Source organism: Mytilus edulis, chromosome 13 (genome assembly GCF_963676685.1).
Source record: "Mytilus edulis chromosome 13, xbMytEdul2.2, whole genome shotgun sequence".
Classification (NCBI taxonomy): Eukaryota; Metazoa; Mollusca; class Bivalvia; order Mytilida; family Mytilidae; genus Mytilus; species Mytilus edulis.
This window is the reverse complement of record NC_092356.1, coordinates 70,831,523-70,903,611: the sequence shown is the minus strand read 5'-3', so window position 1 is coordinate 70,903,611 and position 72,089 is coordinate 70,831,523. Positions and strand designations below refer to the sequence as shown.

Sequence of the window (72,089 nt, the reverse complement as noted above, 5' to 3'; positions counted from 1 at the left end):
TCTATAGCTTGAACAATAACATTAATCATGTAAAACTATGCATATACATGATTGAGTTTTGTGGGACAGGAAAATGATAAAAAATGTACATTTTTTATAGAAAATTATATACTTCTTAATCCTTTTACAACTATATATATGGAACGAATGATTAAACCTCTGAAATATATCATTTCGTATTTTATGATTTTGCACGAAGTAATGAATTCAAACAATGCATCAAAAATGTCCAAATGTGTTAAGAACATAGAAATATGTCAATTGGGTTATAAATGTGTCACCGTGAAACAATAAATACAATATTAACCCTCGTTATATATTATGATGTAATGACAGTGATGTTAAAACAGTAGACTAGTGGTAATAGAGAATACCTATGCTACAATTAACAAAGTCATGTGCGGTCAATGCACATTATATGTCAGTATGGTAAATAAGTACAGATAGAACTTAGAAATGCATCAACAAATGTCTAGTCATTAAACTGTTATTGGACGAATCTTTATTCTTCTTTAATATTTGACGAAGCTTTAATTTTAAGGGACATTTGGTTTTTTAACGAATACAAAATTTAAATAAGATTTGGATATGAACCGTCTGTTTGTATTCCTTTCTTTTGTTTCATAGTTAATGTTTTATTTTTATGAAAGTTGTGTAGCGGGTACTAAAAATTGCATTTAAAAAAAAAATCATATTTTTTATTATCATTATTATTATTATAATCATTATTATTATTATCATTATTATTATTATAATTGTTATTGTCATCACCATTATATCATTATTATTATCATTATTATCATCATTATTATTATAATCATTATTATTATCATTATCATTATCATTATTATCATCATTATTATTATCATTATTATCATCATCATTATTATTATCATTATTATTATCATTATTATCATTATTATAATTATCATTTGTATTATCATTATTATAATTATCATTTGTATTATCATCATTATTATTATCATTATTATTATCATTATTATCATCATTATTATTATCATTATTATCATCATCATCATCTCGCCAAATTTTGTTCTTTTTTTTTGTTTTGCAACAGGTCGCTTAATTATTCGATATATGTTATCTTACAGGGATTATACGCTTTAATGTTTACCCTGCTAAACCCAACTTATTACTTTATAGGAGTTATATAACCATCTTGTATGCATCTTCTTCGCAACCGTAAAAGAAATCGACAAATTTAATTTTCAAATGGCTGGTTTTAAAAATCCTCAGGATGCTTTGGTCAGTTTTAACTGAAGGGATATAGAATCTCAATATGAGAGTGTTCTCCCCTTTTTTATTTGAAATAAGTTATATATGAGTGTAACTCATGAGCCATAAGCGCCACTGAAGAGTCTTGGCGTACCAAATCATTACCATGGTATATTCGTTATGTTTATAGCCTAACGATTTGTAGGAAATAGTTGAATGAACAATTCTGTTTTTGACAAATATCTGAGACACACAGTCTTCTGTGCATTGTCTATTGTGTCATAGAATAGTGACAATATATACTTCGTATCTTATTTTTTTTTTTAATATAAATAACAATTAGTATACAAACGGGGTATACAGTATAGCCGTAACTATATTAGTCAATATGACATTTGAAGCAATTTGTAAAGCCATTCCGAAATGTCTTAGCATACCAACTTTTCACTTTAGCTATACTAGTTCTACAATCATCCTGTGTTTAGGCTTATCGGTGAAAAAAATATACAAATATATATCCCATATCATAAATTAGCTACAGTCTATACAGTGATGGTTAAAATGGTGGCTGGGCGGGATGCGGTACCCAATGTTTCAGAAGAGAGTGTCAAATAAATCATATTTTGATTTCATTTTAAAGGATAAAAGACCATACTAATTATATATATATATATTTGTAGGACTCTGAACCGCGATGGTACTCCGAACCGCGATGGTACTCCGAACCGCGATGGTTACGCTGAGGTGCGATGGTTTGACGCTGACGTACGTTTTTGATTACGCTGAAGTGCGATGGTGGCATGTGACGATATCTTGTTGAAAGCTACACCGAAGTGTGATGGTGACAAAGCTGGAGTACGATGGTCTACACAAACTACATTTTCAAAGCTTTTCATGTCGATGTATATGTCAATTTGTATGTTCAAGTTAGAAGCAGTTTTCCGTTTTTTTTTAGTTTACTAGGGGCTTGTAAATTTTAAAGACTATATACGAGAAACTGCGAAGATTGAAAAATAGGGGAAAGTTAGTTTTATGTACTATGAGGCGTGACATTCCCTATAATACTACCAATAGGTTCGCCAACAAAGACTCTTTATAATGATATTACAGTAATCCAGGAGTTAACTCATGATCGGAACCAAGTAAAGATCAAATGCTAATGCAGAATTATTTTGACATGCAGAAAGTTGAAGAGGACGTTCTCTCATTTAATAGAATGCAACGGTTATTTGGGACAGTCATAGAAAAATGATTGTAAATGCATATACATGTACTAGCTATTAAAAACATAAACATGTACTTCTCTTAACAATTGCACATCTGTAGATTTTAAATAAGACATCATGCATCAAAAGACCATCGCACATCAGCGAACGGACCATCGCACTTCGGCGTAGGCCATCGCGCTTCAGCTTCCCAATCGCACCTCCGACGCCTACATATATATAACCACAAACACAAGCCTACTTTTGAAAAAAAACACCGACTAACAACATCAAACAAAAAACAAAGTGGTGGAGTAAGCGAAGTAATATATGTGATCAACAATCACGCATTGCAAATTCTATGCAGGATTGGCTGATAATAACCTACAGACATAGACCAGTAACAGTCTAAATGACCATGAAAATGAGCTAGAAAATAGAGAACTTGTAAAATCACGATCTTAATGTGCTCGCTATTAGAAAAAGCTACAAATTTACACCGAGTATTCATAATTGTTGACAGAATATTTACACGCAAGAACGGTATGCTGTATATCCATTAAAGTAATGATAAAAGAGGCACGAAAGATACCAGAGGGACAGTCAAAATCATAAATCGAAAATAATCTGACAACGCCATGACTAAAAATGAAAAGGACAAACAGACAAACAATAGAACACTTAACACAACATAGATAACTAAAGAATAAACTACACGAACCCCACCAAACACTGGTGGTGATCTCAGGTGCTCCGGAAGGGTAAGCAGATCCTGCTCAACATGTGGCACCCGTCGTGTTGCTTATGAGATCACAAATCCGGTAAAATGTCTAATTCGGTAGGTCACATTTATGAAAGAGAAAGGAATTGTAGTTACGACGTACGGAACTTATCCGATATCATTTGTGAAACGGTTATTCCATAACGGTCAACCAACTCGTAATGGCGTCCGTAAAATTTACCAAGAGATGATTTCAACTTCACCATTTGAAAATCTTGATTTAATAGTTTCCTTGTGATAAACAACTCTCTATCAAGAAAATCATGATAGGAAATGCAAGCACGGGAATGTCGTATTATTTGGGAGATATATACACCGTATGTAGGTGCTGCTGTAATGATACGATATTCCCGGGCTTGTGTTTTCTATCATGATTTCCTTGATAGAGGATTGCTGCTCACAGGGTGGCTATTAAACCAAGAGTTCCAAATGGCGTAAATTTTACGGACGCCTTCACGATATGATTGACTGTTTTACCGTTTCACAGATGTTATCGGATGTGTTCCTTGTGTCTTAACTACAATACCCTTTCCTTTTCCCGAATATGACCTATCGAATTAGACTATTTACCGGATTTGTAATAACATAAGCAAAACGACGGATGCCACAGGAAGAGCAGGATCTGCTTCCTTCCACAGCATCTGAGATCACCCCCAGTTTTTGGTGGGATTCGTGTTGCTTAGTTTTTAGTTTTCGATGTTGTGTTTTCTGTACTATTATTTGTCTGTTTGTCTTTTTATATTTAGCCATGGCGTTATTAGTCTATTTTCTATCTATGAAATTGACTTTCCCTCTTGTATCTTTCGTCCCTCTTTTAATGAGACAAGATGGTTAAAAGAACAAATAATATACTTTATTTTATCGTAGTTGAAATGAATTTAAAAACATTGAACAAAATACGTTCGCTATCATCTTTTCTTTAGTCAGTTATGGTTGTTAGCTCATAGGCAATCAAATCAAATCTCCTTACTTTTTATTATTGGAATAACGACGTTATAAATGAAACAACACAATTTGTACTTTCATAAGATTTTGTTCTGGTCCTGAATGAGATGTTAGCCTATCATTTTCGAAATATGTTGAATAAAACACATTTTGAAAATTTCCATATTATTCTAAATAAGATAACTGTTTTCGTTTTTCGCAATAGGGTAAATTTTGACATTGGAGGAAGTATATTGCCCTATATAACTACTGTGGGAAATCCCTCAAACAAAACTTTCACAATTGAAGGGGACTTAGACCACTTAGAAAGAGCGCATTGTATTGAAACTCTGGCAGGACAAATGACCTGTTTGACAAAACTTCATTCATCCACTGACTATTTATAGATCTGAGGTATCTTACTATCTTTTTACATCTAGATAGTATAAGGTTAGAGACTGCCTATTTGTAGATACAGAAATATTTTACTATATGTTTATGTCTAGATATGGTGTATTCGTCAGCATTATATTATAGAGTTAAACACTGACTATGTGTAGATATTGTAGTATCTTACTATCTTCTTATATCTAAATTTTGTAGATTAACGAGCCCCAAAGGATTAACATTGATTTGTTGATATGTATCAGTATGGTACCTATACATATCTTCGTTCGGCTGTAATGGCACGTTTACCTTTCATTTACCTTTTTTTCATATATACGATATTTAATAATAAAATAAAAGAGATGGAAAAAAAGGAAAACGATAATTCATAAGTTGAATATGAACTGACAACGCTTCTGTCAAATACGAAAGACAAACAACTGACTACCAACATAAGATGAAAGATAAAAAAATACTCATTCCCCACAAAACCAACAGGAGATGAAAGACCATAGGTGCTTCCAAATGATAAGCAGATTCTGCTGCAAATTTGGAAGACATCGTGTTGCCAATGCATAACAAAAATTTTAATGTCATATTCGAGGACAAGAGAATAGGATTTCGGTTACTATAAATACATTTCTTTACGTCCCTATGTTTCATAACGGTATTTTTATATTTAAATGATATGGGGTACATTTAGATGTAATACCTATTGAATTCCTTTCTGCACGATTTTGGCAGTCAGTATATAAGGACGATTTGAGGTGTGTTTGACCAATGTGACGCGTGTTACAAGATAGTAAAGACTCTCCCACACGTTACCCTTTTTATATGTAGCCTTATCGGTTCTTTTCGACTTGTGTATGGTAAAAAATGATTCATTTATTTATGGCTATTGTATTTATTTATGTTGAACATGTTGAATTAAAGGCGAGCTTGTAGCAAATGCATAGCCCTATACTGTGTTTGTTTTTTCTACGATATCTATTTAAGACAAATTTTATTTTCGGAGGAGTGAAACGAGGGAGTAAATAATTAGAAAATATCTATCATCATCTGTGAAACGTATTTTACACTTAACCAACTCGAGATGGCGCCTGTAAAAATTTTAAATGCATGACTTCAACTTTTCAACGTTTAAATGGGTTTACACTAGTAATTTGGGGCCCTTTATAGCTTGTTGTTAGGTGTGAGCCAAGGCGCCGTGTTGAAGTCCGTACATTGACCAATTATGGTTTACTTTTATAAATTGTTAATTGGATGGAGAGTTGTCTTATTGGCACTCATACCACATCTTCCTATATCTATTTACCACTTTGAACCTTTTTGTTTTGGTAATAAAGAAGTCCTCAATCTATAATTGTTTCGGAAGCAAATCTTTATTAATGATCTTTATAATTCTGTACAAGTGGTACAGTCCTCGATAGATGTAACTTATATCAAGGAGGACTGTTGTATGAAATTTAAATTGCTATGAATTCATCATCTTCGGGTATCTTGTGTATAATCACTTCACCTGCAAATACAAAACATAAAATATATAAATACGACATGTCTTTCAATTAAAAAAACTAAACTTTCTCACAGTAAAATCCTACCATTATTTATAATTTTTTCCTTGATATTCTTTTACATTTATATAGACCGGTCAGTTCCAAAGCTTGGTTTGATTTACTAATTCTGCAGCGACTTCTTAGTTTCAAATGGACGACTTTTACATTGTTAAAATACCTTTATAGTAATAGCTTGGGTTAAACCTTTCATATTTTTTATCATCGAGACTAGTTCAGATATATCTCACATCATATTATTCATCATTGAAACAATATCCAGTACGGAACAGATTTTGTTATTTTTTTTCTTCATACGGATACATACCTAGTATTTTGATCCTTTTCCGTAACCATAACCGCCTCCAATTCCGCCACCTCCTAGAAGGACAGCTGAACCAAGTCCGGATCCATACCCAGAGCCATATCCAGAGCCGTATCCACCACTGACAACAACTGGTGCTGGTCCGTATCCGCCTTTTCCTACTGGTCCATATCCAGCACCGGAAACACCTCCGAGAACAGCTACAGATCCGACACCGGATCCGAGTCCATAACCACCATATCCACTACCACCACCTCCTAGAAGGACTGCAGATCCAACTCCGGATCCATATACAGAGCCATATCCAGAGCCGTATCCACCACTGACAACAACTGGTGCTGGTCCGTATCCGCCTTTTCCTACTGGTCCATATCCGGCACCGGATACACCTCCTAGAACAGCCAAAGATCCAACACCGGATCCGAGTCCATAACCACCATATCCACTACCGCCACCTCCTAGAAGGACTGCAGATCCAACTCCGGATCCATATCCAGAGCCATATCCAGAGCCGTATCCACCACTTACAACAACTGGTGCTGGTCCATATCCGCCTTTACCTACTGGTCCGTATCCAGCACCGGATACACCTCCTAGAACAGCCAAAGATCCAACACCGGAGCCGAGTCCATATCCGCCATATCCACCTCCAACAGCTCCTAGAAGTAATCCAGATCCAACTCCGGATCCATATCCAGAGCCGTATCCACTTCCATATCCATATGAGTCTTTGCCAGAGCTGTAGGCAGAACTGAAGACAGTCAGCAAAACGACAACGAAAGTGAAATACATTTTGGTTGATTTGTTCTGTAAATAAAACAGAAGAAGACATCATTTATAGTTGTGGCAAAAAAATTTCACAACACAGTGGATGACAATTAAGTGAACACATACTTCAGCATGAGAATACAGGTATACTCAGTTACTCAAAAGTCAATAACTTAGATTTGAATTAGATTTCAAGAACTGTAAGTACCCCTTTATTGGTGCTATGAGTCAATTGTGTTTATGTTTAGTGTTTGTTTTTGTATGTTTTATGTTAATCTGATGTTAAGTATCTGTCGTTTGTTGATGTGGTTCATAAGTGTTTCTCGTTTTTTATATAGAATAGCCCGTTGGTTTTCCCATTTGAATGATTTTACACAAGTCCTTTTCGGGCCTTTTATAGCTTGCTGTTCTGTGCAAGCCAATGCTCCGTGTTGTAGACAGTGCATTTCATTTATCATTGTTTACTTTTACAAATTGCGAACTGGATGGAGAGTTGTCTAATTGGCACGCATACCACAAGTTCTTACATCTAATATATTGAAATATTCATTAAGTAATGTCCAACTGAGTTTTACTGTTTGCTTTTACTATGTACACTATCACCACTGTTCCAACATAAGAGCTGGGAATGGGGATTGAGGGCCCAGAACCTGTTTAACTAGCCACATTCTATATAAGCTCGTATAAAGTCAGCCGCCTGATTTGTAAGTGTTTGTTGTTGTCCATGTCTTTCATATTTGCGTTTTTGTAAACTGGTTTGTTACAAATGTGGCCTTTTTTCTTCTTTGGATCGTTAACATTTCTCAAGTCGGGACTTTTTACAGCTGAGTTACGTTTATGGTTTTTGTTATCGCTGAAGACCGTACAGTAACCTACTATTGATGATATGTACGTTATTGGAACTCTTGTGGCTAGATGTCTCGTTAACAGTTATACCATACTTTTTATATATAATTTATATCGGTACAGAAATATTTTATGCAATAGTTATGCTCAAATCGACCTTGCTCGTTTTAGAATGAATTTAGAATAAGATAAAATATTCATTAATGCATGCTGTATGTTTGAAACCTAACGAACTATAACATGTGAAGTTAAATAAAATAGAAAATTCCCTATTCGCCCATTATTGGCCGGCCCTTTTTAAAAATAAATCTCTATTATGTTTTTAAATGTCCGGGTAATCCTGCTGATTATATAAAACAAAGCACCCAAAACCATGTGAAAGATGTAAAATTAATAAAAAATATTATAAAAAAATATTTTTTCTATATATGCAACAACTAATAGTTGCACGGCACACGAGCTTTTATGGAAAATATAGGCGATTGACTAGCATACCAATTTTTCATTAGCTTTAAAAGAAAAGTACATTGTTCCTCTAATAAAAGTGTTTGATAGATTATCGATTAACCGTAGATTGAAATGATACTTATCAACACAAAAGACACAAAGACACAAAGTCAAGCAGATATTACATAATATTTCAAATAAACAGGAGATTTTTTTTGTTAGACATCAGAAAACTTACCTTAAGATAGGAGCTGGATATAACCTATGCTGTCTCTGTAAACTGTTCCTACTTTTATACTGAAAAAAGACTGATAACATACCACATAGGTCGATCCATTTATAATCATGCATCATAATTACATCACCTTTGACTTTTGTTGTCATTCAGATGATCAATTCTCTACACTTTAATAATTTCATAAAATAATTCGAAAGAAACCATAATGTAAAAATAAATTTGTCTGTTGCATCATTCATATTTGTATGAAATTCTAATTTTTATGACTTTTAGAAAAACATCGAACATATAATTAAGGTCTTCTTCGAAGTACAAAAGTTCACAATTTCGCTATAGGAACCGACATAATTCTACCATGCCATGGTCTATGTTGCTTCTAAAATTGGTAGTCATTATGTTTATCAGCATTTTACACATTGTTAACGCTCGTAATAGGGAAAACGGTACTATTACATTTTTCCAGCATTAGGTTGGCCTTTTGTGTACCCAAGACAGGTGAAGGAAGTCAACTTAGGAGGGCTGTGATTGGATGTAAGGGTACAATATTTTTTTTAATTTATCTATGAATAACTGCAGTGTGTAAATTTCCAAATTAAAATATATAAAAAGATATAAATTTTAAAACCTATTGAAATATTTTCTAGAGAATTAATCGAAAAGGCTTCCAAAATTTCATCAATTTGGTGCAAAATGACGGTGGGCATGGATAACATAAACAAGCTCTGTTGGAAATTGGTCATGATACTATTTGGCTCAAATTTTTAAAATAGATTAATAAAGTACTAACATCACACATAACTGTTTTATCCAGGTTTTTATTTTAAAAACTGGTAAATTTAGAAAATGTTAGTATTGTCGCCTGTGGCAGAATAAATAGTACCGTTTTCCCTATAAAGATATTAGCAATTATATTACATAACTATGTTTAAATGAGAATAAAACACGGTATGAAGATCTCAAGAATCCGGTTACAGTCGGCAGCAAATATACACGCTTATAATCTACGTCAAGGAACTTGTCATTTCTTCTCGTATCTTAATGGTTTTTTTATGAGAATGGCAAATCATTGATATCTCCTGTGTGTATATGTTCCGGACCATATGAGTATTTGGACCATACGCGTATGGTCATGACCATATGGGTATATACTCATATGGTCCGACCGTACGCGTATGGTCGGGGTAATTAACATTCTGTTACAGTTTACTTTAATACTTCTAAACTGTTCATATGGTATGGCCGTTCATTAAAAAGACACTATCATATACTGGGTAATTTTATTATTATTTTATAATAAAAACTTAAAAAGATTATCTAATAAAAATTTAGAAGTTTCACAAAGTTAATTTTACTTAATTGTCTAAACTATGATAAACACATTTTATACCGATGGTCATTACCGATTTGTTATTACGAGTGATTGGCACTATGAATAAGTCGACTTAAATAATTAAATTTCAAAAAATTCTTTACGAACTGTTACACAACAAGTCACTGGAAAGTAACATAGTTTATTTAAAATGTCTTGTGAATATGGTGTATTGCAGTCATTTTTACGATATTTGCGATCTCGAACTTTTTAAAAACACCATGCATATATAGACATCAACATGGCCAAAGACCTCGGTATCACTGTACGCAGCTGCAAAAAGGCAAGCTTTTAAACGCGCAAACAAAAGGTGTACATGAAAAGGATCGTGCACAACCAATACTTGCAAATGCAAAAAAAAAAAGCCATGATACCGGGTGGAAGTAGATGTCACACAAGCCTACATGTAAGAATGTAAATAGAGATGAAAACTAACTATGGTATCAATATTAAATTTCAACGTAGTTTTTGAATTATAAAATTAACAAATTGTTATGTTTCCATCATAGTTTTTTTAGATAAAGTTTTTGTATTATTGAAACGTTTATAATGTAATTTGAAATACATACCTATATGGTCTAAATACTCATATGGTCCGGCCCGTTAATAACCAAACGAGTATTATACTCATATGGTCCGACCATACGCGTACGGTCGGACCATATGAGTATACGCATATAGTCATGACCATACGCGTATGGTCCAAATACTCATATGGTCCGGAACATATTCACAATTTTCAAGACATAGATTATTTGTTAAAGGGTTGACAATTTTGGATATTCATCGATTCTAAGGGGCCACAATTGTTTTATTATACCGAACTAACAGAGGAAGGGCATTTTGAACAATTACTATATTCTTTAGTAACAATCTCAAGCTTATGTTTAAAATACATTTGTGTTCTAGAATTTCTTCAATCTACAACAGAAGTAGAATCTTTTTGTAGTATATTGATGGCCCTGAAAAGGGCCGTTTATAAAAAATATCATCCGCTGCTGCAGTTTAAATTACAATTTATATACATGATTACTTTTACGGGACCGCAAAGAAAAAATGTACTGTTTTAGAAACCGCATATTGCATAATCTTTTACATCTATGAAACGATTGATAAAACCTCTGAAATATTTGTTTGCGCATTTAACGATTTTGCACTGGAAATAATATATCAAGAGTTTTGAAAAGTGTTTGGAACATAGGATTGTGTCGACGTAAATCAAAGTATATACAATATTAACACTCGTTGTATATGATGATGTACTGAAGATATAGCGCAGTCAGAAGATTAATGTTGATAAAAAAAGTATTTTCTATGCTACAATTTATCCATATCACGCAGGGTCCATGAACATAACATTTCAGTTGTGTAAGTGTTATAGAAGGTCATTAAACCTAGTGATTGAGTACATAAAGTACATATACAAATGCATCAAACCTTTTTATTCATTCAACAATTATTTGACGAAACTTTTATGTAACGGGACATCTGGTTGGTTTCCATAGATAAATATATATATGAAATTTAAACCATTTGATCATTTTCATTTCTTTGGTTCATTGTTAATATCTTTTTATGAGAGTGGTACTAGTAAAAATACTGATGCTTGTAATACATAAATGAATTAAAATAAAATCAAGAAATATTACTATTATTATTCTTATCACTATTACTATTATTATCATTATTATTAGCTGTCAGCTACAAATTATTCCCGAGCAAGTAAGATTAAATTGTATGGAGCGGTTGACCTTTCACGATATGTAAACATAGAAAACTGTATGATATGTTTATCGTCCTATATAAGGGATTTTATTCCCTTCCTTAGACATGTATACACTAAACAAAACTAAGCTTGATTTCTTTTCCTGAAACGTTGTTAGCGTAAACTGGTCGTTTGTTCTTTTGAACTATGAGTGGTGCTTGCATACAATATTGGTAAAAAAACAATAATCTTCTTTTACAACAGTTGAAGCAATGAAAGTTCCCATGGAATTGATCATATGTTTATATTTTTTGATTTTGTCATTTGATTAGAGACTTTCCGTTTTGAATTTTTCTCAGAGTTCAGTAGTTTTGTGATTTTACTTTTTACCAATTTTGAAAAGAGAAAAGCAAAGTTATTTTATTTTTTGTAAAACAAAGATAGAAAATACCACAGGCTTATACAATTGATGTTTTTTCTTGAGCAGCGTTTGGTTACTCGACTTGCATGTGAAAACGTGGGTATGTTGGAATTTTTTCAGCGGGTAAAATATTGCTTTGCATCATACAAACGGTGGCCGATTGTAGAAGACTTCTACTTCCGGTCGGTTCAAGACTATGGGTGACCATCATTTTTTACTCCTGTCAACCCTTGAAATAATTGAATTTGAAAAGTAAAATCACAAAAATTTTTAACTTCAGGGAAATTCAAATCGATAAGTCTCAATTCAAATTGCAAAATTAAAAGCTCAAACACATTTAACGAATGGAAAACAACTGCCATATTCCTTACTCTGGTATTTTCAAAGAAAATGGTGGATTAAATCTAGTTTTATAGATAGCGAAACCTCTCACTTGTATGACAGTCGCATACAATTCCATTATATTGACACCGATGTGAAGAAAAAAAAACACATTATAGGTAACAATGTAAAAAAAATAGGGGTACAGCCGTCAAAATTGGGATATAATCTTAAATATAAAAATAAACAAGTTTAAAACAAAGAAGTACGAAAAGGGATTTAATATATGATCCATATATAATTCGGTTTCAAAAGATAAAAATATTATAATGAAAAATGAAAAAATAGATACATTTGAATGTTTGACTATCCAGAGCAAATTAATATTATAACGTATATATTGTGTGATAATCTTTTAGGGTCTTCGCATCAGAAATAAACAAATTTGTTCTAAACCATTTAATGCCATGATACGGTTGATAAACCTCTCTCACACTTAATGATTGTATGATACTTAACCCCTAACGGGAGAAATTGAGCTTGATTTTCATAAGACTAGATGAAGACATAGTCTTTCAATCAGTTTCATTAAGGTCTGGAGCTGACATGTGAGTAACTGTGAGTAGTCCTTTGTTAATTTATGTATCATTGTCATTTTGGTTAGTTTCTTTTATTACTAATTCCGATATTGGACTCGGACTTCTTTTAAACTCAGTTTTACTGTGCTTATTGATTGCTCTGAGTTTTCTTGTTCGTCATTGAATAGAGGTTACGGGAGGGTTGAAATCACACTTAATATGTTTGACTCCGCCGCATTTTTACTCTTGTTCGTAGTCAGGAGCCTCTGGTCTTGTTTAGTCTGGTATATATATATATTTTTGAAATCTATAGTTATAGGAAGATGTGGGGTGAGTACCAATGAGACAACTCTCCATCTAAATAACAATTTATAAAAGTAAACCATTATAGGTCAATGTGCGGCCTTTACTACGGGGCCTTGGCTCACACCGAACATCAAGCTATAAAGGGCCCCACAATTACTAGTGTAACACCATTCAAACGGGAAAACCAACGGTCTTATCTATATAAAAAAACGAGAAACGAGAAACACGTATAAATAACATAAACAAACGACAATTACTGTACATCAGATTCATGACTTAGGACAGGTGCAAACATTTGCAGCGGGATTAAACGTTTTAAAGGTACCAAACTAAATATACATATTTTTAAATCTAGTTCATTTTATGATTTGGGGTTTATTATGACGTTTATTTTCACTGAACAAGCACATGGGATTTTCTCGTATTGTCAAAGACTCATTAGTTGCTTTAAGCTGTTTTCTGTTTGGATTGAAGTCTTTCTGACATATTCCCCATTATTTACTCAATTGTCATACGATAATCTGCCCAATCGTTGTTTGTGTCCTCGTTTTAGGACACATTTGCTTGTCCGGCTACCATGCTAGTGTGTCAGCTGTTTACTTTTGTCCAGTGATGTTAATTTTGTTTTTCAAGACATGATTATTTGTTGAAGATCTGTTAGAAAATTGTTAATGTATTTGGACGATATGTTGTGTTGAAGGTCTGTAAGAAAATTGTCAAAGTATGTGGACGTGATTTGATGAATATCTGTAATAAAATTGCAAGGGTATTTGGACGGGATTTCAAAGTATTCCGGGTTGATTATATGTTGAAGATCTGTAATAGAATGCCAGAGCATTATGACATGATGGCAAGGTATTTGGACGAGATGCACTACTTAAAGAGCACTTATGTATTTTTGACACATAGCTCTTCAACGATTTTCGGCTTTTATACATCTTCGGATTTCAAATGTTTGGCTTTGAGTGTTCCTGATGAAAGTAAATCCAGAAAAGCGCGTCGGACGCAAGAAATTATTAAACGTGTTGTTTTCAATTTTTTATTTGATCTATTAAAAAAGTAAGACAAAAAAAAAGGGATCATAATTATTCGTATTTGTTAATGTTAATTTAGCGTTTAATTTTTCATCTTCATGACATGCACCCTTATCTCCTACATTGTAAATATAATGTAACAATGAAATTTTGAATACATGTAATTGCAACCATGTAAACGCTGCAAAATGAACAAAAAAGGCATGTTATGAGAGTGTGATACTTTTAAGGCAAAGGTAAACGTAAAAATAATTTGAAAAAAATCATATAATTAAATAAATCTGCTTGTTGCATTATTCATATTTTACGGGCATACATTACAGTAGAGATCCATCGTTGTTCTTTTCTTGAAATTTTGGAAGAAGGTCAATTTCAATGTGCACTTTTGAAATATGCAAAGAAAAAAGTACCTTCATGACTTACTTTTTGTGATAATTTGGTTCGAAATTTGCATATTTAAAATAAAATATTTAAAACATATCAGAAAATCCCTGAAATTTCATCAATAAGGACTTAAAAGTACAAAGTACAAAAAGTACCCATGATTTTGTACGAAACGCCATAACTTAACCGGTTTTTTTGTAAAATGTACCTTGATCCATGGCATCAACATGCTGAAACAAGTTTAAGGTTAAACCAGATTATTATTTTCCCGATTTAGATTCCTTTTTCGAAATACAGAAATTGATCATTTTTTGTGACTATTCGAAAGTGCAGAAAAAATTTGATCGTTGATTTTTTTCTTCAAATTTTTGGCGGAGTGATCTTAACACAGTATTTGATTGATTGCAAAAGCAAAAAATAGGGTTCCATGTGCCTGTTTTATAGTAAAAGTCACATACCTTGATTTTTTACGACACTTGTCAGTATGGCGCTTAATTACGTTATATCAAGTGTGTATTAAAAGTTTTAAAATCAACAATGTCGTGTAATAATTCCCGCAGTACACGACTATTCTGTCAAGTATATGCAGGGTTTTCCACTAAGCGTTTATACTTTATATCATAAAATTCATAACATGGTTACTCCTAAAATGGCAAAACATTTGTGCTAAACATTTACGAAACGAAACTTGAACAGGACCTTTGTCATAATAAAAAATATTATAGATAAAAGAAAGGATTCTAGCAGAGTACTTTGTCAGATATACGACAAAAACGAAAAATCTGATAGAAGTATAAAGGTGCATCTCCGTCCGACATCAGTTCAAAATTGCTTCATGTACTGAAAGAGGGTAGACAACATTACGCATGACAAAATATGAACCAACCATAAATTAAGTGGGTGGTACCATTAATTGACAACCATATAACCTTCAACAATGACAAAACCGGTACCATATTGTCAGCTTTAAAATTTAAAATACAGGGAGTACTTCTTGTGTTATATATAGTTAGAGCTGTTTCGTGCAATAACATGTCCTTATTGCCTCAATCGACCGAAAATGAAGTTGTAGTTTATCATTATCAGAAGTACAGCAGCCGGTATTAGAGAACTAAATTGAATGATGTCTTTAACAATAGATAAGTTACATTTCATTTTACACGGCTTATACGTATGATTATTGGCTTACTTGTTTGTCTAGAAGTAGAGCTATATTGCAAACACTTCGTTTGTTCTTCTGTCCGATCGTATAACAATATGTTTGTTACTTTTCTCAGAAACAACCTTACTGAATGACTTCATATTTGCTTATCAGCTTGACAGCGACGAGTTTTAACGTGTGTACAATTTCTGGTCTGTCTGTCTGCAGTTATTGAACATTTGCCGATACTTAATGTTATCTCTCAATATGTTGAAGTACAATAGGGATATGCTTATACAAAAAAGAAGACAAGGTATGATTACCAAACAGGCAAATCTCAACCAGAGACCAAATGACAAAGAAGTTAACGACTATAGGACATCGGACGGCCTTCAACAATGAGTAAAACCCATACTTCATAGTCAGCTATGAAAGGTCCCTAAATGACAAATGCAAAACAACTCAAACGGTTAACATCATGTGAAAGGTCGTTTTCTTGTTTTGTTCTCTTACATCGCATTTGATATAGTACACACACAAAAATTTCAACCAATTAAACAAACTAACCTGTGACATTTCTGCATCTATTGGTACCAATTTGTGTTAAATCTAACCAAAAATGACACTAATATATAATTTTTGAAATCTTGACTTTAGTTGACCGTTTGTCTGCATACACATGCTATTATATATTTTTAAAATATGATCAATTAACCTTGGGGATTTTTTTTTATGTACAGATTTCAAGTCCAGAACAGTATGAGACACTCTCTGTATTTATTATTTTATTTACGAATAGGGGTGTTATACGACCTGATCTACCCATGAGGGTCTCGCACATGCAGCAGTTTTTTATTATTTATTTTATTGATAGTCTGTTCAATTTGGCCGTACAATGACAATTCTCCATACAATTTGGAGTCGGCCAATTGCTATACAAGAAAAATAAAAAATAAAGACACAAAATATTTTGATTCTGATTTTTTTTTCAATTCAAAATAGTATTATAGACTTCATTATCAATGAATGAAAATGACTATTCTCGTCATGAAAAATTATGCACAAATTTGTTGAGGGTAGTTGTTTTGTCTGTTACTCTTGGACTGCCATTTATACGTTTCTCAGTGAAGACTTGCTGTACACCTCGGTAGTAAAAACTTTTGTGTATGGATTTCAAATCGTCAACCACCAGACTGGATTCAGCCACCATACGCGCCATAGATTTTGTTAAAAAATTCTAATTAATCACGGGTTCATACGTTTTCTCATTTCTTCAAGTTTCATTTAAAAACCATGTTGATGTCATAAATGTTCAATTAAATATGATTTTCATTTACAAGTAGTTTCAAGTTGGGTTGAAACAGGAGGAGTTTTGGCAATATTGTAACACAATGATGACTGCTGTACCCATATTTTGACTCTTTTATTTATTATGTCTGTTTAGTTCACGCATCATTGTAAATATAACGGAATTTGATGATACTGTTGTACAAAGTGAGAGGGTTAGCGCTATAAAATTAGGTTTAATCCACAATTTTCTACTTTTGAAAATGCCTGTACCTAGTCAGGAATATGAGAGTTGTTGTCCTTTCGTTTATTATGTGTTTTGTCATTTGGTTTTGCCATGTGATTGGGGACTTTCCGATCTGATTTTCCTCTGAGTTCAGTATTTTTGTGATTTTACTTTTTAGCAGATTCAAAATATGCAAAGCCAATCGGTATCAACAGTTGGACAAGATATTTAAAATTAGAATACGTACCACATATGTCATTTGTTTACGATTTTATATTTAAAATTCTAATGGAAAATAAGTTGAAAATTTTCAGATGGAAACGGCTTCAGTATATTATTTTTACAAAGCAGCTACTATTAAAATGGAAAATATCTCAGAACTATCAATGCACCTTTTGTAAAAGAAAAGAAGAAGATTATTTGCATTTCTTTATTACATGTTCATTTTTGAAAGATTTTAGGGAGAAAGTACATTATCTTCTAGCAAAAATGAATTTTCAAAACAAGATATTAGAAAAACAGATAGTATTTGGTACAAAATATCAGATCAAGGGTATAACGGTTTTAATTATTTCTTGACAATTATAGGTTTTTGTATGTACAAGTGTTACTATGTATCCGAGCAAAAAATGAATTTTTTAGATGTGTATGCTATGTTTATAAAGGAGCTACGAATGTTTATGAATGAGAACAAAACGGTATCTCAATATGTATTTTCATCAAGTTAAAAAGATTGATATAATTGATGGAAAAAAATGTTTATATTTCATTTTATTCTGTGTATTTTCCTGGATACTCAGAAAGTATTTCACAGGAATACTTTATTGAAGCTTGGATAATGACGTTAAATTGTAACAAGCAATCTGAAGAATAAAGAATATTTATTTGTTGTTAAATAAATAGAAATCATCAATTTCTTCGTACCTTTACCTTTTGTTCTTGTTCTGATTCATTGTTATTAGGTCTTTCCTCTTTTAAAGAAAAGACCTATTATTCTGATCATTTTTTTCGTCCGCTTACATTTTGTTCTTGCGCAGTATTGGTCTTTTTACAAGAAATCGCTTAGATGTCGATATCAAGCAGTTTATACGCTTTTGAAACTGACACTGTTAAACTGAACACTGTTCTTGTAAGACTTATCCCTCCGAACACTTTTTTTCTTGTGTCCATTTCTCCTTTGCAACCGTAAAAGATTACGACAAATTAATTTTACCAAATTGCTTTTTCTTTCTTCTGGAATAGGCTGCCAATTTGCGCCGAACCTACATGTATACCATTATACGGAGACTCCATATGAGAGGTATTTCTCCTTATGCATTTGATATAAGTGATATGCATTTGTAGCTGGTAAACCACAAGTGATAAAGACCTATGGTCTTTTGATTTTCGGTTATTGGTCCAATAATGAAAAAAATTAAGATGAAGTTAATTTCTGAATTTTTGTTGTACATTTAGTTCATATCGCTTCCTCATAAGAAGAGTTATAGATATTTACAAAACAATTTAAGCGTTGAAACCTTAAACAAATTGTTCCTGAAAAACATTATAAAGGGACGTAAAACCTACATGTAACCGTGTATTGAAATAAACCCCGCCTACTAACCTAATAAGGAATAAATACGGTCTCCACATGGGTGCTTTAAACGAATTATACTCCTTAAAATGTACAGGAGGTAAAATATTTTTTTCTAGACAAAACTTTTACTTGAATGTGATTGCAAAGTTAATATTTGGAACAACGCTGGTGATCAAAATGAACACGTGTATTGATCGCTATGATATCAGATCTAAAAAGTAGTTAACATGTATCTGTTCATTGGTGTTGTAAAACGGAGGATATTCTGAACGATTTGACTTTATCAAATCAAAATTCCTGTCAACAACGTAAATTTTAGGTTCGATTCGAAGAACAAAAATTCACTAATTTTCTATAGGGATCGAAATAATCATTTCTTGCATTGCTGTATGGTCCTTAAACATTTAGTATGTTTATCAGCATCCTACATCTTGTCAACGCTCGGTATGAAGATATAATAAAATATAATGCCTACTTAGGTTTACATGAGCATAAAGCATGACACGAAGATCTCAAAAATCCAGTTCCAGTCTGCAGCAAATATATAAGATTCTGTTCTACGTTAAGGAACATATTTTTTGTCTATCTGATGAGTTAAGCCTTTTTCAACTGATTTTTATGGTTCGTTCTTATGTTGTACTGTTATACCACTGTCCCAGGTTAGGGGAGGGTTGGGATCCCACTAACATGTTTAACCCCGCCACATTATTTATGTATGTGCCTGTCCCAAGTCAGGAGCCTGTAATTCAGTAGTTGTCGTTTGTTTATGTGTTACATATTTGTTTTTCGTTCATTTTTGTTTTACATAAATAAGGCCATTAGTTTTCTCGTTTGAATTGTTTTACATTGTCTTATCGGGGCCTTTTATAGCTGACTATGTGGTATAAGCTTTGCTCATTGTTGAAGGCCGTACGGTTACCTATAGTTGTTAATGTTTGTGTCATTTTGGTCTTTTGTGAATAGTTGTCTCATTGGCAATGATACCACATCTTCTTTTTTATACAATGTCTTTTTTTTCTAATTTGATGGGAATAGCAAATCTTTGATAGCTTTCGGAACGATTTAAACATAACATGGATTTTATGTTTTAAATAACTTATTTATTAAAGAATCACTATTCATTTCAGCATTTACATTATAAGCTCTGATACATACATAATATGGGGAAGAAGTCCCCAATAACAGTAGAAAATTCAATAAAAAAAAAAAAAAAAAAAATCGGGAAAATTTTCCCGATATTTTCATTGTACTAATGAACTCAAAATCGTTCAAATTTTTTTTTGTCGTGTTTTTGAATTTCCGGATATGCGCAGAAATCTACAATATACTTCCTTTTTCCGGTCTCGTTTGTATGAAACTTTGAGTAAAAAATATATTTATCAGTCTAGTATAAAATAGGAAGAGACGCAATACCAATTTCATTTTTAATATTCCTTGATATGAAAAAACGTTACCTGATGATAGCGTTTCTTTGTTTACATTGCATATGACGTCATAACTTAAATAACGTCACAACTAAAACCCCTAACAACAGAACCAAAATCGGAAACGTTACGGTATTTCCGTTTCTTTTTTTAACAAGTATTTAAGTTACAAAAAAATAATTCATACAGACTTCGTCCCAATTTACAGGAAATGCCTGCCTCATATTAAGACAAAGAAAAAAAATCATACCTAATTTCTAGATTTAAACGTATTTACGTTGGAGAAGATAATTTTAAGATAAAAATATGTTTCGTTGGGAAACATAGAAATATAACTGTACCCCTATTTTGACAATTTTACCTATTATATCTACTTCATGTTGGTACAAGACTATGGGTGACCATAATTTTTTACACCAGTCAACTCTTGAAATAACTGAGAGTGTAAAGTTAAATCACAAAAATTCTGCACTCCTAGTATGTCTGTTTTGTTCAAGCATCGTTGTCAATAAAATGAAATTTGATGCAACCGTCATACAAGTGCGCTATACAACCAGGCTCAATCCACCATTTTCTATATAAGGAAATGCCTGTTCTAAGTCAGAAATATGACTGTTGTTTGATATGTTTTATCTTTTGATTTTGCCATTTGATTAGGGACTTTCCGTTTTGAATTTTCCGCGGAGTTTAGTATTTTTGTGATTTTACTTTTTCCAATGTTCCATAAGCCTTTATGTTAAATACTTTGTGATGACGACTTTATGTCGATTATTTGATTGATTGTCTTATTGATGGTTACCCCACATCTCGATATGTATGTATAAACATATTAGAACATTGTGGTGGTTATAATCAAAGATTTTCATCGTATTTATTGAGACTGTGATATTGAGGTTCGTATCTACATAATCTCTAATATTTTAGAATTTTCCCTTTTTTTCTTACCGCAAGGGGTGTACCATGGTAAACGTAATCATTAGATATTAAAAGTTCATTATTTCTAGATTGAAAAATAGCCTTTATCATGTTAAACTGCTATGTATATACATGATAAATTTTTACGGGACTGAAAAACAATAAATGTTCTTTTTTTTAGTAACCATATATTTCATAATCCTTAAAGTTTAACATTTATGAAACGATTGATTTAACCTCAGAAATATTTGTATGCGCATTTTACGATTTTGCTCGAAGTAATGAATTATAACAATACATCAAAAGTTTTGAAATGTGTTTGGAACATAGAAATGTGTCAAACTGGTTATAAATGTGTCGTCGTTAATCAAAAATATATACAATATTAACATTCGTTATATATGATGATGTACTGCAGAAATAGGGTAGTTAGTAGGTTAGTGATGATAAAAAAAAACATCTTCTATACTACAGTTTTGTTTCAGTAGTGTAAGTGTTATAAACACATTTATTCTTAAACAAGTTGTTTGCATGCAACGGGTTATGCTTTTCTCTTATATTTTATTATGGTATGATACTTAACACCTATCTGGTGGGATCGTCCTTGATTTCCATATGATGAAGACAAAATCCTTCAATCAGTTTAATTGAGGTCTTGAGCTGGCATGTCATTAACTGCTGAGAGTCATATGTAAATTTATGTATCACTGTCTTTTTGCTTAGTTTCTTTTGTTACCTATTCGGCACCACACACGGATTTCTTTTAAACTGAGTTTTACTGTGCGTATTGGTGTTGGTTTCTTCATTTTACATTGGCCAGAGATATAGGGAAGGGTTGAAATCTCATTAAAAATGTTTACACCGGCAGCATTTTTGCGCTTGTCCCAAGTCAGAAGCCTTTGACCTTTGTTAGTCTATTATATCTTTAAGATCTAATTAATTGATATGTTTTGGAGATTAGTTTGACGACCAATTTCACTGAACTATTATCTATTTTTATTTACGTGCCAGCTGAAGCCCGCCACCGGATGAAGGATTTTGTTACTGTATTGCAGACCTATTAGTGAGCTGTTTTCTGCTCTTATGTCCAGTTGAAGTTTCTTTGACATATTTCCTTTTTCCTTATTCAATATTATGTTATACGATGATTTGCTCAATTATTGTTTGCGTCCTCGTCTTAGAACACGTTTGCTGGACTTGTTACCCTGGTGGTGTGTTAACTGTTTACTTTTGTCCGGAGATTTGAAATTCGTTTTCAATACATGATTCTAATGAAAAAACATTTGTAACGTTCATTTTGATTGGATAACGTCACTTATTTACATGGCAACACTTGACAATTGACAAATGTGCTACTTGTTGAGTAAAATGAGGTCGATATTTTATGTATTTGCTCAAAATTCGGATTTTTGGACGTAATTTTCATTTCGACATAACTTTTTGTTTTAAAAAATAAACGCAAGCTGTTTTTAGTAAAATTATTTGTAAATTCTGTTTTATATAAATATAGTTTCAAGTTCTGCAATTTGTTTTTTGCAAATAACTCATATTTATCAAATGGTCACGAATGTAGAAAAAAAACATAATTTTTTGCTGTAGATTTATCTAATTTAAAAAAATTACACTGTTTACGTTTTCATGAAAATTTGCACACCTTATCGTCTTACGTAATCAATTCAAATGGCATCTTAACAAAGAGGGGTTGATGAACTCGTTTTCAAGTTAAATAAGTTTGAATGACAAAATCAGTCGAAAACTAAATGTTTTCCCGATAAATCGTAGTTTGACGTCGCTAAAATAACAATTTACGTTAGCAACGTCATTACCTCTCCTGTAACTGTATCGTATGCCCATACGGCAAAGATGAACGTAATTCTGTGTTGTTTCGGATAGGGATGACAGTTTATTGTCTATAGGACTTATATGATATATAAAATAGCCATAATGTCAACGCTGCATTTTAATATAGAATGGGTTTTATTCCATTTGTAGTTGAAAAATACAAATTTGAAAGATAATATAAAATTGATAAACATACACAGATAAAAATAATCAAATACGTGGACTTTAAAGGTTTACAATCAGCAGCGTTATACATGAATATCAATAATGTGCTCATTTTTATAAATTTCCTGTTTACAAAACTTTGACTTTTACGAAAAAATAAGGATTTTCTTATCCCAGGCATAGATTACCTTAGCCGTATTTGGCACCACTTTTTGGAATTTTGGATCCTCAATGCTCTTCAACTTTGTTCTTGTTTGGCTTTATAAATATTTTGATATGAGCGTCACCGATGAGTCTGATGTAGACGAAACGCGCGTCTGGCGTACTTAATTATAATCCTGGTACCTTTGATAACTAACTATTCATTTGTTCATCAATTTGTACTTCATTTGACAAATTCATATGTTTAATCATGGACATCTCAATGTATCAAATAAATAAACCAATGACCATATACATTGGTCATTTTACCTGTATGAATATGAAATCACGGACAACTTGAAAAGTGTTGATAGTCAATCTACATCTACAGGTATTTAAAGCAAAAATGCCTTAAGAAAAAGAAAGTATATGCATTAATGCGACAGTAGTGTATTGGTCATCGATTAAAGAGAATAATATAGGTAACAAACTAAAGCTAAGGAATTGATTCTATTAATTGTATTAGGAACAGCTCAAATAAATAAAATTTTCAATTAATATTGAGGAGTGCCACATGAACAGCTGGATGATATTCCATATTGCAATGAAGTCGGACTAGTGATTACAATTTCTAGAAAGAACACTTCAAAAAGGTAGTTGCACTATTGCCAACAACTACATTTAATTGTATGTTTATACTTTCAATTGTTTGAACTGTAATTCTGTTCACAAATGGAGTTAGTTTAAGACCAATTTGCACATCATTGAACGTGACTGGAACTCCCTCCTTAGGTCAACAATATGTGACTGTTGATATCGACGATACCTCTCATATCGGTTACTTCTTAGTTCTGAACTAAAATACAACCTTTATAAATTATAAATAGTATCTGTCCTACGCACTTTTCTCGTCTTTACCTTGCTCAGGAACACTCAGAGTTACATGTTTAAAAGCTTAATTTGTACTAGTATATACCTCTTTTCAATTGTATTTCTGTAAGAATTGAAATCTTGACAACAAAAAAAGGCGAAAGATGTCAAAGGTACATTCAAAATCATAGGTCAATAGTAAACTGCCAGCGCTAAAAAGATCAAGAGACCAACAACAATACACAAACCGCAACATAGAAAATTAAAGACCAAGAAACACGAGACTAGTAACTAGGGGGTCATCCCAAGTGCAAGCGCGAAGGGCAAGCAGATCCAGCTGTTCATGTGACACTCCTCAATATTAATTGAAAATTTTAATGTTATTTTGAAAAAAAAAAGTTCTAGGACGGAATAAAATGATTCGTCAAGTTTAAAGATGTTTTTTTTATACGACAGAGACAATATGTGGCTGTTGATATCGACGATACCTCTCATATCGGTTAATTCTTAGTTCTGAACTAAAATACAACCTTTATAAATTATAAATAGTATCTGTCCTAAGCACTTTTCTCGTCTTTACCTTGCTCAGGAACACTCAGAGTTACATGTTTAAAAGCTTAAGTTGTACTAGTATATACCTCTTTTCAATTGTATTTCTGTAAGAATTGAAATCTTGACAACAAAAGAAAGGCGAAAAATGTCAAAGGTACTTTCAAAATCATAGGTCAATAGTAAACTGCCAGCGCTAAAAAGATCAAGAGACCAACAACAATACACAAACCGCAACATAGAAAATTAAAGACCAAGAAACACGAGACTAGTTACTAGGGGGTCATCCCAAGTGCAAGCGTGAAGGGCAAGCAGATCCAGCTGTTCATGTGGCACTCCTCAATATTAATTGAAAATTTTAATGCTATTTTGAAAAAAAAAGTTCTAGGACGGAATAAAATGATTCGTCAAGTTTAAAGATGTTTTTTTATACGACAAAGACAATATGTGGCTGTTGATATCGACGATACCTCTCATATCGGTTAATTCTTAGTTCTGAACTAAAATACAACCTTTACAAATTATAAATAGTATCTGTCCTAAGCACTTTTCTCTTCTTTACCTTGCTCAGGAACACTCAGAGTTACATGTTTAAAAGCTTAATTTGTACTAGTATATACCTCTTTTCAATTGTATTTCTGTAAGAATTGAAATCTTGACAACAAAAGAAAGGCGAAAGATGTCAAAGGTACATTCAAAATCATAGGTCAATAGTAAACTGCCAGCGCTAAAAAGATCAAGAGACCAACAACAATACACAAACCGCAACATAGAAAATTAAAGACCAAGAAACACGAGACTAGTTACTAGGGGGTCACCCCAAGTGCAAGCGTGAAGGGCAAGCAGATCCAGCTGTTCAAACTCCTCAATATTAATTGAAAATTTTAATGTTATTTTGAAGAAAAAAAAGTTCTAGGACGGAATAAAATGATTCGTCAAGTTTAAAGATGTTCTTTTATACGACAGAGACAAATGACCCTAAGATTACACAAATATCAAAAATATAAACACATAGACAATACAGTGTACAAAGGGATATTACTCTAATTCATATAACGGAAAGTACATGTATCAAAATACTATGAACTGGCTCTTTTCTATAAGAATACAACCAATACTATTAAAGTGTATATGTTATAAATATATGAACTCAATAAAACTCAATCACAAACGAAGTCAGGTAAAGAAAACAAGTAATGAAAATGAGATCAGAAAAAAATTTCGAGCTAGGTAATATATTGACTGGGGTACACCACCGACGATGCTTTGGTGGATATTTTTGCTTTTTTGTATCATTTTGTACTTCGTGGTGAGTACCTGTAAGTTGTAGTTTATAAGAGTTTTTAGCATAAAATTACATTTGAAAAACTGTATGCCACCGTACGGCCTTCAATAATGATCAAAGGCCGTGCCGCATAGTCAGCTATAAAAGGCCCCGAAATGACAAATGTAAAACCATACAAACGAGAAAACTATCGGTCTAATTTATTTACTTAAAAATGAACGAAAAACAAATATGCAACACATAAACTAACGTCACCCACTGAATTACAGGCTCCTGACTTGGCTCCTGATTCGGGACAGGCACATATGTACAAAATGTGGCGGAGCTATACATGTTAGCGGGATTTCATCCCCTCCCCCTACCCTTGGTCAATAATGTAACATAAAAAACGAACTATAAAAATCAGTTGAAAAAACCCGAATTGTGACCTATACTTGTTAATGTCTGTGTCATTTGGTAGAGAATCGTCACTTTGGCAATCATACCACATTTTATTTATTATATTAACTCATTGGGTGTATACAAGTAGATATCCATTTAGGCTTTGTTATATGTATACCAAAATATATTCTGTTAAAAGTACCCTCGAACTACTATAATTAATCAATGTGGTATGACAGAGTGGTGAGCAACTGAAGAGGAACTTTGGTCATGTCACAGGATATTTTCCCTGGTAACGGTATATCTGTAAATGAACGTGTTAACCTGTTAAATATGTACATTATCCTATACAAATTGACTCGCAGGTTTTGTATTTCATTATTCTTTGTAACACCTTTTGGGGGATTTCTTTTTATATAAAGTTTCAAGTAGAACAATGAATTCAGACGGACCTTAAGTAAGTATTGTGAAAACAGTGATACATATATATAATGGGTCAAGTTTGTGTTTGAAGGACCGCAAGTGATGTCCCTAAGAATACCAACATGCATGCTCATAACGTCATTGCTTAAATCACATCGACAAAAACATCTCGGTACAGTTCCAGTATTAGAACATCTCAGTATATTTTCAGTATTAGAAAATCTGACTCAGTACAGTTACAGTATTAGAAGATATTTTGCATATCTAACATTTCATTAGAGAAAAGGGAATCATATGAGTTACAGTAAAACATTTAGAATCTGGTATTGTTTAAGGGGTTTATTCGTTATACAGACATATACATCTTCATGATATAAAATGTGGTAATAATAATGACTTTTTCACTATTTGACTTGCTGATGAGCGCACGGTCTTTGACGTAAAAACATGTTTATGTTCTTTCTTAAGTACTTCCATACAATATGTTCGTCATTCCAATATTAGTTGGCTGTTTTGTCGGCCAGTCAAACATCAACCGCTTTACATGCGTACATATGGACTTACAGACGGACGTATGAGCGCAGAAGGGTAAAACGTAATGACCTGTTCATAAAAATATAGAGATGTTGTATAATTGCCAATGAGACAACTAGCTAGTAAAACAAAATATGATATTAGCAATTATAGGCGAACATATGCCATTCAACATTCTCATGTAAATTTGAAAGTTAGTTTTTACTTCTGGTTCCCTAGAAAAAAAAGTGACTACAATTTCATACACAGCTATCATATGTTAAAATACACATTACTAAGTAAGTATTCGATCATTGGGAAGTTGATGAGTGGGGAATTGTAAAACGATGTTCACAGTATAACATGCTCACATAAAGTACAATACCAAGTTGCAGGAAGCTATAATTTGTAGTTCCTGATAAAAAAAAAGTCGGTGATTCTATTGGACAAACGGACTGACTGGCCGACCATCACATAGGGGTAAAATCATATACCACCTTATTTGGAGCAGATATTTTCTTGAGTAATTCATAAATCAGTCCAGATAGGCATTCAATCGCAAAGCATTCGGTTGTAATAAATTATAACATATAAAAATGGTTAAAACATGTTATCATTTCTTTTTAATAAATATAAATACATTTTTAAAAGATAATCATTTTCATACCAATACAATTTTTCATCTTCTCTCCACTCTCATATATACATGTATTGAAAAACATCCACACGTATCGTTATACACACTTTCACGCGTAAATATCATTGTTATAGACATTAATTTATTTTTTAAAGAAATGTTTCAATTTTAGAGAACTTCAATCAAAAACATTTTAAAAGAAAACCATTAAAAAACAGAAATACATTATCACGCTATGGTCCTAAATGATAAGAACTCAAAAGTAACCGAAATATAATTGACCCGGAGAGTAGACTATTTTTGATCATTTCCAAAATTTTCCCCTACCCTTTTAAGCGATTTTTAATGAAGCCTTGACAAATCACTTCCCTTTAAAAGTCATTGATCGTAAACAAAGTTTTAAGCTTTAGAGGTAGTCATAATGAAATTGTTTACAAGTAGCACTTGTCATATTGCTAGAGAGTGGATACTCTGACTAAAAGTCCAACAGTTCACTTAACCCGCTTATACCTTGTTTATTAATTTTCCTTTCGTTTGTGTTTTTAAAATGGAGTTTTCTTTCGATTAGCTACATATGTTGCTATACTATTGATGACTCCTACTTTTGCACTCAGATCTCGCAGTTTTGTATATTTATCTATTGCTGTTGATGAGAGATTGCTGAGTGTGTCCACAAAGAAGAAAATTGTCAAATCTGCCACGGATAACTGAAAAATAAAAGACATTTTTTTTACTTTTTACTTTTCTCAATATTTATTTTAAAAATAAATAAATAAAAAACTGAGATTACGCCCTCCGCGCCTTCGGTTGGAAGGTCTGAATTCGAAGTCCTGTTTTCAAATTGGTCTACTTTGAGGTCTATTGGGTCCAAAATTAAATTGGTAAATGTCCAACTTATTTCTTTTTTTTAAGTTTTTAGACCACATTCATGGTATGTCAGAAACCTATGCTGTGTCAAATTTTAATCACAATCCAAATTCAGAGATGTATCAAGCTTGAATGTTGTGCCTATACTTGCCCAAACTGATCAGTGTTCGTATGCAGCTGCGCCCTGCATTTTATTCTCAAATTCAAAGAATGTACGATCTCCTGTTTTTTTTTTGTGTCATTTGGCCTTTTGAGGAGAGACGTCACATTGGCAAATCATACAACATCTTCTTTTGTTTATATCAACGTACTTTCATGAAGGATTTGAACATTATTTGTATAGCTGAATGAGCTTACGTATAGGTACAATGTATAAGTGTAGATCCTCGAAAAAGGAATATTAGTCCGGAGGCTTAAACGGGTCTTTATTTTGTCTGTCCAAACTTATAAACAAACAACCAAGTTCGATCTAAATGTGCCGCCTCTCACGCCACTTGCCGTACTTTGGAGATGCTCTGTTCTGAATATACAAGAAATGTTCCACAACTAATCGTGAAGCAACAGATCACAAATTTTCCATAGTATACACTTCAATACATACCTTTCCTCCTACTATAAATCCACTGTTTGTCTGATTGGCATCCAATGCCTTTTCTAGGTAGGCCATAATGGCAGGTAGTTTGGTATCCACTATAGACTTAACGGCTTCAGCCTAAAATATAAAGAGGGCAGTCTTTAATGATAGCAGATGTATGTTAGGTTTCTGTGCCGTTGATTTACCAAGCTGATGCGGTGTACATCATATCTCATATTTTACAAAATGTAGGTAACGTTCGAAAAAGGGAAAAGATAATTCCGATTAAAGCTGTTAAAAATGTATAATTACATAATGAAGTCTTTTTTAAAGTTTCCTAGTCAGAAAAATGGTTGGGCTAATTCTTACAGGTATTCATAAAAAAAAGCTTAAAATTTAAATATGTGGCCAGTTTATTAAGGTTTTCTGGGTTAGAGACTGTAAGGTGTTGAATACAAAAACAAGGAACACAGCGGAACTATTCTGCAAACAAGTAGGATGAATTATGTTGCTAATGAAAGAAAGGTTTTGTTAATTTCAAAGATTTTATGTTTTTCTGTGGAATCATCGAACAAATGGTGTAATAAATTTAAAAATTGAATGAATCTTTTTGTAACTTCATTGGGGTCCAAAAGAGTTGACCGAAGTGTATTTTGTATGAAGCGCTTCATTCTCAAAATATGTGCACGGTCAACGCTTTTACAACCCTATGAAGTTACAAAAAAAAAGCATTTCAAAAATTTATAATAACATTTTTTAGCTAGGATAATGATAACACTATTTTTATCAAGTTTTTATTCAATTTACCTGTGCACTTTATTGTGGGACCTCTTGTCATCATAAATGATAAATTTTATTGTGTAATGAAGTTGCTTAAGGAATATTGTGAGATTGCACAGTAGCCAATCAGAATCACGTATTATAATTAAACATACATGTAATGTAATTATTATCTATTATTTATACTGTTGGTGCTGACATGTGTAGTTATAGTGCCAGATTTACTGGTATAAACTTACCTTCGCAGCCTCCTCTTTGATAAAAACAGGCTTTGTACAATCAACAGTGAAATCTGCTATTGTCGTCATCACTTCATCTATCTTTGCTTTTTCCATGTCATTACTTCCAAAGAGACCTAGAAAATATATTTCTATATTATTCTAACACATTTTCAAAACTTCAACTGTATTCACATTCTTGTATATATCAGTTAATACGATTGTTTACTACCCCTCCCGGGAGTGTTTTTAGCCATTTTTCAATGCGTTTATTTTGAAAGCAGGGCTATATATATATATTTATATAACTGTAATAATCAAAAATATGGTTACGTTTCGCCATCGTATGTGACGTCACATTTTTTTAATTACGTTGACGCCTGGACTGATTCGGTTGTGTCTATTCTGTGTTAAACTTTTAATAGCATTATGTATTCGGGTTCAGTTTTCTGTAATTAGTTAATACTTCAGTTTCATAATGTATATCTCTTTCATATTCATTTGTTAAAATTTACTGTTTGCTATAGCATGAATTGTTCTATATAATTAGGATGTTCTTATCCCAGGCATAAAAACAAGGCCGTATTTGGCAAAACCTTTTCAACTTTTGATCTTCAGTGCTGTACAACTTTATACCTTTTTCACTTTCGATCTTTTATATCTTGGCGTTATGTATTCGGGTTAAGTTTTCTGTAATTAGTTTATACCTCAGTTTCTTTATGTTAACTCTTTCATATACATTTGATCAAATTTACTGTTTGCAATAGCATGAATTGTTCTATATAATAAGAATGTTTTTATCCCGGGCATAAAAACAATGCCGTATTTGGCGAAACCTCTTCAACTTTTGATCTTCAGTGCTGTACAACTTTGTACTTTTTTCACTTTCGATCTTTTATATCTGGGGGTCACTGTTGATTTTTGTGTGGACAAGGCGCGTTTTTGGCGTATTGAATTTTAAACCTGATGCTTTTTGTTATCTATTAATCATGTTTTTCTTTGTCTAATATGTTCTATTTCTTTGTATTGTAATCCTGTAATATTATGTTTTCATCTCAATGTTATATTTAACTTTGCCATTAAAGTGCGAGGTTTGGCATGCCACAAAACCAGGTTCAACCCACCACTTTTATTCCCCTTTAAAGTGTCCTGTACCAAGTCAGGTAGATGGCCATTGTTATTTTATTGTTCGTTTATGTGTGTGTTGCATTTTAACGTTGAGTCGTTTGTGTTTTCTCTTATTTTTGAGATATTGAGATAAGACGTGGCACGGTACTTGTCTATCCCAAATTCATGTATTTGGTTTTCATGTTATATTTGTTATTCTCGTGGTGTTTTGTCTGATGCTTGGTCCGTTTCTGTGTGTGTTACGTTTCGGTGTTATGTCGTTGTTTATCTCTTATATTTAATGCGTTTCCCTCGGTTTTAGTTTGATACCCCTATTTTGTTTTTTGTTCATGGATTTATGAGTTTTGAACAGCGGTATACTACTGTTGCCTTTATTTAGAACGTACGGACATTTTTATTTTTCCTAAACTACAATATTTTTTTTTATCCAAACCAAATAGCAAACTAGTGAGGAAGAAAAAATACACTACACATTCTAGTATAAACGGGACAAAGGCATTATATTCAGAAAACCGCTTAGTCAAGATATTCAATTGCATACTCAATTTGTTGTAAATCCGTCTGTTTAGGACAAATCTTAATTTAAGTAGTTATATGCATATCAGCCCAGGGTCATACAAACCATTTTTTTTAAATGGGGAAAAGAGAGGTTACGAGAAACGATTTAAAAAATATGTTATTATTATGTCACAAGTTATACTTGATGGAAATTGATTTATATCAAAGCAAACATACCAAATTGTCCTGCAAGATATCTGTCGACGACCAATTTCTGTGTCAGTTCTTTTCCATTTACTTCTAACACTGGTAAAAATCCTAACGGAGTTTCTGAAACAAATAACACTCAAAAATAACACACATTGGTTTAATGCCATGTAATCCATCAGCTATCACATAATTTTAAATTATTAGCTGCACTGCGTAAAGTTCTTATTTTATGATATAGATTTACGAGATGGTATGTATACTGTCACCAAAAGTTTCATTTCTGCATTACCTTTGCAAGGTTATGTTAACAATGACATCAAAAGCCATATTTTCTTCAAAGTTTTACAAATGATCTAAATTGGACTTGGTGAGTTGGTGTTTTAACACCCATGTAGTTGTTTGGTGTACTGCGGGGTATTTTTGGCGATTTCTATTATATCTTTGTTGTATTATGCATATCTTTAATTGTGTATTAGGGAATGATTGCTACATTTCAAAACATTCTTAAACACGATTAAATATGGGTTGGGTGTCATGTAGGGATGATGAAAAGATTTGAAACAGTTAACGTGTAACTAAATATAGATATGTCAGTCCAACATAACGTAGGTTTATGAAATCATGCAACTTCTCGTTCTTCTTTTATTTTTCTTTATTTTTTTGTTTGTCTTATCTTTGTTTTCAATGTAGTTTTTGTAATAGAATGAATGTTTTTAGCTTGTTATGAAATATCTTATTCGTACCGATGTGGCAATGAATAGTATGGAAATAGGTTCATTTACCTTTATTGATTATTTTTAACTTAAAAAAACTGTAAACGCAAATGATCTATTTAGTATAAAAAGATCAGTTTTAAAAGTATGTTGAGTAATTAATAGAAAACTGGATAAGTATAAAAAGTTATAAATAAAACAATTGTTGGCTTTCAATGATCAAATAAAAGACGATGTATGACATTCACCGTCGGTGGTTAGCTTCTATAAATATGGTATCTTTGCTGTTGATAAATCATTGTACCAACCTCAACAAAAGTCAGTAATTTTTGACGGTCCAGTTTGAATATTAAATCTTAATTAATAATGTTGGAGTGCTTAACAATGGTTGACAGCCAATAGAATATGATACATACAAGTAATGTAATGTAATTATGACCCTTTTAGGTTTAAAGGACACCATTTAGTGACCTCTTGCGGATAATTATTATTAGTCACGATGACTTTTGAGTGCCTCCAATGTTTATACATAGTTAATGTACAAGTAGGTAGATCACGATTTAAATCTCATTTCAAATAATTTTAAACACGCACTTTATTATTGATCTTAATCAACTTATATATTCAATGTTCTAATTTATGTTTCTTGATATTTAATTCCAAAACAAACAAATATTTTAAATTTGATAATGATTTGATTGATCTTTTAAATAGATGGTTTGACCAAATACCAGAGAGATTATAATGTAGTGACACTTACGACGCCATTGAAGAAATTTAATATAATATTTATCACACCATTCTAAGTGAATTCGTTTTACACGAAGTATTGTCTTAATTGAGGAAGTATAACAGTATTGAGTCAATTTTCAAAATAAACATATATAAAATTGAAAAAAGTATACTGACAATTATTGTCTGAATATATTTATTTAACTTTGATGATCATATGAAAAGATCTAAAAGATTTTAATAACATGACCATTGAGGGATGAAATCATGTTAATATAGATAAATTCAACGTTTAAAAAGTAAAATGAAAACACCCAAACCTAAATATCATCACTTGTATTGTCTTAATGTTCATCGTCATGCTATCCCATGTATACAATAAAAAAATGAAAGGATTTTACATGATCAACCCATAAGCTATTTACGAAGGCGAATTGAAAAAAAATATTTCTATAAAAATTTCCATTCATACTACAACAGACATAATTTTCTAATAAAGGTTTTAATCAAGCGAGCTGACTTGTTGTTTTGTCTGTTTTCGAAGATATCGATTTGACATGGCTCGGTACATTTGTACTTGTGTATCCCGTCAATGTGTTCTTAGTTTTGAGATCTTTCATTTTTGCTAGAATGCTTTGTACATGTTACTTTTTTGTTGTTCTTTGATACATATGACGTTTTTCTGTACTTTTAATCATCCCGCCATTATGGTATTGTTTAATTATAATTTTTGCATACTTTGAATGAAATCTGTTTGTATATCTCTTCCTCGAGCTCTGTGATGTTTACATTCTGATGCCAAACTTGGGATTCTACACGAGCGTTGATATTAATCTATTTGACCTTTTATGTCTATTTTGGTTACACATCATTTCAATATAATGGAATGTAATGTGACTGCCATACAAGTGTGAGGTTTAGCGCTATAAAACCAGGTAAATTCAATCATTTTTCTACATAAGGAAACGCCTGCACCAAGTCAAAAATATGACACTCTTTGTGCAGTCGTTTTGACTTTTCCACGGTGTTCAGTATTTTTGTGATTTACTTTTTACAACCAAAAGAACTACAACTTAGAACACCTTATATTACCTCCGATTCCGTAAAAAAAAATTTAATACATTGTATGACATTGAAAATGTTGTCGCATTCGTAGATAAAGCGCATTCTGATTCTATTTGAAAATGAGATGATTAGTTAATATTACCAATAGAAATTTTCTTCGGAGTTCAGTATTTTTGGTGATTTTATTTTTTTAATCCCCGCTTCCGAAAGAGTGCATCAATTTAAAAAAATAACCAATGGCTTTTTTTTCTCTTTGCATATCGCTTTTTGTTCTTTTATGCTTACCGGCTTTTTATTAATGACGGCCAGTCAGATTATTTTATTTCACTTACTTGGTTTTAATGCTGGCCAGTCGGATTGCTCCACTCGAATATCTTCATACTTGACCCCCGCAGCCGCCAAGCAAAGACGAGCAACTTCTGCTCGTCCTTTACCATTGAAATATGTTAGCTTGTATGAACCACCTTTACTGCAAACATAATTATTTGTTTACTTTAAATAACGTAGGAAAAGTGATGGCTATTCTATTGATGTTGGTTGTTACCATAAAAGTGAAGCTGTCGTTTAAAAAAAAAGTTGATCTAGAAATATGCTTGGAAAAAGCGGGAATTTCTGAATAACATAGGGATTTTGGGAAAAATAAAGGACAGAAGGACAAAAGTGGAAAGCGGGAAAAATTTGGCAAAACAGCGGGGTTGGAAAATGAGCATCCACTGTTACCGTGTCCTGAGACAGTATGCCAAGCTCTAAATCGTCCGGGAACATGGAAAGGATGAGAATTAGGCAAACAAGAATCCCCTTCCCTTTCATGAATTTGACTATTTACCGGATTTGTAATCACATAAGCAACACGACGGGTGCCGCATGTGGAGCAGGATCTGCTTACCCTTCCGGAGCACCTGAGATCACCCCTAGTTTTTGGTGGGGTTCGTGTTGTTTATTCTTTAGTTTTCTATGTTGTGTCATGTGTACTATTGTTTTTCTGTTTGTCTTTTTCATTTGTAGCCATGGCGTTGTCAGTTTGTTTTAGATTTACGAGTTTGACTGTCCCTTTGGTATCTTTCGTCCCTCTTTTCAATATAAAGATCAACCATCATTGCTATAAATCAACAAATTCCAGGTTCTTGAATTGTCAACATAGCATATATTTAACCATGAAAACTGTAATCTCCGTTCTGGTGTTATCAAGAAAACAATTCTAACAATGTAAACTTTTAGGTTCTATAAACTTAAATCTTTCTTATTGTCTGCTATGTATCTAAATACATTTTGGTGCAGAAGGTAAGTTGTTAGCAGCAAACAAAAATCAAGAAAATAAAAAAAATGAAGAAGTGGTATTGAGACAACTGTCCACAAGAGATCAAAATGACACAGACATTAACAACTATAGATCACCATACGGCCTTCTAACAACAATGAGCAAAGCCCATACAGCATAGTCAGCTATAAAAGGCCCCGATAAAACAATTCAAACGAGAAAACTAACGGCCTTTTTTATATAAAAAAAAATGAACGATCGAAAAGCAAATATGCAACACATAAACAAACGACAACCACTAAATTACAAGCTCCTGACTTGGGATCAATATGAAGAACGAACTATAAAGATCAGTTGAAAAAGGCTTAACTCATTAGATGGACAAAAGTACAAGTGGACGTGGTCGGGTACTTATACATCCCGACACAAAAAAGACACAATGGACAGATCTGAGAGTACTCGAAGTTATCTGACAGCTAATTCAAGGCCACTAACAACTAATAAAAAAAATCATGCATCTAAGACTAAACTATCAATCCGTTCACATCCAACATCCAATGGATTTAGTGTAAAGACGTCATAAACAGGCAGAAAAAAACATGACAAAACTATTTCTCTAAAAATATTTTTTTATGAACGATGCCTTGAACGTGAATAAAATATTTAAGGGAAAAGAAGTTTCTTTAAACTTTTTTTTATAAATCCCATGATTGTTTAACAGTCGAAAACCTTTAACATATATCGATGCGTACAATATCCCGTTAACCATTTTATCTCAATAACATATTTACCTTGCACCTGCACCCATGATTGAAATGTTATATAGTCTTGGACGATCGTGGTATTTATAATGGAAATAGTATGTTTATAGAAGATCTGTTGTGGAAACAGTGTAAAAGACTAATATATATGAGGTTTTGTTCTAAATATCAACTCTCTACAAGAGGGTATATACTGAATATTGTTCTTCCTGATGTCCTGAATTATGACATTCACGTTTAATACGAATGATTTTCATTGGCTTTATATAACGTACATGAATGGAAATAAAACAAAGAATTTTAAATGTTCTCTGTATGAATGGAAATACAACAAGGTTTTAAATGTCTTCGTTTATACTTACTGTATACTATAACGAGTAGTTCAATATTAGGGACACATATGGACAAACCTAGGATTGTAGTTTTAGCTATTCCATTCTTTAGTATATAACTCTGACAGTAACTTAGAGTATCTTACACTTTTTATATGCATTGTGACTACCAAGATAAACATAGAATTGTATTGGCTTTTTTTTCATCAGCTTTATTAATAGGCACTTCATTGAAAAAATAATTAAAAAAAAACACTAACACAAATGACAACATTGTATCATTGATTAATGGTTGCTTATTTAACTTACAAGGGCAAATATTTTATGCATATCATATTCATATTGACAATTAGCCATATATTATCTTAAATGCATTATAAGACTTAAGCCTTTGTTTAAATTACTACAGATGAAGATATAGCACAAACGCGAATGAAACACCCCAGCAATAAAACTGTTACATCAACAACAAAAGTGTTTTTTTTTCAACCAACTGTTATTTGAACTAGTAGTCAAACTGGTATGCAATCAGTAATCATTGACTCTCAATATTGTCTTTTGTCTATATGTATTCATGAAAAGTGATGTAACAGCAAGACTTTTCCAAAATATTCGTTGATGAAAAAAATAAAAATAACTGGTATGTAAATATTGTTTTCTGTACTAAGAACCGCTAACACTTTGGAACTCAGCCCGTCAGCGCCATAACTACTTTAATTTTATTACATCTATATTCAGTGTTAGTCATAAAATCAGTTCGAAAAACGTTAACATTCAGTTTCACAAAAATTCTGAAGTGGAAATTTATCGTAAGTCTAGAATATTCCATAACAATTCAACTAAATATTTGTTGATCGTAAGATTAATTCTACAATTGAGATTGTTTGAGAAAGGGGCTACAAGTTCATGAGTTGATAAGTCGATAAACTTAAAAATTGCATGCTATCGGAATACATTTTGGTGCAGAAGGTACCTTGTTAACAGCGTCAAAACAAATCAACAAACTGTCTCTATGTTATTATTTTTATAAACGATGCTTTAACCTTGATATTTGAATATTTAACGGAAAGGGATTTTTTTTTAAACTTTTCTTTTATAAATCCCATAATTGTTAAATAGTCGAAAAGCTTCAACAAAATTATCGTTGCCTACAATATCCCGTTAACCATGTTAACTCAGTAACATATTTACCTTGCACCTGACCCCATGATTGAAATGTTAGCCTTAAAATATTACAGTCTTAGGCGATCGTGGTATTTATAATGGAAATAGTATGTTTATAATATATCTGTTGTGGAAACAGTGTTAAAGACTAATATATATGAGGTTTTGTTCTAAATATCAACTCTCTACAAGAGGCTATATACTAAATATTTTTCTTCCTCATGTCCTGAATTATGACATTCACGTTAAATAAGAATGGTTTTTAGTTGGCTTTATATAACGTACATGAATGGAAATACAATAAAAAGTTTAAATATCATTGTGTATTCTTACATACTATTTCAACATTTAGTTCAATATAAGGGACATAAATGGACAAGCTTATTATAGCTATTCCATACTTTAGTAGATAACTCTGACAGGAACTTAGAATATCTAGAAGTTTTATATGTATAGTGACTTTCAAAATAAACATAGAATTGTATTGACTTTTTTCATCAACCTATTGTCAGGTACTTTATTGAAAAAAGATTAAGAAAAACAACACTAAATTTATACATGTAATACGAATGACAATATTGTATCATTGATTAATTCTTGCTTATTTCACAATAATGCACTATTTCATCAGTCTTATTGAAAGGTACTTCATTGATTTGTTCTTTTAAAAGACTAAAGATAATACTAATGACAATAAAATATCATTGATTAATGGATGCTTATATTTTTGGCATATTTTATTCATGTCGACAATTGATTATATCATATCTAATTCAATCAAATGCATTGAAAGATCAAAATTCATTTATGATTTGATAATTTCAGTGTTGAATTTAGTTAACGATTTTGAAAGAGCAAACAGATATGACGATAAAATCCCAGAAGATTAACATGCATATATACCAGCATACGTTTTTTCATATTATTAACAAATGTCAAGTTTCAAATCGCCCAGCTACTCAGCTGTTCTCGACGGACTAATACACTCTGTTCATCGCGTAGTTATTGAAAATGATCTGATATACTCTTCCAAAATATATTGTCTCATCCACTGTCGTTGCTGAAGTTCCTTAATCTTTAGTTTTCCGTTTAATTGTTTTTTAATATTCGTTGTTCAAATTTTCTTTCTTTTTGGTAGATGTGGTTCGATTTTTGTGTTTTAAAGCCACTTTTAAGCACCACATATATGTTATTTCGTGGTGGCCATTTTTGGTGGAGGACGCCGGCGTGACCGGAGAAATCCATAGGAAAAACTGACAATTCTAGTCAATTAAGATTGGAATCGAGTGCACCCGCACGAGTATGCAGAGTTTGAACTTACATCACCAGTGTTTATTGATCTTTATTAGCTAGTAATTACAGTAGCAACTACTTATACCACTCTGTCACCGAGTCCCTTTTTTTGCCGATTTAATTGTCGTTCTTTCTCTTTATGTTTTCGATGAATGGTCCGTGAATGGGTTAAAACAAATATTTTGAACTTAAATTGACGTAAGTTCATAAGATGTCTTATTTCATATACCTTATCAGAAATCTTATAAACTTGTAGATTTGATATTATAATGCAATTGTAAGCACCTCATTTACTGCTCACAAGGAAGCTATTTAAAAACCAATAGTTCCAAATGGTGAAGTTGAACTCATCCCTTCGTAAATTTTACGGACGCCACCACGAGTTGGTTGACCGTTATGGAATAACCGTTTCACAAATGATATCGGATATGTGCCTTACGTCGTAACTACAATCCCCTTCCCTTTCATGAATGTGACCTACTGAATTAGACTATTTACCGGATTTGTAATCACATAAGCAACACAAAGGGTGCCACATGTGGAGCAGGATCTGCTTACCCTTCCGGAGCACCTGAGATCACCTCTAGTTTTTGTTGGGGTTCGTGTTGTTTGTTCCTTAGTTTTCTTTGTTGTGTCATGTCTACTATTGCTTTTCTGTTTGTCTTTTTCATTTTTAGACTTATGAATTTGACTGTCCCTTTGGTATATTTCGTCCGTCTTTTAGGCTAATTCGAGGCTGACAGTTGTTATTGGTGGAGGAAGCCAAGTGACCCGAGAAAACCGCAGATAGTCGATAGAAAAACGAACAATCCTAGTTAATTATTGGAATCGAGTGCACCCGCACGAGCCAGCGGAGTCCGAACTTACAAACTCAGTGTTGACTGGATGGTTAGAACAGTAGTAACTACTTAGAATACTCGGACACCGAGGCCCCTATAAACTTGAGGAAATATCTGATAAGGTATATAATGTGTCTCAGAAACTTTATTGGATTTCTTAGGTAACATTTACGATATCTTCTATGATATAAAAGATATCTTATATGATATAAACGGTATCTTATATGATAAGATATCTCATATTATATAAGTTACATGGTTTGTAAGTGACCTAATACGAGATATGTGGTAATGAATTTAAATTATCGACTATCTAAACTTGTGATAATGTTACTAGCGGCAAAGTGATCAAGTCTTCAATATTGACTATTTAGTATTAAGATCCTATACTTCCATTTGTCTATCAGAAAAAAATGCCAACTATTACAACTTTTAAGCTTTGAATTTAATATAGGAATTTATTTCAATCGTGTATTACATGTATTTATTTCTTCATCTACATTTACATGCTTTGCTATGTCGTCACTCAAAAAGGGTACTTCGACCCATCACTCAAGTATAACATTTTACTTTGACGTCTTCCAACAACACAAAAACTTTGTAAATAACATTTTATAAAAATAGTTCCAAATTGTGCTCACAATTTATGTACAGGTGCTGGTTAAAACATCATCTTTCTTTTGATTGTGTCTGTTAGCCACTACAGAGGAGCTGTTGTTTTGAATTCCTCACTGCTCTTAATCTCTAATAGCTCGTCTGGTAATTTACTCCAGTTTCTGATGGTCCGAGGAAAAAAAGCTGTACTTGTAAATGTCTTTGTTTGGCCTGATTTGAACATATCTTTGAACATTCGGTTGATGGAGTCTCGGAGTTCTTTTTGTTTTTAAAATGTGCCATGGAATTGGAATAGCAGCCTTTTTATGGATGGCTTTATGAATAAGTGTTACCCTTGCTATTTTTCTTCTGATTGCTAAAGGTGTCAAGTATAATTCTTCTAGAAGAGTTGTAACTGTCCCGGTCTCTCTTGAGTAGTTGTTTTTTATAAAGCGTGCTGCACGGCGCTGGACCATCTCAATCTAGTATATATGTTTGTGTAGGTGTGGGTCCCATGCGCTGCAAGCGTATTCAAGGTGAGGTCGGACAAGGGCAAGTTGGGCTTGTTTCTTGACTTCCTCTGGACAGGATCCAACATTTCCTCGAATAAAGTCTAGTGCTCTGTTTCCTTTAGTGACAACTATGTTCATTGATGTTGTAGTTTAGTTAATGGCTTGTCACTTTTTGGTTATTGTACGGACATAACATTTTGACGGATTAAAAATCATTTTCCAAGTTTTGGTCCATTCTATTATTTTGTCAAGATCATCTTGTAGATTTGTCCAATCGACTTTTGTTAATATCGTTAGGTAAAGTAAGCTATCATCTGCGAACAGGCGAATCTGTGATGTTATGTCGTTCCCTATGTCATTTATGTATAGGAGGAACAGCAATGGTCATAAAACTGTTTCCGGTGGTATGCCGGATTTTACTTAAGCAGTACTTGAACTGTCTCTTTCCAGTGTGACTTGTTGTTCTCTTTGTGTCAATCTTGCTTCTTTCCATGCATGTAATGTTCCCGTCAATACCGTATGATGCAAATTTATTCAACAACCGCTGGTGTTGTACTTTGTCGAATGCTTTACCTAAGTCTAATATAAGCATGTCGACCCGTTAGTTTAATATTCAGATTTTTAGTAATGTCCTCTGCTGTTATAACAAGTCATGAAGCCATGTTGAAAGTCAAAAAGTATATTATGCTTGTCAAGATGGTTCACTGTGTGCTTGAATATGATATCTTCCATTATTTTACGTCAAGGATACTGGGTGGTAGTTAACTGGTTGACTCTGGACCATTTGCCTTGCTTGGGTTCACACCCTTTAGTAGTGTGATTAATTTCTCTGTACTGTCGTGTAGCTTTGGTATTTCCAGTGTTCCATTTCATTTATATTGGAGAAGGTATCAAAGTCTTAAATCGTGAATACTGATTGAAATTGGGCATTGAGTGCTTTTGCCTTTCCTGAGCTATAGTATGTTGAACTGGTTTAGATTTCTTTTTTGATTTTGTTTTGAAAGGGAAATAACTCCGCTATGCTAACAGTAACAACCTGTTAGCGCAAATTAAGTTTTATCAACTTTTCATTGTCATTTCGTCGTCTGTTAAATCCTTTTCCTCAACAACGTGTTTTTTTTTTAAAGGTTTATGGCATCTTTTTTGTTCTGAAAGGGTATTTACTCCTTACTTACCCCAAATGGATTTTAACCCTATATGGTAAGTAGCCATGTGACACCCTATATCAACTATCCATAGTCACCACGTGTAGTCTATTAACCAATCTTATCCCCATAAATCTTTTAGAGGTAAGATAAAATATAAGATATATATTTATCTAAGCAAAAATTAAAAATTTAAAAAAGAAAACTTATATATTATGGGAGCTTTCTTGAAATTAAACAAATAGTTAAACGGCTTGCCATAATCCTCCGTCTACTTGACCCCAAATGTATGAATAGGATATAGAAATATGGACCCCCGATCTTTTCACGTCTATTTGACTTCAATGGATGATATAGAAATATAGACTCCTGAACATCTCTCGTCTATTTGACTTAAATGGGATGTATTTTGTTGGCATCCTAAAACTTTTCCTGTCGAAATATTTGTTGAATTCATAAACGTACAAGGAGTGAAGTACGAATCCTTAACAAGAAATTTGATCGATTGTCCCCGTATATACATTCCGACCTGAAGTGGGAGGTTCCTCTTCGTTGAATATCAGTGAAAGTCTGATTTACCATGTTTACGTAAATGAGTCAGAAACCATACGATAAGAATTGACAAAAGCCATTTAGAGGGTATTACATATTATATTTGTAATTTGTCAGTTAGTACTGGTTACTTGTAAATAATTCACACAAATAAACACCTTGGTTTGAGAAAAACTGGAGGATGTCTATTTGACCCAAATAGATGATTTTGACATAGAAATATAAACCCCTGAACATCTTTGGTCAATTTGCCCCCGATGGATAATTTGGACATTAACAATATAAATCTATGAACTTTTTCCGTCAATTTGATCCCAAATGGATGATTTGAACACAGAGATATAAACCCCTGAACATGTTCCGTTTTGATCCTAATGGATGATTTTGACATAGAGATATAAACCCCGGAACATAGTCTGTCTATTTGACACAAATGAATAATTTGGACATAGAAATATAACCCCTTGAACATCTTCTGTCTATTCGAACCAAACGGATGATTTGGACATAGAAATATAACCCCCTGAACATCTTCCGTCTATTTGACCCCAAAATATGATTTGGACATAGAGATATAAACCCCTGAACATCTTCCGTCTATTTGACCCTAATGGATGATTTGGACATAGCGACATAAACCCTGGAACATAGTCAGTCTATTTGACACAAGTGGATAATTTGGACATAGAAATATAACCCCTTAAACATCTTCCGTCTATTCGACCCAAAACGGATGATTTGGACATAGAAATATAACCCCCTGAACATCTTCTGTCTATTTGACCCCAAAATATGATTTGGACATAGAGATATAAACCCCTGAATATCTTTCGTCTATTTAACCCAAAATGGATGATTTGGACATAGGCGTATAAATCCCGGAACATATTCTGTCTATTTGACCCCCAATGGATGATTTGGACATAACCATATGAAAACCTGACTATATTCCGTCTATCTGACCCCCAATGGATGATTTGGAAATAGGAATATATACGGTGACCGTACAAATGATTTGTTATGTACAATACGTGGATCCTGATTCCAATGAAGTTAACACTGATTTTTTATTTATTTGTAATTTATTGGAAAATTCTGATTCTGCCAATTCACAAACACTATTTGATGTGCTTTGCATGAAATTGAACGAATTACAAATGGATGTTAAAAAGATTTCTGGTTTGTGTACTGATGGGGCTTCTGTAATGGTGGGTAAAAAGGATGGTCTGGCCTCAAAATTGAAGAAAGAGAACTCCTCTCTAATTGCAGTTCATTGCATATGCCACAGACTAGCTTTAGCTTGTACTGATACCAATGTTAAACTTAAATCAATAGGCAATGTGGAACAAATAATGTTACAATTATGGAAGTTGTTCCACTATTCACCAAAAAAAATGGCACTTTTTTTGAAACATTTGCAGAATTATCGTAACCTTATAATTAACACTTCTATTGAGGAAAAATGCTGTAAAATTTTGAAAAAAGCCTGTAAAACCCGTTGGCTAAGCTTTGATGCTTCAATTCAAGCTGTCTGGGAGGAATTAGTTCCTGTTGTGCAAACTCTGAGTGCAATTTCCGAATCAGATGCCACCGCTTACGGATTACTTAAAAGAATGAATTGCACAATTTTTGTAGGAATTGTCTACATTTTGAAAGAAATTTTACCGGTTTTAGCTAGAGTGAGTAAAATTTTCCAACGAGGCTATTTCAACTTCAGTTCCATTCAACCTACCTTAGAGTGTGCCCAAGGAGAACTCCAACATATTTCTGACAATCTTACACCAATCAAAAATCTTGAAAAAGACATTCAGTCTGATGGAAGACTTGGTCTTTTGGCCCTTGAATTAAAGGATGGTACCAAAACCAACTTACAACACACACTAGAAAACTATGTGCAGTCTTTGATTGACAATATTTCTAAACGTTTTCCAGATGTTGCAATATTAAGTGCCTTAGGGATTTTTAATCCTGTCATAATTCCAGATAAAAAGAGTACTGAGTTCATGAATTATGGAGCTTCATCTATAGAAACAATTTTCGCTCATTTTTATTCAAATGATGAGGATATAACTATAGATGAATGTTTAGCGGAATGGAATTTGTTGAAATACCACTTAATTAAAATGAAACCAGACATTCCTTCGCAATGTGAACTCGATTCACAGTTGCGTACATCCACTGAGTGGTGTCTTAGGCAAATTGTCTTGAAAAGACATGAGTATAAACATGTGTGTCCACATTTAGCAAATATTGCAGAAATTGTTTTAACAGTGCCAGTTAGCAACGCATGGCCTGAGAGAGGCTGTTCAAAGGTAAAGATAATAAAAACTGATCTTAGAAATCGCCTTAAAAATGATGTCCTAAATGGTTTGATGATGATATCCATAAATGGTCCACAAACTTGTTCACATGAATGTGACAAAGTGGTGAATGATTCTGTTAAGTTATGGCTTGGAGAAAAGAACAGAAGAAAATTACCATCAAAAAACAAAGGACAAGGTATGTCATTTGTAATTGACTGTGTGTATTTTTGTTAACCAGCATTTAAATGGTTAAGTTCAATCAATTTCAGGACCAAAAAAACAAAAAGACACACTTTATTTTGCAAAAAAGTTAAATTTGATTCTTTTTGAAATATCATATTAGTAATACACAATGTATCATGAACCCTACTATTGGATCTCCTGTATCTATGTTTTGTACATCCTGAAATATAAATATTATAATTAAGAAGATGTGGTAAGTGCCATGAGACAAACTCGCCCCCCCCCCCCCCCCCCCCCCCAAAGTCACAATGTCTTTAAAAGTTAACAATTCTAGGTCAAAGTACAGCTTTACAACAAAGAGCACAAATATTTGATTAAGAATTGTAAAACCTAACAGTAATGAATAAGTTGTCAGAATAACAGTTTTGACATTAAATTTGATAGAAAAGTATTCTACAGTAATTCAATTACTAATTATTATATATTATAATATCAGGCATACTAAATCTTAAATTATCAAAATACAATTCTGTTTATTTGTTTTTAATATCAACTTTATCTTTCTTTCAGTTGAAATGGAAATGAATAAACCCTCAGCACATGCTACACCTATTGACAATGTTCAAATACAACTACCAACAGTTCATAATGAGAAGCCTGACAACAATTCTGAATTGGAACCTAATCCAAATGCATATGATGACCCTGAACTTAATGAAAGAGAAATTGAAAAAACATTGTTACAACTCAAAATTGTCAGATCTTTGATTGAAGCCAAAACCTGCAGGGAGGCAGAGAGTGACAGTGATTCAGATACAGAGTTTTTGTAATAAAAATTCAAATGACATTTGAAACATTTTATAATCAATTAATTAACAAGTATTAAAACATAAATGATGTTCTCAATGTCAGAATTATAATTTTCACTTAAAACTAAATAATTCAAGTGATAAATCAAACAAATCTTTGGATTCTCTCAGATCAACCATATTCACAAGCAGTCAACTTGCAGGAAAATGCACAGAAATGTTTATTTAATCACGTAAGTTGCAAACATAACAGCAGTTCTAGGTCTGGATCAAATGCGAATTTCAATATGATAAAATTTACATAAAATTAAACCACAAGCCTTCTAATTTTTATGAATCATTTACATCATCTTCATTAAAAAGTGATGTTTTCAGGGATCTGAATAAGGGTCTAGGAGACCCCCAGAATGCAGGATTTTGCACCATTTTCCAAAAATTTTCAGACCCCCGGCCGTAAGCGCGACGAGCAAGCTCGTCGGCGCAAACGGCTGCGCCGTCCGCATTGTATAGCCGCCTATTTTAGAAATTCAGCCTGCTTCATCAAATCTTACTGACACCACTGATACCGTATGAACATCTTCCGTCCTTTTGACCCCGAATGGATAATTTGGGAATAGAAATATAAACAACTTAACATTTTCCGTCTATTTGATCCCAAATGGATGATTTGGACATAGATTTATAACCCCCCTGAACATCTTCCGTCTATTTGACCCAAATGGATGATTTGGACATAGAAATATAAACCCCTGAACATCTTCCGTTTATTTTATCCCCAATGGATAATTTGAGCATAGAAATATACACCCCTGAACATCTTCCGTCTATTTGAGCCCATGTATGATTTGGATATAGAAATATAAACCTCTGAACATCTTCCGTCTATTTGACCCTAATTGATGATTTGGACTTAAAAATATAAACATCTGGTTTTCTTCTGTCTTTTTTTACCCCGATGGATTATTTGGACATAGAAATATAAACCCCTGATTATCCTTGGTCTATTTGACCCCGATGGATGATTTGGACATAGACATATAAATCTCTGAACATCTTCCGTCAATTTGTCCTCAAATGGATGTTTTGGACACAGAGATATAAACCCCTGAACATCTTCCGTCTATTTGACCCAAATGGATGATTTGGACATAGAAATATAACCCCCTGAACATCCTCCGTCTATTTGACCCAAATGAATAATTTGAACATAGAAATATAAACCCCTGAACATCTTCCATCTATTTGACCCAAATGGATACTTTTTTTTTACTATTTGACCCCAAAGGGTTGGTTTCTATTTATAAATCTCTACAAGCTCAACGAAAACACCAAGTTAGGAAATGTTTTACTGCGGATTTTTTCTCTTCGTTTAACATCAGGAAAAGTGAAATTTGCGTTAATGAATCAAAACTAAACATTGGAATAAATAGAAGACTATTCTCGCTGCATTGAAGAACCGTTATTGAACTACGGTTGTTGTCGGCTCGGGTCGGGTTGTTGTCTCTTTAATACACACCCTATTTCCATTCTCATTTTTATATAGAGGGCAACATGTATTATATTGAAAAAAATAATGAAATAGATTTTGTAATCGGTATACAATTCACACAAATACACCTACCTTGATGATTTGTTCAAAACCGACGCACAATGTATACCTTTATGTCATCCCAAGTAAACTATTTCTCCGGTTTATGCGACTTGCTCCTTGTAATCTGCTCCATTTTTAATTCATAATCAAGATTATCCCTGGTTGATTTTTAAAGTTACATAATCAAAATAAATGCGGTGATGTGGTTAGTTCAATGAGACAACTATCGATCAAAGTGGACAAAGGTATATTGTATAAAAAGGAAGATGTGGTATGATTGCCAATGAGACAACTATCCAAAATGAGACCAAAATGACACAAACATTAGCACCTATAGGTCACCGTACGGCCTTCAACAATGAGCAAAGCCCATACCGCATAGTCAGCTATAAAAGACCCCGATAAGACAATGTAAAACAATTCAAACGAGATATAAAACAGTATATTGTATTGTGTATTAAAATTCTGTTGAAATGCATGGTGGCAGCTGCATAACTTCATATTTTTTTAATTTTACAAAAGAGGCGAAGAATACCAAATGAACATTCACACTCACAAATCGAATAGTAATCAAAGGTACCAAGAATATAATTTAAAACGTTAGACGCGCGTTTCGTCTACATCGAAAATGAACTGACAAAGAAATAAAAAACAAATCATTCAAAAACAGTACACAAATCAAAATAGAAAACCGACGATTGAGAAGCAAAATCACTATCGAACACTAGGTGTAATCTCAGGTGCTCCAGAAGGGTATTAAACAGATCCTGATCCACACGTGACACCTTTCGTTTTGCTCATGTTAGTACGAACCCGGTGATATGTCTGATTCAGTAGGAAACATTCGGGGGGACTAGACTGTAGACTGACAATTTGAACAAATCCGTCGAAAAACAGATATTCTAAAGCAATCAACTAACTCGTAATGGCGTTCGTAAAATTTACGTATGAATGATTTTAAATTCACAAGTTTGAACTCTACATTTGATAGCTTCCTGGTTAGCAGCAACCCTCTATCGAGGAAATTAGAATAGGGAACACAAACCATGGGATTTATAATCAACAGGGAAACAACTAATTAATCACATCCGCCGTTATCGGTTGACCGTTATGGAATAATTGGTAATCAAACTTACCAGGATTATAATTTTATATGCCAGACGCGCGTTTCGTCTACATGAGACTCATCAGTGACGCTCAGATCAAAATAGTTAATAAACAGCTGCGCCATGAGCGCATGATACGCCCGACGTCTAATTATGTGGAAGTTATATGCAATAGTCATAAATAGTTTCTGAGAAAGTTTTAAGCAATAATCTTATTCAGGTTTTGAGACACGGCGGGAAACCACCCACCCTGTTGTTTTTTTTTACAAAAAACTAAATATCACTAAAATAAAATTTTGAATCAAAACCAAAAAGTATACATATCTTTAGATTAATATAACAAAGAAGTGTGTAAAGTTTTAAGCCATAATCATAAATTATTTTAAAAAAAAACCTCCCCTGTTTAACAAAATACTCAATAACTCAAAAATTAAATTTTGAATCATCACTTAAAAGTATGCAGATCTTTAGATCAATATAACAAAGCAGTGTGTAAAGTTTTAAGCAATAATCATAAATTGTTATAGAGATACGACACAACATGTAAAAAAAAACTCCCCCTTTTTTACAAAATACTCAATCGCTCAAAAATGAAATTTTGATTCATCATCAAAAAGTATACAGATCTTAAGATTATTATAACAAAGACATGTGTAAAGTTTGTAGCAATAATCATAAATCGATTTTGAGATATGGCGCGACGTGTAAAAAAAACTCCCCCTTTTTTACAAAATACTCAATAACTCAAAAATGAAATTTTGAATCATCACCAAAAAGTATACAGATATTAAGATTACTATAACTAAGAAGTGTTTAAAGTTTTAAGCCATAATCAGGAATCGTTTTTGAGATACAGTGCGACATGTGAAAAAAACACACCACTGTTTTAGTTAAAATGTGCCGTAATTCAAAAAGTTTAAATCTAATTTTCACCAAAACGTATACAGATCATTTGACCATCATAAGAAACAACTATATTAAGTTTCATGAAATTTGGATAGGACGTTCTCAAGTTACGGTGCGACATGTTTACGCCGGGCAGACAGACAGACGGACAGTCAGACAGACAGACAGACGGACGGACAGACAGACGGACGGACACAGGACATGTGTAATCCATAATACGTCCCGTCAAAATTTTGACGGGCGTATAAAAAGCCAAAAATTACCATATAATTGATATTTATGTCAACACCGAAGTGCTTACTGGGCTGGTGATACCCTCGGGACGAAACGTCCACCAGCAGTGGCATCGACCCAGTAGTGTAAACAGTAATCAAAAGTACCAGGATTATAATTGTATACGCCGGACGCGCGTTTTGTCTACATAAGACTCATCAGTGACGCTCAGATCAAAATAGTTAAAAAGCCAAATAAATACAAAGTTGAAGAGCATTGAGAATCCCAAATTCGAAAAAAATCGTGCCAAATACGGCTAAGGTAATCTACTCCTGGGGTAAGAATAACCGTTTCACAAATAATATCGGATATGTTACTTACGTCGTAACTACAATCCCCTTCCCTTTCACTAATGTGACCTACCGAATTAGACTATCTACCAAATTTGATATCACATAAGCAACACGACGGTTGCCACATGTGGAGTAGGATCTGCTTAATCTTCCGAAGCACCTGAAATCACCCTTTAATTTTTGTGGGGTTCGTGTTGTTTATTCTTTGGTTTTCCATGTTGTGTCATGTGTACTATTGTTTGTCTGTTTGTCTTTAACATTTTTAGCCATGGCGTTGTCAGTTTGTTTTAAATTTATGAGTTTGACTGTCCCTTTGGTATCTTTCGTCCCTCTTTTATTACGATCATACCAATACGATACAATGCAGGTAAACTAATGAGTGCTTGATCTCAAAATAAATTCAAGAAACTTGCTTTCCGAAGAATTAATGATGTTGCGGTGTTATTGTCGCTTTTGGACAGTATGGTCAGGTAAATATAACACATTTGTGTTAAGGGGACAGATGAAGGTCGCATTTAGGTATTTTCTTGTTGTGTTGAAGACCAATTGTTGGCCTTGAGTTTTGCTTTGGTTCATCTCATTGACACATTCCTCATTGATCCCCATTGTCATTCTCTGTTTTATGAAATAATGTTTTGTTGTCATCGATTGTTTCGATATTAGTACAGCTTTCGTCTCAGACATTCTGTAACCTGCTAACGTTTAAATGTGTTTGTTCATCAAACCAGTTCAGAGGTGAGCATAGTAAAAACAAGTCCGTTATATATCCTATAGAACCGGTCTGTAGTTGTGTTGTTCATCACTCTATTTAAATTGTGATAACGAAATAATTGTCTATGCATTATAAAAACTAATCAACAAAATAATGCACTCCCAGGAAAATTGATAATTATAAGTAAAAATAAATCATATCAAATTAATTTGCGATTCTCTTTTCTGCCATTAATGTTATCTGACTTGAAAGAACCTAACTAAATAACTGAGAATAAATGATATATCAAACCGTACAGAGAATTACTAATTTGAAAGTAAAATTTAATGACAAGGACAACCAAATCTTGACTTTTGTTCCTTTAAAGAAATCTTATTTACCTGAACAATATAACAAAAGTAAAAACACATCAAGTAGTAATCATAATTGAAGAGATGACATAAAGTGTCGAAGCTTAAAATACTAACAACAGCCACTTAAATCAAAATATTGAGCAACACAAAATAATCAAATATTTTAATCAGAAGAAATACAAAAAAAGTTTAATCTTTTGATATTCAGAAATAAAGAGCAAATAAAAATTCCAGATACAACGTAGCAAATGCACGAATTTAATTATAATTAAACATACACAATTTAATTATAAAAAGAAATAACATAAACATTTATTAACATACATTTCAGAAACCCTGGACCATATTAATTTATGGTGTTCAAATGAAATTAGAAAGAATGAACGAATGTTTTTTTAGGTTAGCGGTATGAAGGTATCGATCGCGATGGTATAAGTAATAAGACAGAAAGCTACAAGTGGAACAGGAACCTCAATGATTGAAGATTCCTTTTATAACCCCTAACCCCACCCCGTGCAAAATGTGAATGTTATAAATCAGCATATTATCAGGTATTTTCGCTGTTTCTACATTTTGATAAATCATTCTGTTCCAATCAATCAGCACGTACTACTTTGATGTTTATTATTTAAATGTTAAATTTATATTTTCCATAATACAATTTCAAACTTAATTCTAAAAAGAAATATTCTATCGCATCACAAAATGCACAGAGTTACTCAAAAAAGACTGATTTTGCAGAAAAAAATGTGAATATTGAAATGTTTAATGTACGAAAAGATCATATACTGTAAATGATATCTATTCCTATTGAATGTATTTGTTGAACAAGAAATAAATGGACGACATTTGAACATGAAATGAAAATGAAAGTAAATGATAGGAAGTGTTAAAAATATATATATATAATTTATCTTAAATGTCCTGAATACATTGTCTGAATTTAAAACAAAAATCAAAACTAAAAATGATTCCAAGTAATACAATGTAATACAAACATCTGGAATACGGAGATGATTGTACATTCAAAATAAAGTTGATTAATGTTATTTCTCTGAATTAAAACCTTATTATCATGTATGGTACCTAAAATTTCAAGATGAAAGTCAGTAAACATAATACAAAATTCTGGAATGTATCAAACACTAGTAAGCTAGTTTAATTTAAAAAAATCTCGTAATTAAACATCAATGGATAGTTTGCAAAGAACGACATACGTTACATTAAAAGCTTAAGCTTTCAAGGTTTCTTGACCAAATAAAAAATAGTGTAACACAATATAAATCACTTTTTGTTTAGAAAAGTAAAGAAAAACAAAATAACAAATACTATTCTAATTTGAGTATTGTAAAAATCGATAAGAAAACTATTAAACTTTATTTTGATATATTGGGGTACACAACAATAAGTCCGTGTAACTAAATAATACACCAAATGATCTGTACAAAAGCAACTACTTCATCAATAAACTCATTAATTGAATTAATTCAAAACAAACCTATCAGAGAAATCCAAGTCATCATTAAGTGTTTGTCCCTGCAAATGTGTCACAATTATTACAAAAAACACTCATAATTCAAAACCTGTATACAAAGAAATTTAAAAAGCACTCATAATTCAAAAACTATACAAAGAAATTTAAAAAAGCACTCATAATTCAAAAACTATATACAAAGAAATTTAAAAAGCACTCATAATTCAAAAACTATATACAAAGAAATTTTTAAAATACCCTTTGCATCTCACAGACCAATAAGTTTATACATTAATTCAATACTGGTATAAAGGATATCTCTACATAGTTAACAGAAAGTAAATTCTAAAGCAGAACATTGTTTTCAGAGCACCCTTGTGTAACTCTAAAATCTACATTAGATAAGAATGAAACTCTATTTATAAATTGAAAAATTGAATATATATCTTTTAAAATGTATAACTTAAAATGTTAAAGCTGTATATTAATATTTTTTTTTATTATCGCTATTTTGTGCATTTTTCCTTTGATATATTTTTTTGTGACAAGTTTACATATGATACTGCTGGCTTGAGATGGAAACTTACGTGGCGTTGCTAATGAAATTAACATAAAATTGACAACGTCGTCATAGGTAAGATAGCTATAAACAGATTATCATTCAATTTGCTCATCTCAACTTGGTTGCTTTTCTCGATTTCACCGTAACCGGCTCAGGCGATAAAATAAATCTCGTTTAGATAACCAACGTTAATCTATAATTATAGCCAATCTTATCGCATCTCGTCGCAATTTTGTTGTGATTTTGTAATACAGTGATTTTTCATGATTAAAACTGATTTAACTTGAAAAAAGATAAATAGACCCCTTTGTTATTACAGGACATTATGTTTGATTTCGTATGATGATTTTTTTATATTTATTTTCTGAAAAAGTCAACACTTACTTTTTTTCTTAAAATTGACATATCTAACTTTTTTTTCTTAAATTTGACAAATCTACCGCAAAATTGTTTTTTTTTATTTATGAAATTTTGTTAAACTGAATTATTTAGAAAGGATTGTACATATTAAGAGCATATTTATGTTTTAACAAATATCCACCTGTGTTTAACTGTTGAAATAAATCAGTTAGGTGTGTCTTTACCTTAGCTGTATTTGGCAAAACGTTTTGGAATTTTTGGTCCTCAATGCATTTCAACTTCGTACTTTATTTGGCCTTTTATAACACTTTTGATTCGACCGTCACTGGTGAGTCTTTTGTAGACGAAACGCGCGTCTGGCGTTAATTACTAAAGTTTATTCCTGGTATCTATGATGCGATTATTTCCAAAGGATAGAAATGTAAAGAGAAACGAAAGACAAAATTTCTACAGTTTGACCCTTTATCTCTTAAAAGTAGCACATGAAGGTATATTTGTTATAACTTATTTATATTGCTAAGGTGTAAAATAGAATGAATGTTACAGATATGTAAAGGTTATCCAACTCCTTACAAGGAATACATATACAGCTGAAATATCACCATTGTTACGTATACTCATGTCCATGTATTTAGAAAAGCTAAAACCTTCCACCATCTGTGTTCACTCGCTGTCTCAATCAAACCTTGTTTGTCCCATTTTGTTTTGTGTGCATTTTTAATTATGTTTAGTACCACCTGCTCATTTTTCTTATCTTTAATCAATGACTTTATAGTCTCGTTCAAATTTAAAAGATTGTGATCCACTTTTTTTAATATTATGCTCACAATGTCAGCCTCACCGCTTCGACAAATATTCATGAAGTTATTTTCAATATGTAATAAATTGTGGTCAACAGTATTTAGGAGTAGTTCTACTATTTCATCCCAGCCCTTTACACAAGCTGCAAGTAGCGAAGATTGGAAATCAAATCGATTAAGTGGAAATTCGTGGAGCAAATACGTCACAATTTTGTCCTCACCTTGGTTACAAGCTTTTATCATCCCGCCGCTCACATTGCAGTTGATACTCGCATTGGCTTTGATATACTCAATAACATCAATCCATCCGAACCCGCATGCAGCCGTAAACATTTTACGAATATCAAACTTATCAAAATCGGTATTTTGCAGTAATGAAATCACCAGATCAGCGTTTCTTGAAGACGTTAATAACGACTTCGATATTTCATCAAAATCAATAATTTCTTTCCCAAATTGAGTAAGTAGTAATTGAACAAGCTCGACATTACCGGTAGTGCATGCCGCCGTTATAGCGACTGTCGCATTGTATGCACTTAAGTCCAAGGGTAGAATATTCTTTATGATATCGATCCAGTCATTTCTACAGGATGTTTCCATAACAACATTCATGTCAAAAAGGTTCTTGTCTGCATTTTGTATGAGCCATGTTACTACTTCAACTCGTCCATACGAACAGCCTTCATTCATTGCAGATTTTATATCAAATTTGACGTGTTCTACTATTGTCCATATTTTCTTCACAATCTCAAGCCAACCGAAACTACAAGATTCAGTCATCAAGGCTATTACATTAATCATATTGAGGTTGAGATTACTAACAGCCCAATGAACAATGTTCTCTCTTCCGTATTCACAAGCTATATCAATTTTTGATTGGTCGATATTTATATTGCAGTGATCCTTATTTGACCATATCAACTTAAGCAATTCGAGCCAACCATTCTTGCAAATTTCTTTTATTAATTCGTCAATGTTCAACATAGCCAATGTTGACTTCTGTATAATAGTCATAGCTAATTGTTCTTTTAGCTTATCTTTTAATACTTTGTTTTTGTTTGAATATGAATTGGAATTAACATTAATAGAGAGAATATTTTTCATTGCTTGATTCATGTCAATCATTCCAACATCTGTCATGTTCAGTAAATATTGAGTTATTGCTGTGTTGCCGTGTTTACAGGTTTCACGTATCATTAAATTTATATTAACCCTGGATATATCGATTTGTTGTAAAAGCATCTCAACAATCCGATAATTTGTATTACTAAGACATGCAGTATGTAAGACATTCGACATATCAAGTAATTCTTTGGGCACATTTTCAATCATCCATCTTACGACAGGTTGTTGTTCATGTTTACAGCCATCGTGAAATGCTTCATTCATTCTGAAATTTGACTGATCAACATTCGTCCAAAGCCATTCTAGAACAGTATCTCTGCCATATCTACAAGCATTAGTCATTGCAACATTCATGTCAAACAACTGCTGGTCAGTATTTCTCCACAGCCATTCTATTGTAGTGGTACTCTTTATACCTCTACAAGCTTTTGTCATTGCTGTTTTCATATCAAATGAGTAGGGATTGAAGTTGTCCCATAAACATTTTACTAAGGACAAGTCATCGTGTAGACATGCTTCGTTCATCACAGTTTGATATTCAAACACGATGTTGTCCTGGTTTTTCAAAAGCCATAGCGCTAAATCTGTATACCCGTGGTGACATAACGAGCTCGTCAACGATCGTATATCCGTTATATGATCACAGTTCGTTTGAATGATTAATCTGATAATGATATCCGATTTCGACAACAATGCATTTGCCATAGCTGTATCAAAATCAAAAATATTACTTGGAAAATTAGTGAGAAGCCATTCAACAACTTCAAGAAATCCGAAAACACATGCATTATTCAACACGTCTGTCCAAAATATTTCTTTCTTTTGTCCTAGTTTACAAATCTTCAATACTGATTCCTGCAAAATACTATTGTCGTACATTAATTCCTCGTTATTACAACGCTCAAATAGCATGTATAGTAATGACTGTAAATTGAAATAGGTAAGATCAAATTTGCCTATATTCTCTATTAACAATTTCACAATTACATGAGCATCATCTTTTAAAGAATCACTAATAATTTTCTTCAAATCAAAAAACGTATTGTCAATATTTATAATCAACCATTTCATAATGTCCATATTTCCACATTCACAAGCTACATTCATTGCTTCCTTCATATCAAATAATGTATTGTCAACATTTTCTATCAACCATTTCACTATGTCCAAACTTTCAGAACCACAAGCTACATTCATTGCTTCCTTCATATCAAATAATGTATTGTCAACATTTTCTATCAACCATTTCACTATGTCCAAACTTTCAGAACCACAAGCTGCATTCATTGCTTCCTTCATATCAAATAATTTGTTGTCACTATTCTCCAACAACCATTTCATTATGTCCATATTTCCACATCCATAAGCTGCATTCATTGCTTCCTTTATATCAAATAATTTGTTGTCACTATTCTCCAACAACCATTTCATTATGTCCATATTTCCACATTTACAAGCTACACTCATAGCTTCCTTCATATCAAATAATTTGTTGTCACTATTCTCCAACAACCATTTCATTATGTCCATATTTCCACATCCACAAGCTGCATTCATTGCTTCCTTCATATCAAATAATTTGTTGTCACTATTCTCCAACAACCATTTCATTATGTCCATATTTCCACATTTACAAGCTACACTCATAGCTTCCTTCATATCAAATAATTTGTTGTCACTATTCTCCAACAACCATTTCATTATGTCCATATTTCCACATTTACAAGCTACACTCATAGCTTCCTTCATATCAAATAATTTGTTGTCACTATTCTCCAACAACCATTTCATTATGTCCATATTTCCACATCCACAAGCTGCATTCATTGCTTCCTTCATATCAAATAATTTGTTGTCACTATTCTCCAACAACCATTTCATTATGTCCATATTTCCACATTTACAAGCTACACTCATAGCTTCCTTCATATCAAATAATGTATTGTCAACATTTTCTATCAACCATTTCACTTTGTCCAAACTTTTCCAAGCACAAGCTGCATTCATTGCTTCCTGCATATCAAATAATTTGTTGTCACTATTCTCCAACAACCATTTCATTATGTCCATATTTCCACATTCACAAGCTTCATTTATTGCTTCTTTCAAATCAAATAATTTATTGTCAACATTTTCTATCAACCATTTCACTATGTCAAGATGTCCGTATTCACAAACTGCATTCATTGCTCTCCTCATATCAAATAATTTATTGTCAACATTTTGAACACTACATGCAGAACCCATTGCTCTATTCGTATCAAGTAGTGTATTGTCAATATTTCCTAGCATCCATTTAACTTTTTCTAAGTTATCTGATCTACATGCATGGTCAAATACACGATTTATTCCAAGCAAATTATGATTTACATGTTGTATCAAAGTCTCAACTATATCAATGTGCCTGTCTCTACAAGCGTATGTTAAAATTGTTGTAAAATCAAACATTGTATTATTATTATTTTGTATCAACCATCTTACAATATTAATTCTTCGAAAATGACAGGCTTCTTTCATTGCTATTTCTAAACCAATTCTATTAGCTTGTCCTATAGATTTGATTACGTCAAGCCAATTTCTGTCACAAGCTATTTTTATGAGACGAGTTAAGTCGATTTTATCATTATCACTTTCTATTAACCTCATAACTAGTTCACTCTTACCCTCACGACATGCTTCATTCATTGCTGCCCCAAGACCAATTAATGGTATATCAACATTATCCATTAAAAGCTTAAGAGTGTTAAATGAACCGTGGACGAACGCAGTTTTCATAATAGCTCCTTTATCCACATTTGAAGTTTTAATACTCCTTGCTAAAAGTGTGACAATATCTAAGCGTTCCAATTGACAAACCATACTTAATATGTTATTCAAGTCAAGCAGCGAGTTATCAACTTCCTTTATCACCCATCTCATTAAGTCAAACCATCTTTGTTCATATGCAGTATTCATGATTGTGGTCATATCAAACAATTTATGGTCAAACGTTTCTAACATCAACTTTACAATCTTTAAACGTTCACATTCAGAAGTTTTATCTGTGTTAATTTCTAAAAGATTGTCAATGTCTGACAATGATTTCACTGTATCGAGTGTGATGCCACTAAAAACTTTATCGATTGCTTCTTTTACATCAAACGATTTTTCATTTACATGCAACAATAACATCTCAACTATTTCAAACTTTCCTCGTCTACAAGCAATATCCACAGCTGATTCTATATCTAGCAATGTGTGGTCAGTATTTTGAAGTAGATAATGCATTATATTGGTATTACCATTTAAAACAGCTGTATAAAATAATTCTGATTTATTAATAGCATTTTGGTTATCATTCATTATTGACCATGATACAATTTCATTATATCCTATTTTGAAAGCAGCCCGTACAATGTAATTGATATCAAGTAATTCCTTTTTAATGCTTTTTATCAAATCCTTCAATTTGTTTTCCGACAGGACATGCATTTTAGTCTTGACTATGTTCATCATGTCAATCTTCGAATTATCAACATATTTTAGAATAAGTTCAATGTGATCAAACAACTCTAAATCAATGATAATTGTGATGATCTCCATCCATCTGCAATATTGCTGGTCAATATTGTGAATCAAGAAAAGAAAAAGGTCTTTCGAACTATTACTTAGACATGTTGAAAGCATTGCTTTAATGATTGAAGTTACGTCAACTTTGTTCCAATCAACTTTCATGATGATGAATTCAGCTATTTTGGTATATCCTGCATTATATGCCTCAATTATCATTTCATTTATATTTAATGTGTTGTGGTCAAATGTGTGCAGAATCCATTTTACTATTTTCTGAAGATCGTTTTTACAAGAAAACTCCAGTAAAGATGTTATAGGATGAACCATTCCCTTAGTATTCCCCTTTAACCATTGTAATATCTCATCAGAATTATCACATGAGTCGTTTATTGTTTTATATACAATTTTCCTCAAATCGGTTTGTAAGTTTGGGAATCTCTCATACATCCATTCAACTATATATAAACTATGTAAATCGGTTTTATTACCAGTAACTATTCGTTTTTCAGTATCTTCTAAAATCCATTGAATGAAAGGTATAATCGGTAAACTGAATTGTGTAAATAAATTCTTTATCATTGTTTCCATTTCTTTATGGTGTTGCAATTTAAAAATAAAATTTTGAATAGTCTCAAAATTTTCGGATCTGAAATCATCAAGGAGTAATTGTTGAACGTCTAGCTCATCTGTGTTGAATTTTAAAAAAATCCACTTTAGGAACGTTTCCATGCCATCTTTACAAGAAGCGGTGAAAATTTGCTTCTTTTCACTCTGATTGCATAACTTTTTGTTCAACAAAATCTTCAATGTATCCTCCCAACAATTATCACAGGCTGTACTTACTACATTGCCCGTATCAAATGTCAAATTCCGAACATCACTCAGAATTCCTGCTACAAGATTCTTACAAAGTTTGCTGCAGGCTGTATTGATGGATGCTCTTACGTTGAATAAATTCGGTTGTACCGAGCTTATCAAAATCTTCAATATATCAGTTTTGTCATCTGTGTCAATACATTCTATGGAAAGATTTGTTGATATTAAGTCGCACAATCTTCTTAAATCTTCTACATTTTCTACTTCAAGAACCAATTTCACAATATCAATTTCTTTCGATACTTGGTTTAAAAGGAAGATAACGGCTGTATCATTACCATTTTTCAATGCTATTTGTATGCTGTAATCGTAATTACACTCTATTCTATACTCATTTATCAATCCATATATAAGTTCCAATTTCATGTCTGAGTTGTCTGTTTCACACAAATAATAGAAACATGCTACTACTACTTTTTTACTCGCTTTAACTTTTTCAATATTTCCCTCGTCTTTCATGTCGTTTTCAATGAAATGAAGGACTGTTGCAATTGGTTTATCTACATTATGTTTCTGTATAAGGAACCATAGCAGGGCTCTTAGAAAGTGGAATGACATCTTATCATATCTACCCTCAATTTGTATGTCTATCGTATCTTGTGATGTACATTTGTCAAACTGCTCAAATAGATTACCTATAAAATCTGGGTTATTCTGAAGTATGATTGACGAACCGCAAAGTGTCTTTGTAAACTCTGCGGATCTCTTTTTATAATATTTCTCAAATAATGTGAAAAGTCGTTTAGTCAAACATCCAAACATATCTTTTGCAACGATCAAACTTAACTTTTGTGTTTCCAAATTGTCTCTTTCTAATCTTATTAAGTCGATAATAAAATCAAAATTCAGCACTGAAATAACAGCAGACGGATTGACTTCAAAGTATGATATCGTTAATGCTTCATATATCATAGGATGTTTAAAATGATAAAACATTGTTTGAGTGTCTTGTTTCAAAAATCGACCATCTATTTGCTCTGCACTTTTTTTAACTTTACTATCGAATAAACGTCTTCGTTGACAGTTCCCACACGATTCTATGATTGATTCTAGTTTTGATATGTCTATTGTGTTAACATCAAAGGAACCAGTATTTAGTAACGTGTAAACCAAAAGAGCATAAGAAATATTCATTTCAAGGTTAATATCGTTACAATCTCTCAATGAGTTTATTTCATCTATTAGGGATTGATCTGGATGTTTAAAAAAATTGATACCGAGTTGTAAAAAGCTTTTGTTCGACGTAAACAAAAAACATGATTTTGGATATCCTATTAAAGGGTCTGTTTTTGCGATTTCGTAAACTGTTCTCCCATCTAAATTCCACTCTTCGCTACCCCCTTCATAACTTTGTGAGTCCCAAGTTATCCGAATTTTAGATTTTTTACAAAAATTAAACAACAAGTTTGCTTTTTCATCTTCGCTTATGCAAAATCTGGGAGAGCTAAGATCAATTTTACAATAATTCTCAAACAACCTATGAGAAGCAAGTAATTCTTTAGAGGAATTACTGTTTGATGAATCTAGAGTAAAAATGAATTTCACATCCCCTTTACACAATCGTGCATGTAATAAATCTAAAATATCATGGTTAATAAACATTTTATACGAGCATCCTTTGGTAGGAAGTACACCATCTAACAACATAACAGTTTTTCTCTCATCTGTAATAATGTCCATTACCTGCAGGAAGTCTATTACTTTTAATAAGTCAAAATCTTCATCTGTTAGACCAAACTGTCTTAGTATTTCCAATCCAATCCTAGACTTTCCTGATCCCTCTCCACCAATGATGACAAAGACATCCTTCCTGTCCATCCAGTCAACACACTTTCTTACAGCATTGGTTTCAACAAATGTTTCTTCCTGCATGTGACAATCAATCGCCATGTGTGTTTGATCTACAAAAAAATAATGTGTGCCAATGTACAAAAGGTTATCTTCCGTACATAGATACTAATTGGTTATGCAATGCATTGATTGTCAATTACAATACAAACAATTGTACTGGAATTGTATAAGTACTACTAAAGGTATATATTGCATATATAATATCTGTCGATTATTAGAGACAATTTAAATTACGCGGCAAACGTTAACACAACTTTTAACGCCGTTTCCATTCACATATTGCATATATAATATCATTGAACATGTAAGATTTTCATACTTAAAAGTAATTTACTTATTAAAAGTATTGTTCAATCTATTGACTCAAAGTACCTCGATTTTAAACTATTCGTATCTCACTGCGGGTAAAAAGTATAGTTGCATTAGTTAACAATGTGAAACCCAAGACTTGTATACAATTCATGTGCATATTTTACTATTATCGAAAAAAATATACATTTCAGAGGATTGATTGATACCGACACTGCAAGGAAAGATGTAAAATGTGCGTTAACTGTTATATTTTGTGTACATATCAGAATCAAAATATATTCGTAAGAATATCGCTATTAAAATGTGTTCCTTACACTTTTAGTAATTGTTCTTTCAACTATTCTGATCAGACTGAGCAAGATAGAAATACAGGACACGTGTTAAAGTTAATGTTGAATGCATAATTTAAATAGCAAGATATATCGAATACCGACGTACAAACGATAACACTTCCGTAACATGCTGACTGCATAAAAGATTGTTACCTTTAAGTTTATGGGGGAAACATGTAAATGGAAAATGACACTTTATAAGTTACGTACATTTTTTTTGTCATGAAGTTTCTGCGAGAACACTAAAGCATAATATTTAAAGCCGATGACGTTAAAATAGCCTTATTTATATACAAAGAGTGTCTTAAACATGTTTAAAGTTTACCAATCTCAATCTCAGGTCAGCTTTGTCTAAAGATTTCCTTTATCTTTCAATGTAGAATGCAAGAAAAACATATGTTATAAATATTGTCCTGATAAGCGAAAGACCCACTACACAAATCTGTAATGTGCCTTAGGGACACGTCGTGCTTATTTCAACAGTCAAACCTAAACTGTATACGAATTTTAAAATGACCTTTATAGGGTTTCGAACTCTACCATACCAGATGGACCCTGTTATTTGCAAACATATTATAATCATCTCTAAGTAGGCAAGCCATCCCGCTAAAAAAATATTGCAAGTACTCTACACGTTTACAAGCAAACTATTCACCGACTGTGGAATAACCCTAGTTTTTAATCTACGGTATTGAACCGATATTGCATCATTAACTGCTTTTAGAATACCTTGATTTCGTAAAGTCATCTTACAATTAGTCCACAAATGGATTAGGCAGCATCGAACTAGATACAAAGGCCGTATTTCAGAATGATATTGATGCATATTTAACCACGTTTGTTAGTGAGGAGTCCAGTTTTTTGCTGTAGAAACGTAATGGCAAAGGAATGGTTTAAAAATAGATGAAACTACGAGTACTCTCAGTTCTGTAATGTGTGCTTTTATTGTTGTGGGAATGTATTAATATCCTGCCACATTGTGTTTTTGTTTGTGGGAATGTATAAATATCCTGCCACATTGTGTTTTTGTTTGTGGGAATGTATAAATATCCTGCCACATTGTGTTTGTGCATTTTTCAAGATATTTTCTTGCTTAAAATCAATGTGATGAGTTACGCCCTTTCCAACTGATTTTTAGAGTTTGTTCTCATTTGTACTGTTACATCACTGCCCCTAGTATGTGTGGTGATGAGTGGTTTGCGCCAAAAAAAACTAGTTCAACCCCGCCACATGTTTTATGTGACTGTCCCAAGTAATTTCTTTATTGCAAATATTGAAAATTAAATAAAAACACTATAACATGTAAGTTTAGCAAATATTCAAAGTGAATGAACAATGAGATGTACATGTGTCAATGCTAATACAACTGCATACTTAATACCATTGACTTATCGTAAGAATTTCTCTTGAAACCAGCATTAATACATGTCATCTAAGCCACATTTCAAAGTAAATAAACCATAACTGAGGGTCGGGTGGATTAATCTCCACGGAAATGAGATGTGCCAATGCTGATACAACTGCATACAAAAAATCATTGACATACCACAAGTGGTTACCCATAAACCAATCTTACCACAAAAAAATACACGAGAACTTAGGCAAACGTTTCAAAGTCGTAGCCGACGCCGGATACAGCAAACCTATGCTTGCTTTTTGACTCTGTCAAGCGAGACACATACCGACCTCATCGCATACGTTTACTCGGAAAACTCATTTAACGATGGGTTCCCATTTTTTTTTAAATTGAACAAGAAATATAACATATTCAAGATTCAAATCATGCTACTGCTAAAATGGTTTTTAAAGTAAAATTAGATATTCAATTTTGTTTTCTTCTTTAAAATGACATGTGACCTATAATTTCGATTTACATCATACTTTCTTTTGACCAAATTCATCTCAAAGTACACGTATTTTTGAATCGAATGATATAGCCTAATAGAATTTTGTCGATTCTGACTTTGGTCACAGTCCTATTTGTCATATTTCAAGGCGAAGATCGTAGTTCTCACCAGGCATTGACGCTTCCACCACGAAAAAAAATCGTAATGGTTCCGCAGAACCGAGTGTCTTGTCTATTTTTACTGTTGGTGGCAGGATCAGCAAAAATGGGGACAAAATTATTAAATGTTTTCCTCTAGATATTATCTTTTGAATAAAAATAAAACGTTTGGTTAAAAACCTTTACGACTTATGAATCTAATCAATGTTTTAAAAACTTAAATTGTTCACTGTTTGTAATGTTAAAGTTCATTTATAAGAAAAACAGGACATACATTTTCACAAGATTTCCCTCTAGATAATAGCTTTTGTCTAATGTTGACGTGACGCGCGTATGGCGTATTAAATTATAAGCTGGTACCATTGAAAACTATTTATAAAAGAGAAACTGTGATATGATTGCCAATGAGACAACTGTCCACAAGTGACCAAAATGACACACACATTAACAACTATAGGTCATCGTACGGCCTTCAACAATTAGCAAAGCCCATACCGCATAGTCAGCTATAAAAGCCCCCGATATGAAAATGTAAACGATTCAAACGAGAAAACTGACGGCCTTATATAAATAAAAAATATGAACAAAAAACAAATATGTAATACATAAGCAAACGACAATCACTCAATTACATGCTCCTGACTTGGGACAGGCACATGCATAAATAATGTGTCGGGGTTAAACATGTAAGCGGATCCCAACCCTCTCCCTAACCTGGGACAGTGGTATAACAGTACAACATAAAAACGAACTATAAAAATCAGTTTACACCACTGGGTCGATGCCACTGCTGGTGCACGTTTCGTCCCCGTGGATATCACTAGCCCAGTAGTCAGCACTTCGGTGTTGACATGTATATATATTGTTGGGTTGATGTTTAGACGAGTTGTATATATATATATATATATATACTCAATTTTATTTGGCAATCGTCAATGACAGTCAGCAGGGTTAAAGAACATCAGTTGTTCGACCTATTAGTCAAATGCGTTTTGTTTAAATATACTTTTTCACGTTTTTGGTCTTTTGGAAAATGTTGTTTGTGCTGTTTTTAGATCCTTCTACAACGAAATTTGTTTGACATGCACACGTATAAAAATTGCGGTTTTTATCCAACACAATCATAGGTTTGAACGTAGTTTTCAATTTAGACTCGTTTATTTATATATATATATATATATATCAATCATATAGTCATTTTTATAAATTTTCTGTTTACAAAAGTATGAATTATTCGAAATACTAAGGATTTTCTTATCCCTGGCATAGATAACCTTAGCCGTATTCGACCCAACTTTTTGGAATCTTACATCATCAATGCTCTTTAACTTTGTACTTGTTTGGCTTTATAACTGTTTTATCTGAGCGTCACTGCTGATTTTCCTACAGACAAAACGCGCGTATGGCGTATTAAATAACTTTTGATAACTATTTAGATAATAAACAAGGTTCTGTCTGTGTTTGATAGAACAACTAAGTCAATCTATTGTCAATAAGTTTTGAGTCGTCAAAAAGAAAGTCGTAACAAATAAATTGCAAGTTCAAATACAAGATCCAAATTTATCAAACTAACAGGAGACATTTTTTACAACATTCAAGTGTTGTTACTTAACTTCGATGCCGAGTCGTCTACTTTAGTTCTTATAATCGATTATCAAGAAGGAAAATCGAAACTCGTACTTTTGCGGATAGATGCATGGAATAAACGTATTTAAAATACTTTTGATATTTAGCTGAATTGTCTCTGAGTGACCTTAGATCTGCCCTGAAAAACCCTCAGAAATCAAGCAACAGTTCTTGCGTGCAACTTTTTAAATAATGCTGTAAATTTTTACAGGAACTTTTGTTATTTAAAGTAATGGCATAGAAGTGTAGATGCTAACATAAAAAAAACGACAATAACTCCCATTTGGATTTGCCTGCTAATTGCTGGTAGAAGGTAGATATAACTATACATTGGAACTTTTTTGTCCTAACGGTCCGGCCATAATCAAATTAAAAATCCTACAACAAATGCACATTAAGAATCAATTTCGTCAACCCTACTAACGTTTGGTCATATGATTAAATTGTTAGAAGATGCGAAGCTTCATGTTTCGTAATACTTTGTTTGGCCTTTAAAACTTGTTTGGATATGAGCGTCACTGATGAGTCTTTTGTAGACGAAACGCGCGTCTGGTGTATATACTAAATTTAGTCCTGGTATTTATGATGGGTTCATTTTCACGATATCTTTAATCACATGCTGAAATAATCAAGCAGTATGAAAAACGAATTGAATTTAAAATCCAGCTATCGAAAGAACTCAAAACACCATTCTTATATATGTCCATAATAGTAACTTCTCGATCTTTATTACCCTCAAATCAGCACTGGTTTGATCGTTGATAAAGCTGATAGAAGTTAAAGGTGAAGAGTTGAAATCGGAGTCGAAATATTCTTTTTTTTCAAACATTGAGTATGGTGATGGAATGTTTAAAGTATGGTTTATTTTGTCCTATTGCACACATTGCATGACTTCTTATTAAACCTAACAGGCTCCTTAATGATGATATGTAAAAAAAATATTTAAACTGCTATTAAAACAGCATGTACCGACTATTTATATATAATTAGTATCATATTTTAATATATACCTACTTTTGACTTTAATCAACGCTTGATTGAACCTTTGCATCAGCTGTTCTTGATAATCATAGCCTTTCTTTATACATTCATCCATAAGTTTTGGGAATTTCCCGGTCTTTGCGGCAAGTTTATTACCTATCTTGTTTATAGTCGGTGCTAGGTCTGTAACACTCTACAATGACAAACATCACAATACTTATCTAGTTTAGTAAAATATATTAATGAAATTTTTATGCTGTATTTTGCGTTTTCAGTTGAGATTTTCATGTCTTATACACATAAAAAAGAACATTATTTCGTTTGTACCATCGTATAGAAAGTGCATTGGTTTTGTAGGTCAGATGATCCAATCCGTCTTTTTCTAGTAAAATGGGATCAGTGTGCAAATCCCAGGGTACCTTAATGTTTTTTGTCATCCTTTTTTTCAACGTGTTTTCCCTTTAATAGTTATCAAAGGTACCAGGATTATAATTTAGTGCGCCAGACGCGCGTTTCGTCTACATAAGACTCATCAGTGACGCTTTAAATTCGTATTCGTAAAGTTTAAATTTAAATTTCTCTACCAGTATGTATTACTATTACAATTTCATGACCTTCTAATTGAAATTTGTCATTTTTTGGCATCAGCTAAGAAATAAAAAAAAAATAAAAAAAAAATAAGTGACATGATAGTTTTGTAAAAACAACCGTTGTTAGCTAATTCAGTATATAGGATCCACTCCCTCAGGCACAAATAGCCTTATAAGCATGAAATTATTCTTCTCTTGGTACTATAGTTCAAACAGTTCTTATGATTTCTTCTATTTCTATATCACCTTTCTTTCTTTTTTGGGGGTTTTGGTAAAAGCAGATCTAATAAAACGATTCGTACCGCAAAACATTTCATAAAAGTGTTATTTTCATTTTTCAATCAATGGATGGATACCTTTGCCGGTGGACTTAGCTGAAATTCGTAATTTTTTATAAGTTTTATTTGTGTTGTTTATCTTATCAGGTTTGAATAAACTGATCATCCTTGGCTATCTAATATTTCAATTTTCCTTTTGTTTTGAATTGTCTGTTCATTGTCATCGATACAAACGCCGATAGAGAGTTATCTTATTGGTAATTATCGTCCTAATTTTATGCTGCGTAGGCAATAAATTTCTAGAATGTTCAAATATTTGTAACATCGAAAGTTATTGTTTTTATGTTCCGTCTTAACTCAGATAAAATTCAGAAAATTTGAAACATATTCGGTACTACACAGTGTACTATAAGGCAACACTTGATATTTTATATTTCAATCTCAATGCAATTATACGTCTATCCTTGTCGTGATATGTATTTTTAACATATATGTGACTCATGGAAGAAAAGTCAATATCCTTTATGAATCTGTCCTTTTTACAAGGTTTAAAGAGGTACAACATAGTTTCTTACCTGGTGAATGTCTGCTTGTCTAGTAAGCGTTTCCATCAAATTATTTTGATACTGTGTAAAAAGAGTTTGATCGAGTGCACCATCTTTTGCCTCCCGTAATTTCTGTTTGAATTGTGTTTCCTTGTTACACACTTTAGCAATGTCTATGATACAACGTTCTATCTTAACAACTGATGCGTTAAAATCGTTATCTGACATTATACCTTCTTTTGCATGACCGTAGTCCTGGTTTCTAATTTGAACCAAAGTTTCAACAGCCATCCGTAAAGTACAGCAGTGTTTTAATATGATTCTGTTTACGGATGGGTCAAGATTCATTAATGTTATTCCAGGTGTTGCTGCAACGGAGCAGATACTGTGCATACTCCCTGAACTGGGTCTCTTTCTATGATTAGTGCAAGGCAGCAAAACGGCATTAAACATCTGCGTCCAGTCATTTTGATCTAAAACGGAATAGTTAGTTGGAAATGTATAACCCGATGGGCATTGACAACAGGGTACATTGTATTGCCATAGATGATACAGTTCGTGCTTATTTTTGTTTACAAAGTCTTCGAAAGTTATGGATTGGAACTGAAGACAGCTAAACCAGAATATATCGTTGCAGAAATTGACTAACAAACATCGGGCTAAGGTTAGGTCGAGAACATCAGTGCAAAGACCTGACTTAGCCATGCTGCAACAGAAGTCATCTGACCGCCTGCCTGTATTATGACATGGCAACGTTAATGATGATCGGTCGAATAATAGTTCCATTTGTGATTGATGCAGAATTCGTGATGAACGAGGCGGTCGATGTCCCGGTAGACATTGACAACACCATGAACTGTTATATAAATGATAGATTTCATGTTGATTTGTGTTAACAAATTGATCAAACGTCTGACCTTTATTTTGCACATCTAGTTCTACTAAAGACACTAGAGCAGCTTTAGAATGATCAACAACTAAAATGGCATTCCGTAAAAAATTCTCTCGTTCCTTTGAAGTCATATTTCAGCTGGAATCTAGAAATGAAATGTAAACTTTGATCAGTATTCAGTATTAATACTTATTATAAAATGTATATAATGTATATGTTCCGGACCATATGAGTATTTGGACCATACGCGTATGATCATGACCATTTTGGTATATACTCATATGGTCCGACCGTAAGCGTCTGGTCGGGGTAATTAAAACTGTTAGCTTACTTTCAATACTTTTAAAACTATTCATATGGTATGACCGTTTATTAAAAAGACGCTATTATATAGGTTAATTCAATTTTATTATTGTAATATAATAAAAACATTAGCTAAATCAAAATTATAAGTTTAAAATAGTTAATTTTTCTTACTTGTCAAAACTATAATTACCACATTTTATACCGATGGTTATTACATGTACTGATAGTCATTACCGATTTGTTATTACGAGTGAATGGCAATATGTCGACTTAAAAAAATAAATTCCACACATTTCTTAATGAACTGTTAAACAAGAGTCACTGGAAAGTAACATAGTTAATTTAAGTTGCCTAGTGAATATGGTGTATTGCAGTCACGTTACGATATTTGAGATCTAGGGCATCTTAAAAACACTGTAGACATATCGACATGGCCCTAGACATCGGTATCACTGTACGCAACTACAAAAATGATAGCTTTTCACTCGCAAACAAAAGGTGTAAATGAAAAGGATCGTGCACAACAAAGACTTGCAAATTCAAAAAAAGCTATGATACCGTGTTGAAGTAAATGTTACCCCAAGCAAACATGCAAGGATGTAATTAGCGATGAAAACTAACTATGGCATCAATATCTAATTTTTACGTAGTATTTGAAATATAAAAATAATCATTGTTTGTTGGATAAAGTTTTTGTGTTATTGAAACTTTTATAATGTTATTTAAAAAACAAACTATATAGTCCAAATTCTCATATGGTCCGTCTCGTTAATAACCAAACGAGTATTATACTCATATGGTTCGACCATATGAGAATACGCATATGGTCATGACCATACGCGGATGGTCCAAATATTCATATGGTCCGGAACATATTTTTTGTACGGAAGAAGTGATAGTAAATCCCAGTCAAATTTTCATCAACAACCATTAAAACACTACTTGGCTTTTTAATTGCAACAATAGAATCTCTCTTTAGTATTTTTCGCCTCCTTTTTTCAAACTACAATCTATGACAGAAGTGATAAATTTAACTTTTCAACCTTAACGTAACGCTAGTGCATGTTCGCATTATATGTAATTGATAAACAGTGGTGTGCTACACAATTAACCGCTCACACATAGTAATAGTAGCGAGTGTAATGACATTGACCATTACAATATGTCTGTGTGTCGATCAATTAGTGACATGATAATTTCTTTCTTGTAAAGACAATAGTGATACCATTTATTTCTTGTCGAGAATTATAGATAATTCGTATTATTAAGAAATATGATCTTCTAAAGGTGGTTTGAAGTGTAGAACTATTTTTAAGTAATTTTTTTCTATTTCAAAGAAGTTTAAGGTTTTATAAGACGCCTCCTTTTGGGGATATATATAAACTTTTAGAGTTATGAGGCATATATATAAATGTTGATAATAAGCCGAACATCCATATGTTTTGACAGTTGAAAAATTAAAAGTCCATATAAATTTTCCATTCTGGGATGTAATTTTTAATGAAACTGCATTGTAAAAGTGGCAGACATTATTAAGTCGTAAAGGGATACAGAATACAATAATATACTACCTCTTTAATGTAAATGGTTTGTAAAATTTTGAATGACTGTTCAAAGTTTTGGTTTTTATATTTATCAAAAAACAAAGGTAACCT

At 32.6% G+C, this 72,089-nt stretch overlaps 4 protein-coding genes across 4 annotated transcripts; 1 reads left to right on the top strand and 3 right to left on the bottom strand.

The window, feature by feature from the left end:
* Window positions 1-5,891: 5,891 nt before the first annotated feature.
* On the bottom strand, window positions 5,892-8,786 carry LOC139501567 (uncharacterized). Its single transcript, XM_071290684.1, has 3 exons — window positions 8,711-8,786; window positions 6,415-7,218; window positions 5,892-6,052 (listed from the first exon to the last, which is right to left on the bottom strand). The coding sequence occupies exon 2, from the start codon at window positions 7,201-7,203 to the stop codon at window positions 6,415-6,417; it is 789 nt and encodes a 262-aa protein (XP_071146785.1). The 5' UTR covers window positions 7,204-7,218; window positions 8,711-8,786; the 3' UTR covers window positions 5,892-6,052.
* Window positions 8,787-27,238: 18,452 nt separating this feature from the next.
* On the bottom strand, window positions 27,239-38,603 carry LOC139501560 (glutathione S-transferase 1-like). The gene is made up of 6 exons (XM_071290678.1): window positions 38,531-38,603; window positions 35,321-35,457; window positions 32,506-32,598; window positions 30,664-30,779; window positions 29,672-29,782; window positions 27,239-28,910 (listed from the first exon to the last, which is right to left on the bottom strand). The coding sequence occupies exons 1-6, from the start codon at window positions 38,545-38,547 to the stop codon at window positions 28,746-28,748; spliced, it is 639 nt and encodes a 212-aa protein (XP_071146779.1). The 5' UTR covers window positions 38,548-38,603; the 3' UTR covers window positions 27,239-28,745.
* Window positions 38,604-44,447: 5,844 nt separating this feature from the next.
* On the top strand, window positions 44,448-47,036 carry LOC139501005 (zinc finger protein 862-like). The gene is made up of 2 exons (XM_071289948.1): window positions 44,448-45,937; window positions 46,495-47,036. Exons 1-2 carry the CDS (start codon window positions 44,449-44,451, stop codon window positions 46,752-46,754), a joined length of 1,749 nt encoding a protein of 582 aa, XP_071146049.1. The 5' UTR covers window position 44,448; the 3' UTR covers window positions 46,755-47,036.
* A 5,083-nt stretch (window positions 47,037-52,119) lies between these two features.
* On the bottom strand, window positions 52,120-70,276 carry LOC139500530 (uncharacterized). Its single transcript, XM_071289278.1, has 4 exons — window positions 69,267-70,276; window positions 67,857-68,016; window positions 58,103-62,617; window positions 52,120-57,475 (listed from the first exon to the last, which is right to left on the bottom strand). The coding sequence occupies exons 1-4, from the start codon at window positions 70,257-70,259 to the stop codon at window positions 54,981-54,983; spliced, it is 8,163 nt and encodes a 2,720-aa protein (XP_071145379.1). The 5' UTR covers window positions 70,260-70,276; the 3' UTR covers window positions 52,120-54,980.
* Window positions 70,277-72,089: the final 1,813 nt, after the last annotated feature.

Bases quoted from the DNA above. Each gene is read 5' to 3' on its own strand.
- LOC139501567 (XM_071290684.1), bottom strand. From the start codon at position 7,203: ATGTATTTCACTTTCGTTGTCGTTTTGCTGACTGTCTTCAGTTCTGCC.
- LOC139501560 (XM_071290678.1), bottom strand. The intron at 32,599-35,320 runs GTAAGTGAAATA...TATTTGTTTCAG, and splicing joins CTGGCCAGCATTAAAACCAA to AAACTCCGTTAGGATTTTTA. The intron at 28,911-29,671 runs GTATGTATTGAA...TTTATTTTTCAG, and splicing joins GATTTATAGTAGGAGGAAAG to TTATCCGTGGCAGATTTGAC.
- LOC139501005 (XM_071289948.1), top strand. From the start codon at position 44,449: ATGATTTGTTATGTACAATACGTGGATCCTGATTCCAATGAAGTTAAC. The intron at 45,938-46,494 runs GTATGTCATTTG...TCTTTCTTTCAG, and splicing joins ATCAAAAAACAAAGGACAAG to TTGAAATGGAAATGAATAAA.
- LOC139500530 (XM_071289278.1), bottom strand. From the start codon at position 70,259: ATGACTTCAAAGGAACGAGAGAATTTTTTACGGAATGCCATTTTAGTT. The intron at 68,017-69,266 runs GTAAGAAACTAT...TTGTCATTGTAG, and splicing joins GACAAGCAGACATTCACCAG to AGTGTTACAGACCTAGCACC. The intron at 57,476-58,102 runs GTGGATGTGGAA...CAATGAATGTAG, and splicing joins GGAAGCAATGAATGCAGCTT to CTTGTGGTTCTGAAAGTTTG.